Source organism: Pinus tabuliformis, chromosome 5_1, assembly GCF_031772625.1.
Source record: "Pinus tabuliformis cultivar Carrire ecotype Pingquan chromosome 5_1, CPIR1, whole genome shotgun sequence".
Lineage (NCBI taxonomy): Eukaryota > Viridiplantae > Streptophyta > Pinopsida > Pinales > Pinaceae > Pinus > Pinus tabuliformis.
Genome location: NC_142305.1, coordinates 415652805 through 415724893, shown reverse-complemented (window position 1 = coordinate 415724893; position 72089 = coordinate 415652805).

Below are 72089 nucleotides of genomic sequence, written 5' to 3'. Positions count from 1 at the left end.
CGCTAATTTGTTGTTATTATCATTTCTTGCATATAACTTTGTTAGGGAATTGTACATTTATTTGGCACTTTTTATTCCTTTAACATGAAGAATCATCTTTGCCTTTGCCTCACTCTTTTTGAAATTTTCCTTATACTCAACTTGCTTTGGTTTTGGAATATATTTTTCCACATGACCTAAAAAGTCATTTTCTTCCAAGATGCTAAGTACTTGAGTTTTCCAGGATTGATAGTTTATTTCACCTTCCAATGTGTCTTCACTTCTGAGGTTTGGAGCCATTATTCAAACTACAAGGAATCAAATGTTTGAGAACCCTCTTTCTCTAGGACTGACTTTAAATTATTCAATTATTTGCTTCTTGTGGCTGCTCCTTCACCTAGGTTCTGGTAGTATGTTGATTTTTTCTTATAATAGAAACTAAATTTTCTAATGTGATAGTTGATTCCAATGATATGTATTCTTAATTTGTCTTATGTCATTTGTATCATTAAAAATTTATAAATAGAGAAATATCAACTATAACGTAATAACCATAGGTTCATAAAGAGACTGCCAAACAGAATAAGAGACACGTGATTACATCGGAAAATTCCAACCTTTAGAAAAACCAAACCAACTTTTCTACTAAGGAGAATTCAATATTCAACAAATTTTACAATATAAATTGTCTAGAAATATGAGTGAAACTTGGTCAAACTACGTACCGAGAAATTTGGCCTTCCTATAAAGTTCTTCCCAGAAACTTAGCTTTCTGTGTCTTGTCTCCTTCACTTTAAAGAATAGAAAATATCTTATCTTGAGAGATTTGAATTCATGCCAAGTGGGGAGGTCAAACTGTATTATATATAGTGGTAAAATGAGTTCCCTTGTGACCAAGGATAATCTCTAATGGTGGGACTGACTCAGGCTTTGTGGAGACTACATAAATAAATTTAAAAATCGAATTTTCATTTTAATATTTATAATTTCTTTTTCTTATTTTGAAGGATCCTTAGCATGTGATATTACCTACCAATGCTACAAAAATGAACACCATATACACAGGATGGATGCATGCTACATGATTACATGTGTTATCACATTAATGTATTTAAGTTTTATTTAGGAGGGCTTACAAAACACTTTGGGAAACCAACTTGGACCAAAATATTGGGGTGTTAGGTGCAACCAATCGTGGATCCCTTACAACACCATTTCCATTCAAGTGCAACAAACATTCAAAATTATTTTACAATTGCAAAGTTACTCTATGAAAGGTGCATTTATATCTCATCACAATGTACTACTTCTTTGATTGCCACATAAAGGGTCTTGGGTTACCGTTGGACCAAACCTACCATTTTTTATCCTTCACAACTTGTATCCTTTGCCTCTCATCTTGGACACACCAAGACAATTGTCCATCTCCGCTCAATCACACCATTATTTTCTCACTTAACATGTTTAACTAAATCTTTGACATCTTTGTCTACTCTTTATGTTGGATTGTTTCACCAGTTATCTTGAATCTTCCCAACTTTTACTTGTAGTTGTTGGAATAGTCCACAGGGGCTTCACTCAATGAACCTCTAACATAGCACGTGCGTTCGTGGCATATTAAACAATACCTTTAGTTTGACTACATATTGGAAAATACCTATGAAAGTCACATTATTTAACCCCCTACCAATATGAACCCAATACACCTTCGCAATTTTAAAAACCCCTACTTTCACTAGATATTGTCGGTTTCCATTTTTTCATTAGAATTTTTTATACCCCTTTATATTTTTTCGTTAACTTTGAGCTACATTTTTAATACTTGCCAATAATAAAACCCTTTACCCCTTGTTATATGCTCAATATATTGTGTCATTTTTTCCTCAATATATATCCTCCAATATGAACCCACCTGGTGTTATATTTCTCCCTAATGAAATCTCGTGGAGTAGTCAATTCCAATGATAATACATTCACCTATTAAGTTTATAGACTTCCGATATATCTTTTACAAATTCTACAAATGATCAAAAAGACAATTTACTTCACCATGGCCAAAAAAATATTCTACCATCATCATTAATGAAATCCTCATTAACATTACAACCATACAAATTTTCTTATAATAAAACTTCGCTTCAAACTTCTCCAATTTCATACATACCAAATTTTATTAAAATAAACTTATAATGGAAGTATTCGTTAACATTACAACCATACAAATCTTCTTGTTATAAAACTTCGCTTCAAACTTCTCCAATTTCCTATATCATTTCTCGAGGAAAAAAAACAAACAAAACAAAACTTTAATAATAATACAGTAGACCAAATTCTATTAAAATAAATGTATAATGGAAAACATATTTCATAACATGTGAATGAAATCTAAAACCAATTAATTATATCCTTCCTACATCGTATGACCACTATTAACAAATTTACTATAAATAAATAAAGAGGTTCTCATGGGTTGATATGCCCGTAATCGTGCTGGCAATATATGAAAATCTCTTTATTTAATACAAATTAAATCTTATTAATTTACTCTTCCACGTTAGGACATTTTTTCAAAACCAAAGAAATTTTTTGTTTTAAATATCACATTTTATATTAAAATTTAATATTAATTTAATTGTCTTAAATATAAATTTTCAGGCAAAAATAATTAAAATACAAATTCATCAATATATCCATTTCAAACTTTAATTTTTTCTTTCCAAATGAAAAGTCATTTTTTGCATATGTCTTATACTCATATCTCAATTCTCTTTTCACTATTGAACAAAGATATGAGAGAGATAAATAATCATAATTTTAATTATTTCGTAGATAATATTTTAGTATTTAAATTTTTTCTTATTGTAACTATTTTTCCTACTAATATTAATTAATTATATATATATATATATATATAAAATGCAGTTTAGTATTTTTTTATATTAATTGATTTCTAGATATTAAGGTTTTGGTAAATATTTTCATCTAATAATTAGAAAATCATGAATGCATTATCAAGAAACCAAGTAATATTAGTAATTGGTATCATTTTAAACTACAAAATAATGACTATGGGATTTATCTTCCTCACTTAATAGAGATATATAAAAATAGATTATGAAGGAGGTTGAAAGAATACCTCTAGCATAAACTTTAATTTAACCTAAAATGCCATTTTCATGTCCTTATAGTCACCCACATCGGAGGATGACTTATTGCATCCAGATGGACCTCACTATAGGTTTGTGATGCATCGTGACTCATTTCATCTCATCGATTTTCTCAATCCGAAACTACGTGATTCCATACTACACTTCACTATTTATATTTCATGATTATTAAAATTCATAATTTTAACACTTATTGAAGTATCTAGATAATCATTCCATATAATTATGCCTTAACATAACCAATATGAAAATGATATGAGTGAAAGTAATCTTATAGAATCAACAACCCAACTAGCCTAACGATTGTCAAATATTCAAATGTGTTACAACCAAGTGAACTCTCGTCTCTTATAGCAATTTAAAAATTATAAGAGCAAACAATTCATACAAACCTATCCCCAAATTTCCTATTTTATTTACTACCATCGATCACAACTTTGCCATAGATCAAAATCGTTTCACTCGATAGAAATAGTAAGTACTCTCATATGCATGCAATGTTTGAAGAGTTAAGTGAACTGAAAGAAAGCAGGTTATGTCTAATATTAGATGTCAAGTGAGTAAGAGTTAAAAATTTAATGGCTTGTTAAGAAAAGCTAAGTTAAGGAAAAGAGAAATGTTAATTTATGTTGAAGAGAAGTTAGAAAAGTTTAGTTAAAGCATCAAATCATAGTTTGCATGAGGAAAAGAAAGTTAGAGTTGGCATGATTCCATATTTAAACGTTTACTGCTTATATAGTCATGGTCGGGTCATTGTAATGTGAAGTAAGAAGAGAGAATAACAACAACTCAGTGGATGTATATGAGAGAATAAATAATGAATAGAACTTATTTATTCTGAGAACTTGTTTATTCAAGCAAAAGATTGTGTACATATTTTTCTTGTGTTTTCATGTTTATCTCTACCTCTAAATAACAAGTGGTATCAAAACAAGGTTTAGCAAGGTTTCAAAGAACCAAAGGAGCTAAGAAGGTCATGATCTACTTCAAATAAGAGACTTTGCTATTGTGAGTGGCCCACGAATCGAAGTTTGAATCCATTGGTCCATAAGTAGAAACTAGATCTCATTGAGAGTTTGTAAACCCAACTGCTAAAACATTAGGGTGAGTAACCTACAAAGACACCACCATATCAAGAGGAAAGAGCCACTACCACTGACCAAAGGAGTCTCCACTGTAAGTTGTAGCCATGAGCCTTCATAAGAATCTGTGTAGAAGAGCTCAATAAAGTTGTCAGTAGTTGTTGGGTGCCACTGTTAAAGTGAAGGGTAAACTGTTTAGTTTTAAATATAATCAAGTGTATGTGACGTTCATTTCTAGAAGGTTGACACAATAAGGGACAAAGACAAAAGAAATATGATAATCATGGGTCACAAAGAAAGATTGAAGCAAACCGAGAAAAGAAATCGAAAGGAAGAGGCAAAGTATTTCGAAGGGCTCATAGAGGTTCTAGCCACAATCAGGGCATCTAAAAGACAAGTATATGAAGTAGGAAAATTTGAGGATGAATGGATCAGGATAGATCTGGTAACACACCCAAACTTTACTTGTCAAAATCTTAATTTTTGGGAACTGTGAAAATGAAAAATTTTCTTCGATGTAAAGAAAAGCATTTAAAAGTTAGCAATTTTCATTTCCTGAATTGATAGGGATTTACTTTTCCCGCACTAGAACTAGTTTTACATTGCAGTGTCAGTAGTCAGACTCCACTTAGTCTAATAGAGGAATGGTCTGGAACCCTAATGATCAAATGCCCCAGTTGATAAGTTACATGAATATAATGATGTATCTTCTATGTATATACCATTGTCACTTCCAAGTTTGTACGAAACCCCAGGTTGATAAAGTAAAGTTGGTAGCCCTAGGAGTTACAACATTCTTGCAACAATACTAAGGCTCGTCACTTTTGTCTTATACTCACATCTCAATTTTCTTTTCACTATTGAACAAATATATCAAAGAGATAAATTATAATAAGTTAATTAATTTTTTGATAATATTTTAGTATTTAAATTTTTACTTATTATAAAATATATATATATATATATATATATATATATATATATATATATATATGTATATATATATATATATATATATATATATATATATATATATATATATATATATATATATATGTATATATATATATGTATATATATATATGTAAATATATATATATGTATATATGTATATACACATATATACATATATACATATATGTGCACTAAGTTATTATTCGATGTGGGTGACTATAGGGGCTTCAAAATGGCTTTTTAAGTGAAATTAAATTCTATGCTAGAGGGACTCTTTCAACCTCCTTCATAATCTACTTATATATATATATATATATATATATATATATATATATATATATATATATATAAAAGTAGATTATGAAGGAGGTTGAAAGAGTCCCTCTAGCATAGAATTTAATTTCACTTAAAAAGCCATTTTGAAGCCCCTATAGTCACCCACATCGAATAATAACTTAGTGCACCCAAATGGCCCATCACTATAGGTTTGTGGTGCATCGTGACCCATTTCATCTCATCAATTTTCTCACTTTGAAACTATGTGATTCCATACTACACCTTACTTTTTATGTTTCACGATTATTAAAATTGATAATTTTAACACTTATTGAAGTATGTAGATAAACATTCCATATAATTATCCCTTAATGCAACCAAAAAGAAAATGTTATGAATGAAAGTAATCTTATAGAATAAACAACCTATATTTCCTTTAACAGTTGTCAAATATTCAATTGTGTTACAACCAAGTGAACTCTAGTCTCGTATAACAATTTAAAAATTATAAGAGCACACAATTCATACAATCCTATCCCCAAATTTTCTATTTGATTTATTGCCATCGACCCCAAATTTGTCATAGATCAAAATCATTTCAGTTGATAGAAATTATGAGTACACTCGTATGCATGCAATGTATGAAGAGTTAAGTTAAGTGAAGGAAAGAAAGTTAAGTCTAATATTAGATGTCAACTGAGTTGAGCTAAAATGTTAACGCCTTGTCAATAAAAGATAAGTTAAGGAAAAGAAAAATGTCGATTTATCTTAAAGTGAAGTTAGAAAAATTTAGTTAAAGCGTCAAATCATAGTTTGCACAAGGAAAAGAAAGTTAGAGTTTGCAAGCTTCCACATTTAGAAAGTTTAGTTCTTATATACTCATGGTTGGGTCATTGTAATGTGATGTAATAAGTGAGAATAGAAGCAACTCAGTGGATGTATATGAGAGAAAAAATTTCATGTTTTTCCCTCCCTCTAAATAAAAAATGGTATTAGAGGAAGGTTTAGTAAGGTTTCAAGGAACTAAAGGAGTTAAAAAGGTCATGAGCTAATTCCACTTAGAGACTTGGCTATTGTGAGTAGCCCACAAATCGAAGTTTGCATCCATTGGTCTATAAGTAGAAACTAGAGCTCGTTGAGAGCTTGTAAACCCAAATACTAAAATATTAGGGTGAGTAGCCTATAGAGCCACCAATATATTAAGAGGAAAGAGCCACTACCACTGACCAAAGAAGAAGTTCCCACCATAAGTTGTGGCCATGAGCCTCCATAATAATTTACGTAGAAGATCTCAGCAAAGTTGCTGGAAGTTGTTGTGAGCCACCATTAAAGTGAAGGGTAAAATGTTTGATTTTAAATATAATCAAGTGTATGTGACGTTCATTTCTAGAAGGATGACACAATAAGGAAACAAGACAAAAGACAAAAGAAAGATGAGAGTCATGGGTCAGAAAGAAATACTGAGGCAAACTGACAAAAGAATCTGGAAGGAAGAGCCAAAGTATTTCTAAGAGCTCATAGAGGTTTTCGCCACAGTCAAGGAATATAAAATACAAGTCTATGAAGTAGAAAAATTTGAGGATGAATGGATAAGGATAGATCTGGTAACGCTTCCAAATATTACTAGTAAAAATTTTAATTTTTGGGAACTGTCAAAATTAAAACATTTTTTCGATGTAAATAGTTGATTGAGTATCGTCCTATAACCCATATGATGAAGTATGTGATGACTTAGTATTGGATCTTATAAAACATAAATTGGATGAGATGTCCTTGTGCAAGGTAGAAAAAGATACATCTTCCAAGGAAGCATGGGAGACCTTGGAAGTAGAATTTGGTATAAAGGAAAGTGACATAAAACAACAAATTATGTTATACTTTATTGAAGAATTAATAGAAATTCTACTACAATTCTAAGAGTAAACAAGCAAGACTCTCAGAGGAAAACATAGCTTAGAGAATCCCACTAAAATTGGGATGATGGTCATAAAGACTATAAAAGTGAAGTGCATCATGCAGACATGCATATGGATAAAGAAGACACATAAAATATTACAGAGTGAGAAGTTGAATCCTCTATGTGTGAAGTAGTGAAAGATCATATAGATCCTGGAGAACCCCACTATAACAAGGAACCACTATTGCTCGATTGAGTATTCTTGAAATTAATCATGATCTAGTTAATTATTGCAAGTGTTGAAACCCTATTGCTCCATTCATTCTTGCTTAGTCTAAATTATAGAGTTCCAATAAACTCAACGAGAAAATGTATGCTTTTGATATTACATGTAAGCTCTAATATTTCTATTAAAAAAAGGAAATCTCTTATTTTGTTATCATTTCATTATTTTTATTTTATTCTAAAACAATTTAGTTTTCATAATAACAAATTTGTTTCATGCTTGTGTAAGTTTACCAAAGCCTTTTATTTCTAATGTGTAAACATACATAAAATATATTTAAAAACAAACAAAAATGTTTTACAATTCTTTGTTAATAGAACAACAACATCTATTTAAAACAATTAAATTTTGGCTCAAGGAATAAGATAAAACAAAAATGTTTATAATGTGGTACTTTGCTAGAAAATTGGAGGGCCAATAAATGGGATTAAGATACAAAAACTAGGACATTGAATTGAAGTACCACTACAACAACAATTGAGAATATTTGTTGAGGTTCTTGTAACTGTCTACTATGGTGACATTGATATGCTAGGAACTAGAGACACTTATAAGATCAAGGGATATCCAATACATAGTATCATGTAATTAGAACCAGAGACATGAATGTGGTGCATTTGGTAGTTTCAAATACAACGCAAGACTCAATCGGACATACACTTATGGATGATAAGGGTTGGTTTAGGGTTTTTCATTGCTATTGTAATGACTACTCCATGTAAGCATGTGGTGGTTCGATAGACGAGTCCATATTATATCAATATTATTTACCTTCCACATGTGAACAACTCTAATACCTATGGACCCATAACTAAGGACTACCTATGCTATCTTGCATCTCTATGAAAGCTTGAAATTTAATGTGATTCTATTCGTAATTTTATTATAACTCATAGCTTATAATGTACTCTCTCATAATTTGAATACACTACCTTTTCTCCTTTTACATCACTCTAGATCATATTTCAAATGCTCCTATTGTCTCTCCATCCACTACAACTAGATTATTGACCTCTTTTCTTCATGTAGTTGTAATATCAATCCTCCGTACAATTATGGTGAAACTTTTTATATGTATCTAAGCTGGTAGCAAATTTTCATTAGAAGTGCTTGATTAACTTAAGTTTAGATGTATAGATATTTGAGCAATGTACTAACATTTTCCAAGCATTGATAACCTATTTAGGTTCTTTTACATTTGAAAGTATTTATGTTCTCTCATAAAATTTGTATGTTTTTTCTAGATAAATTGAGTACTTATGAGCATAACATTTATTATTTTTTTGGGCTTACCAAAATGATCATTTCAATATCTATAGCTACTAGTTCCTTATGTCATTTGATATAGCTAGCATCATATTCTTTCTAATATGAAATTGTAAAGATGCTTTTCGTAAATCAACTCCTAATTGTTTTAAATATTTAGAGTAGTATATCAATGTGAAGGTTGGGATAAGGCAACGAAGTACCAAGTTCTAGTCCAATGCAAATCATTAAATGAATCGCTATTAAAACTCCAAAGCGAGCTCGAGTGTACATTCTTGGCATAATGTTGAGTCTCTAATGACTCATTTTAAATCCTCCAATACAAACCTCCACTATAACTACTATGAAATATGTTTGATAAAATCATTCGACGCAATAGTTTTGGGACAATGTATATTATAATATATGAGAATGTTTTAATATTTTTACAAATTATATATTTTATGGCTAATAAATAAGAATAATTTTCCATTTACACAATGGGAAATTAAGTCCCATCCTATCCTATAAAGCAATGAAATGTTAAATAAAAAAATGAAAAATCCAAAAACTTATTTTAATCTTTTAAATGAATAATGGTAATTTGAACAATTTAACAAAACTTTTCAATCTTAAAATAAATTTTAATTAATGTTAATTCAAATAGTTTTTGATCGTGAGGAAAAAGACTCTAATGTAATGTTATCTAACATAACATAGAAACCAAGAACCATGTTGAATGCATTCATTAGTTGAAATTAATTACTCTTCACATTTATACCCATGCGAGAATTTGTACAGTAAAGTATATTACGTTACCATAAGTATAAAGTATAAACTTATTTGAGAGGAATATCGTAAGTGTTAGGAGCAAGCAGCGTGAGAAAGTTTTTTTCTTACCATTTCATTGCGGTAAATAAGCAAAAGCTTCCTCCAACATCTACCTTAAAAAGCAACAAGAAGGACAAATCTCAAAATGGAAGTGATACTCGTAATACCAATTGTACAAGAGAAGCGTTTCAGCGGGTTGCGAGAGAAATGTTTCAGCAGCTTATTTGTCATGTAGAGAAGGAGAAAAATAGAGGCATCCTATGTAGAACTGATGGCCTTTCACATGAAGAAGCGCCATGTTGTGAAAATGACGGTGTTGTTCAACAACACTTGATCTCTAGCGTAACGTTTTAGATGGATTGAAAGTCATAGTGAAGGTGAGTTGATGCAGGGGCATTCAGCGCAAAGAAAATAATTATATTTTAGTAGACATAGGGGGTCTTGTGTTTTAAGGAAGTTGGGTTTCTATGTTTTGAATTAATGTAATTATTAAGGGTTTTGAGTGATTTTAATGAGAATAGGATTCAATTGGATATTGTGAGTATATTTGTAAATGTTCTCGAATGTAGGAGAACATGAGGGATTTTGGATAATTGAGAGATGAGAGGATTTTGAGAATTAATTGTAAAACTCATATTAGGAGTTAGTTTATATTTTATGCGTTAGAGAGGATACTTAGGGATGAGGAAGAGATTTTAGGATTTTTTTGAGGAATCTATGGATCTAAACTAGGAATTGGTTTTAGAATCCATTTGTATAAATGTAAGCCTAAAAGGAAAAGAAAGAGGTTAGAAGGTAAGAAGTTAGACAGACTAGATAGATAGCTAGAGTGTGGTTTTAAGCCTATAGGTAGAGTGTAAACATAGGCCACTGATATTAGAACACCAGGCTAGAGAGACAGAGATCTCATTCTGCAATCATTGTTTATATTTATTAATATAATCAACTCAATTCTAAGTTCGAATGTGTGTTCGAGTGTTAAATGATGAGTGATGATTCAATTGGAATTCAGTGTAATTATGTGTGCAGGAAAAGTCGAGGCGAATACATAGAGGAACAGAAGAGACAGAGGATCTTAATGGGCGTTGAACGATCACAAAACCAAGTAACAGTTGAATCGTCCGTGAGTAAAGAACTCACAGAGTTAAGCCAGGAGGAGTGTGCAGCAGAATAGCGAAGGACAAGAAACCTCGAAGAAACTCAAAAGGCACAAGAAACATTGAAGAACAGTACGAAAAAACTATTGAAAAATGAAATTAACTCAGACAAATATATAAACAACACATAATAAACCATACACAAAATATTGGCGGAAAAAGCTTCAGCCTCATGGCTTCCTCAGGTATTCTCTCTCATTTAAAAGAATGTAGTGTTACAAATAAATAGATGAGAGACAGTGTCTCAAGATAGTGCATGCTATCTTAGACACCTTTGGTTGAGATAATTTCTCACTAGACACACACCAGATACACACCAATATAGGAGTTACCTAAACTAACTCCTATCTTAGAGGAAAAACCCAAGAGTTAGGCACAAATTCCTAACTTGTAATATTTAATTTATTTCTTTATTTCTGGATTTATTATTGTTTTGTGAGAGAGGCTAACATTCCCCCCTTCAATGATAAATCCAAAATAAGAATGAGGAACCATCTTCCAAGTTCTCATGTTGATCCTCAAAAACATTGCCTGAAAAAACCACCAAATCTGGATGCTGAAGAAACTGCAACATGAAGAGACTGAGTCAGCTGCATGACTGATTCATCTCTGAATGTCGCTTGACAACTCCATCACGTGCCAAGCTGCAAAAGGATCCAACTATCCTTTTCTTGAAAATAGCATTCGGTGTCCATTGACACAATTTTATGAACACCCACTGGCGTATTTGCTGATGATGATCACCCACTCGCTGATGATGTCGAAAAACAACTCAATGTTGCTTTTGCTATGTTGAAAGCTGCTCACTACTGCTTTTTCTGTCGATCGCCGACTGGCGAATTTTCTGATGCTCTCTGCTGAAGAAAAATGCCCACTGGCTGATGAAGATGTCCACTGGCTGCTTTGTTGATATTGTCGAGACTTTCAGTGTGACAACCACTTGTCAATTTCATTGACATTTTCTCCTCTTCGTCAGCTAAAAGGAGAGACAATCTTCTTCAAATTATATTTGAATTCTGAACTCCCCCCTTCAGGTGTAGGAGAGTTTCACTGTTGTACTCCCTCATTCAACGGCATGAGAGTACCATCATCATTTCACTATTGGATGCACTATGTGTGATTGTAGTCGGTTGTAGAACTGAGACAATCTTTTGACTGTGGATGACCATTCCCAAGGATCGATCCATTCATAATGTATCTTCAATCTGGCTAATTTTTGTTGGTTGCAACATTTTTCTGAGGAATGATTCTGCTTGCCACAATGGTGACAAGGATGGAGATCAAAACACTGATCTTCCATATGACTGGTTCTTTGACAATGAGAACATTTCGGTTGGACTTCAACTTCAGGTTGCGTGCAATTCTGTTTGTCTGCAACTTTCTCAGAACCTGCTGAGGTGAGTTGTGCAAGAAATCCTGCACTGACAAACTTAATTGGCTTGGAATAATATGGGATATGTAAGTTGGTGTCATCAGTGACATATCCTAAGCCTCGTCGATTCTTGTTATTTTGAATTTCTTCCCAAGGCTTGATGATGGGTTTGGAAGAAACTTTAACTGGAACAACTTTGACACTTGAAGCTGTTGGGATGAATGACTTATCATCTAGATGGTTCAAAGACGTGAAAGTATCACTCTTTTCTTGCAATTCATTCCTTTGAAGTTGCGACTCGAGTTGAAGAAACTCAATGGTTTCATGTGTTTTTCGTAGATGCCGTGAAAGATCAGCAAGAGTTTCTTTGTTGATGTGCACCATGTCTTCATCACTGGAGATGATCAAACTATGAAGAATGTTTAACAATTGAATATGTTGCGCCATCTGAACTTGCTCACTTGAAATCAGGCTCTCTTGTCATAGATGTCGTGCTTTGAACTGTTTCACTTGATTTTGTTACTTGCATGACAGGCTCGCTTGCTATGGGACTTGAATGGCACACTCCCTTGATTTGTTGCTTATTGCACTTGCTGGGAACACTTGCTAGAGTTGTAGAAATTTCTTGCTTAAACTCTGGAATTCACACTCGCTTGATGTTGATCTCAACTTGTTTGATTGGTGTTAGAGTTGAACTTGTTTGGTTGCTTTGATGGTTGCTGCAATGAACTTCACTTTGGATCACTTGAACGTTTGAACTTTGTATTGTTTTGACACAAATTGCTTGAATGAATACTCACGCTCGCTTGCAGGAGATGTGAACTTGTTACTTGCTTGCTTTAGAGTTAAAATTCGTGCATTCACTTGATTCTGCTTAAAGGAAGGGTGTCGAACACTGTCGAAAATGCACCGAAAAAACGCTTAATGATTTAATGACTCACTACAATGAATTCAATTTGACTCAATTCAAGACATGGGTGTCGGTTTCAACCGAGAAGGCACCCTTACAATTCAATGTAATTTGAGTTTGATTACAAGTTCAATAATGTTGATGTAGACTGTGCTCTGAAACATTGAAGTTTACAGATTCATGAACTTGATTGTATTGAGTGATTTTGTTTGTTGAGGTAGAATGCCGATGTTGAAAACTTTGATTATTTGTTGTAGTGATGCAAATGCATGTGTTGAGCTTAATTATCCTTCCTTGCATCTATTTCATTACAGGTGTTGTTCTTGCTGGCATTGTATTTTATGTGTGCATGAAATGAGATCATTTATGTGTCAAAACTAGACACAAATCATAAGCAAAAACATGAAGGAATAGAAATACTCGCCATCACAAACATACACATGGTGTACCTAAGATCCCCTTATTCAATTTTGGGCGGATCTAGGACACGATCACCACAAATAATATGTCTTTATTAAGTATTAAGGTCATCAATATTTCATCTTTTACGACATTGCCACTGAAGCTTTCTCAAACAATGGGAATTTGATGCTCGCAAATTTTGGAAGCAAAGGCATTCAAAAAACTGACTCAACCTCCTACAACAATGAGCTTTCTTTTGAAAAATTGATCACTTCAAACTTACAAAGAAAGAAAAATCAATCCTTATCACTCCACAAAATCACTTATTGCTCCAAATTACAAAAGTTTTGGACCCTTTTTCAAACAACAAATTCACTTTAATGACTGCTCCTTCACTCTGAAAATTATCCACCACTTATCACTCCAAAAAAAATTACAAATTAATAAGCTCACCTTATCACTCCATGACAAAGCTTTAAAAAATACTTTTATAAAGCTCACCTTATTCCTCCAAAAGCTTCATCTAATGGTCATTTTTAAAACGTTTTTACATTCATCCCTTTAATAAAGTGAATTCTAGTCACTTGAAAAAGTGAACGAAACGCTTTTTTTTTAAAGGACAAAACACACTAAATAATGCATAAAGACACACCTTTAAAGATATTCTTTGGAGAAGTGGCTCAACGCGGTTTTTTTTTTTGTTTTATTTAAATTTCTTTACTTCCTCCACGCTTCTCCTCGATGGCTCACTACGGTACACAACACGAGCGCCATTTATTCACAAATCGAGTTCGATTACCTTCAACGCTATCTCTTCAATGCTCAACACTGCTGCTCACTAGGTCATGAATTCGATCAGTTTCCATGCACAATTTTCCTTATTATTCATATTTCCTTTTCAATTCCTTTGACTGCAAAATAGAAAGTATAAGATGCGGATATGTGGAATAATCAAATGCCAAAACTGTCTTCCTTCCATGCCTTCTACAACATCTGACAGATCTTTGAATTGTTTGTTTTGTATTGTCTCTGATATTTGAAATCTTTGTTGATATTTTATCATGGAACAAGTTGCTTCATAGGGAAAAGTGGCATTCGAGAAGAAGAATCAGAATTCTTTCAGCTTCTTTTTGTTCATAGTGCCTCCAAATCTATTTCATTTCGAGCAGTAACTGGAGGAAGGCACGATGATAGAGAGATGGATGTGGAACTTTGTAGTATGAGCTTCCTGGAGGTGGAAGAGTTCATGGATGACAAACAGACTCATATATGTGAGGGAATTATTGTAGGACAGGATAACTATGATGGGAAATCAATTCAGATGGTCAATGACGCTGTATCAACATTGTTGCTGAGACCCCTGAATACTGAGCAACGATTAAAATTGTGCAAGACAGAGCTTCTTAATGTTAGGGATGCTTCAAAAAGTCAAAGCAATATGCCAGTAGATATTGTTAAAGATGTTTCTTAGCTATCGATTGTGATTGGAGGTGCCACATATTGTCTAGATTCAAACAAGGATCTTGGTGTACTCTCGATAAGAAAAAATTTGAAGCACGAAAATGGGAAAAGTACATACCGTTTACAAAGATTTTCGAATTGAGAGTTTCAATCGGTTGGAGCCACTGTAAGTTCACAAGTTTGAAAGGCGTAATGCTGTCGAAGCCGCTGCTCTGGTGGCCATTCGGATCACTGAAGCCATTGTTTATGTTCTTGTCTGGTAGTTTTTCCCTGTGAGCTTAGTTTGATTATGTAGGTTCTGCCATATCTGCCTTGAAGGACATGTACAGGGTTGGGTGCGCTCTAACAAAAACCTAAGTGAAGAGAAGGGCGAAAGAATAAAATATCGGCGTACAGGATCCGTTGGATATTTAGGATCAATGGACAAGATTAGATCACAAGAGAAATGAACTAGCCTTGAAGTGTTGCGAAGTGCGATTTCTCCGATATATCGCATCGGAGGAAAGCAATAGGAGCAATGAATGAGGGCCTTAAGCAATCCCCGATTGCGATGAAGTGATATCAAGCGTGGATCGTCAGATCAGGAAGAAGAACAACGACGAAGATTCAATCTAAGTACTGGTGGAGAGAGAAGACGAGTATCGATCTGGACTGTATGATCTAAAGACCTCGTCATCCAACAGATATCGGGCCGTAAGTTGATCGAGCATTAACTGTAAGGGGAGGACCCGAACTTTTATAAGTTGGGAGTTGATAATGCCCATCGGATCCGAAAAGGCATTAGCCCTCGCGTAACTTGTTCACCCGAAATCGTTGTAAAGCGTCGGATCAAGTGGATCTTGATCAACGGTTGTAAAGCGTTAGGCAAGTCTGTTGATCAAGAAGGAGTAGAGCCGTTAGATCGAGGATAAGATCGACGATGGAGAAGGGTCGCAACAAAGGCATTGAGATGGCAGACCTGATAGAATTTTATGGCATAGTTTGTAGTATTTGAAATCCGACAGTGTAATCGCATATCAGAAGTGGAAGGTTCATGTGTAGTGTGACCGGGGAGAGCCGATACCCGATTGCGATAAAGGCATGCATCAGAAAATGTGCAAGGGCTGTAAAAAGGTGAAAAGGTATGGTTTATGCATGTTTATGGTGATTTCTATTATATAAACATTATAATAGAATATCGTGCGATATGAAGGATTTCTTATGTAAGTCCAAAGGAATGAGTGGGATTTAGTTTAATGTGTGGATATATATATGTATTTGGGTTAACAAAAGGTTAACGAAGGTTTAGAGGGGTGATTAAGTCCCGATAGATGGAGAATGTGTTTCGTAATAAAGGAAAGGGCGAATTAATGGTCAACTTTGTCAGTCTATAGATCATTCCGCAAAGTTTAAGGAAGGGGCCTTAAACCTTAAGAATTGAAGATTTGACTCCTTAGTGAGTTAAAAGTCCTAGGACAGATCAGATATATCCATAAGACATGCATATTGTGGGTGAAAGTAGGGGTAACCCTGTGTCATTTGGTATCAAAGCAGAATTGTAATTGAAACAATTGGTGTTAAACAGAACAAAGAAATTCTATGTGAAAGAATTAAAACAGAGTTATGTGTTAAAGTGTTTATGCAGGCAAGGGTGATGATATTTTAATCTGACAAACAGTAGGTACACAGAGGTAAGGTATAATAGAATATTGGAACTTGCAGATGCAAGGAACAGAGGACAACCCTTTTAAAGGGCAGGAAATGGTGGAACAAGATCATGCAAAGATCTTGAAGGTGAGGTGATATGTTTTGTTCTGATTTGAATATTGGAGAATGTGTGGTTTTTATGTTGATACACAGGTAGCAGCATAAGGAGGTGAGAAAGTTGCAGCAATGGCCTAAGAGCAAGGAGTGCTAAAGAGAAACTGAGAGAAACTTCCAACTGTGGTTGGGTAGAGGTTGTTGAGGTATCTCCACAATTGCGATTGTGGGTATATTTGTCCTAGAGATAACAATTCCAGCAAAAGAAGTGTTGGGTAGAATTGTTAGTCAGCAAGAGGTTTGAGGAAAGAACCAGAGAGATGTTGAAAGACTGAGCTCAGAGAAGAGAAGCTTAGTGAGGCAAATGTAGCAAGGAGGAGACTTGTTACTGCAGAGGTATTGTTGTAGATCACAAAGGCAATTCCACAAAGGATGTGGGTAGAATTTCCAAGGTAATGAAGGAAGCTGGTAAGACTTTCTAAGTGAAAGAAGAAGTGGTCAAAAGCAAGTATTTCATGGTGATTGAAATACAAGAGGACAGTTGCGTTCTTGAGAAGTGCAGATGAATTAAAGCCTAGAAGGAGCAGAGAGGAGTGCTCAAAAGAGGTTCCAGAGAATAGAGAACCAATTGCTTGCGAAAAGACCGAGTACAGAGGAGAGCTTGGTGAGGTAAGTGGCAGCAGGGAAGACTTGCTGTTGCAAAGGCTTTAGTGTAGCTCATAGTGAATGAGTGAGGAACTCATAGAAAGAGGAGAAGAAGATGGCTACCGATAGTCATAACAGAGGTTCTGAGGAAGACCATACCAGAAGAAAGATGAAGAAAGAGAATGCCAAGGAAAATGGAAAGAGGATGAGTCAAGAGGAAATTGACGAGGAAATTGCAAACTTGAAAGAACAACTCGATGTATTGATGAAGATACTAGAGGAAAGCCAGAGATAAGGTTGGGTATTAAAGAAGAAGCCATTGAAGTGGCATAAGTTGCAGAGAAGGCTACAACAAAGGCAAGTAAGGTGGCTAATGGGAAAAATCATAGAAGTTGAGCTGGAAATGGAAGTGTTCGTTTGTAAACAAGAGCAGGGTGAAGTTCTGAATGAAGATGAAGACTTGAAGACTGAAACTTCAAGTGAGATCAAAGGATCACAAGATTTTAAATCTGACAATTTGTTTATATTTGCAGGAGAAATATGTGAAGGACGACAAATTGCTGATGTTGACATAAAGAGGGAAGAAGACAGGCAGAATCTAAATTCTGTTTTAAAAGAGGAAGTAGAGAAGGATATTAAGCAACCAAGTAAAGGACTTGATGAGATTGAGGAGAAGACCATCGAAATATTTCTAAGTCATGTAAAGGACTTGGAACAACAGGAGGAATTGGTGATTGAATCATCAGATGAAGTCATGAGGTCTTGTGGTTTTACAACTGACAAGGTGTGTGTGAATGCAGGTATTGCAGAAGACAAACCATTTTATGGAATTGTCTTGAATGAAGTTGAAAATTGCCAGGTAAAGTATGATGATGACTACCTTTCAAAGGAAGATCAAGTTGAGTTATTACAACAGAAAGAGTTCATAAATTTCATGCTTAATGGAGGAAATATCTTCAGTAGAGATGAGATAGTTATGTCCTATGATAAGAAATTTTCTATTGAAGAGGATAACGAGGAATTGATTTTGTTAAATGATCAAAGGGAGAGTGATGGAAAAATATCTAGAACTATCAAAGAGATAGAGGATCAGAATTTTATTCTAATAAAGAATGAATAAATAGTGTCAATAAGTTGTGCTTGTGACAAAGAAGAAGATAGTGACGATTGTACAGAACTTTTGAGAGAAATTCCAAGCGAGATGGAAAATTTGTGGCATGAGTTAAGTCTTTTGGGAAAAAGGCTAGAAGACCAAAAAGTAAGTGTTCAGGTTGTAAAATCAGAATTGAATGGGAATTAAGAAGTTCACTATAGTGGACAGGGACAAAAAGACATCATTAGAATAGATGGTGTGGAAGAGAGACTAGTTGACAGTCTCATGAATTCTTTTGAGAATTCAAATCAGCATATTGATGTGCTGATAGAGGAGGAGAAAACAGAGCAGCAAACTGAATTGTTGCCAAAGGAGGAAAAGGCGCAGAAGCCATATTTTTTTTATTTTAACAATTGTTTTGTGAGTGCAGGTTTAGTTGCAGATGCTGGAGGAAATTTGTCACATATGAGAAGCCAAATAAAAATGGAAGAAGATTCTATGGAAGAATTGAATCCATGGAATAGAGATGCTCAATTGCTGGAGAGAATGTTGGAAAGTCATTATTCAGTGCAGACATAAATAATCATGAAAGAGGGTAAGGATGAAAGGGAGGCAGTAAGCGTAGGAGTCAAAGCAAAAGTTGGAGCAAGAGCAAGAGAAATGTCTACAATGGTACCAAGAGAAAGAGTAGAAGAACAAGTAAAGAACCAACATCTACAAACTGAAAGTAACCAACAACAGATTGAAGAGATAGTGGATAGCAACAACAACCTGAAGCAGAGAGAAAGAAATAGCAGTAAGTGGCAAAGTATGGACCAGACCAAGAATATGCTAGACACAGATATTCAAGAAATGTGGCAGTTAATGATGAAGCAGTCCATATGGAGGAAAATGATAGCAGCAGGAAGCATGATCAATCAGAATTTGAACCTGATTGACAAGGAGAGGAAGATGAAACAGAATATAGCAGACATACAGCAACAACAAAGGTGCAGAGCTTTCACACAGTTACAAACTAAAGTTTGGGACCCTGGAGGTTTTCTAACAACATATGAAGACACATGATCAGGAGATCATGAAAATTTTCTACTTTGGGAGTCTGATGCAGGGGCATTCGGCTTAGAGAAAATCATTATATTTTAGTAGACATAGGGGGTCTTGTGTTTTAAGGAAGTTGGGTTCCTATGTTTTGAATTAATGTAATTATTAAGGGTTTTGAGTGATTTTAATGAGAATAGGATTTAATTGATTATTGTGAGTATATTTGTAAATGTTCTCGAATGTACGCGAACATGAGGGATTTAGGATAATTGAGAGATGAGAGGATTTGAGAATTAATTGTAAAACTCAGATTAGGAGTTAGTTCATGATTTTATGGATTAGAGAGGATCCTTAGGGATGTGGAAGAGATTTTAGGATTTTGTTGAGGAATCTATGGATCTAAACCAGGAATTGGTTTTATAATCCCTTTGTATAAATGTAAGCCTAAAAGGCAAAGACAGAGGTTAGAAAGTAAGAAATTAGACAGGCTAGATAGATAGCTAGAGTGTGGTTTTAAGCCTATGGGCAGAGTGTAAACAGAGGCCACAAATATTAGAACATTAGGCCAGAGAGACAGAGATCTCATTCTGTAATCATTGTTTATATTTATTAATATAATCAACTCAATTTTGAGTTCGAATGTGTGTTCGAGTGTGTTGTGACCATCAACAACCCCCCTTTTATTAGTGTTAGCAATAACATTAATAAATGGGGACCCTTCCAAAAAATCAAATCTTAGCATTTAATGTTGCCTTTTATTTTTAGAATAAAACAAGATATCAAAGTGGAACTTGCTAAAACATGTAAATTTACCTTTTCATACTCCAAGCACATAAAACATCACAAGCTATGAGTTTCCTTATAAAAAGCGCTACATGACCACAAAACCTAAGAAAAACTTTATAACAGAAAAGTCTCGAAGATTAAGAGAAGCTTTAAAAAACCCGCTTTTAAACAATATTATCGCATTGCAAAAGGTCACAACGAGCATCTCTTATAAAAGTAACTCCTCGAAAATGCGATCCGCGAGAATGTGACATCACAAAGTCTTACAACCTCATCGCATCGCAAATTCCAAATTCCGCGGCGCTACTTAATGTAACACACCCAAATATCGCGAAATGCGATAGCCTCTCGGAAATCGCATATCGCAGCCACTCGATGAAACAATGGTTTTTAACGATAATAGGTTTTGTGATATTGCGAAGAAAATCACAAAATCGCTTTTATCGCAGATCTAAGGGCTCAGAGTTCTATGACAATACTTTCTGTCGTTCGATGCAAAGTTATGAACATTAAATTTTAACTTAATGGTCCATTAGTGGTCATTTATTAAAAAATGATTCAGATCAGGGTAAAGGACCATTTGACGCAAGGTGATATCTTTGATATGATTCAAGAATTAAAGCTTTCTCGTCACCTTATTTTTGTCTTTCTATTGATGTTTCCTGTATTCACTAGCATCTTGATCATATACTTGCTCTCTTCTTGCAATTTTCAGGAAGAGTACGCAGAACGTAATACACGACGAAATGGGGAAGAAAGGCAAGGCACCCGCATCTGAGAAAACATAAATGACTCCATTATTCACAGACACCACTTGTACTAGGGACACAAGGATATCTACCTGGGAAGCCATGTACCAATTGTTAGAAGAGGAAAACCTGAGAATTATGAAGGTTACAGTTACAACAGATGGACGCGGCTCTTCTGAAGCATCCCTAACTGAGCTTGCATGCTCATTTCTACACCGTATTGCTGTGAGGCCGAAGATACTCCCCTACACGGATATGGTGAAATGGATTATAGATCACGCAGATATATCTGATAGAGAGTTCAAGACGGCCAGTTAGCAAGTCATGGGGTCGTTTTCCCCAAATAATTTGAGACGTATGTACCACTTGCTAGAACCCCAGGCTAGCTACAACAAGCAATTTGTAGAAAAGTTTGCCAAGGAGAATGAAGACTTGGCAGAATGCACAAAGCACTGGTCAAACAACGAGGAAAGATTGAAGAAGGATAAAAATGGTATGTACGCTACTGGCTCTCTTTATTCTCCTTACTGTTTTGTCGCTGCAATGTTATGTAGATTGTTTGGGAGACTAGACATCAACAAGTTTTCATCAGAGTGGTTACCTCTATTGGATACGGCTACCAATGCCACCATAATGGATTGGGCCCAAATTTTATCAAATAATTTAGTCTCTGCTATTTTAGGATATCGAACTAAAAGAAGTTTTACTTCAAGGGTTTACCCTCCATTCTTTTTGAGTGCCTACGTCATGGACGCCATTTGTTTTGTCTCCGATTTTCCTATTATGGGATGGAAGTGGATGGTACAAAATCCTCTTCCCATTCAGGTTTATCACAAAGTATTGTGGGAATCCAATTTCATCCCACATTTCTACAAGATTTGTCATGGAGTTATGCTCCCTATTCATAAAATGCTCTACAATAAAGACGCCCCAAGATTTTCCCCAGAAGCTGAAGTTGACATTCTCCCTGTGGGAAGGTGGTTTGGAGAGGAGTTTTTCACATACATCAAGGTGTTTGATAGCATTGCTTCACCCCATTTGCTTCCTTTTTATGTCCCCGACAAACTAATGGCTAGGGAAATAGCCTACCATACTTGTGGTGTTGGGGGAATGAGTAAAGTACTGAAAGATTCTAAGAAGGCCATTTGGCCTCAATTTCCTATAGTATGTGGAGCTTTTGCATTATTTGACTTAGGTCATGCTTTTAAAGAGGTTGATAATATGTTATGTTTACAACTACCAAAGTTCCCGAGGAGGCAGTATGATCCCTTTGGTGTTGTAAGTAATTTTACTACAATGGTTAAAATAAAAGTGTTTACCAATGAAGAAGATCCCTTTGACGATGTATTTCTGCAGAAGAACACTTTCAGAGAGGTTCTACATATGGCACGAATTCAGTTTGACGAAGAAAAACTCCAAAAGTTTGACAATTATAGAAAGTAGAGGTTAACAAAGGTCCCGGTGGACCAATTTCTCAATGAACCAATAAGGGAGCCTACTCCCAGTATTAGCATAAGTGGTAGTTCAAAAGAGGTGAAATCTAAATCAAATTCCAAAAAAGAATCAGCTGAAAAGTCTGGTGATCAGTCCAAGAGTGAACACAGTAGAAGTGAGGGGTCAATTAAAGACATAGCTCAATCTACAGAAAAGCCTGACCAGCAGGTTTTGTCCCCGAAACAAGCTGAAATTCGCACTCCCCTTACAATTCCAACAAAGCCACTTGTAGTGGATATAGAAGGGGAATGGGAGAATTTTAATAAGTTAATCAACACTAAGGAACAGAGTGCAGAGCCATTGACAAACCCAAGAGAGACAGCCACAAAAAAGGTGGTAGAAGGGACTATCAATACTCAGGAAACACAGCATATTCCTATTGCTCTGTCATCTGAAATTGTACTAAAGATAGAGGAGATTACTCCTCTAGACATATTTTATAGCCCTAAACATAAGGCTGTCATCAGAAGGCAAAGGAATAAAAGAAAAATGGATGTTGTGCTCGCTCTAGAGGATGAACCTCTAGATGTTCTTTGGAAGGACCCAACTACAGACCCATCGGAAAATCTAACTAGGCTCTCTCAGATCGCAGGAGCATATGCTTCGGAAACAATTGATAAAGCAATAGAAGTTAAAATGCTACTAAAAGAGAAAGAGGATAGGATTTTGTCTTTAGAATAGCAACTACATCAAGTCAGCATCAGTCAAGAAGCAGAGATACAGTTGGCAAAACTCCAGCAGGACTTCCAGCAGATGCAATTGGATCATCAAAGTAGTTTGGCCAATAAAGAATTACAGTTACAAGCTATGATAGAACTGCATAAGAATGATCCTAAGATTGGGGAGTTTATCACAGAATCACTCGCTCTTAATTCCCAGCTCTTGCAACAGGAAGAATTACTCTTTCAGAATATCTCGCAATGGAATTCCCATTGTGAAATAAGTGATATTATTACAAATCAAGTCATAGATTTACGACTTGATTATGATTCAATTTTTAAGAAGATTTCAGACTTCATTATCAATTGCTGTTAGAAATTATTTTAGATCCCATAAGTGAAACGTTACTCTCGGGATAGTTTAAAGTTAGATGTTTTCTTTCATTAGAATAGATTGCGTATGATCATTAAAGATAGATTAGATTTAGAATAAGTATTCACCCCATAAACTCAAAAAATAAAACATCATCCCGTTAGTACACACATCATAAACAAATTTGGAAACTGGTCCCATCATCCCCAGTCGGAGCCACTATTCCAAACAGAAAAGGAGTTGCTTTAAGGTACGGATCGGGTGGTTATCCCCCTTGTTGTAGACCCGGTTTTTGAGCCTTCAACATATTTGGTTCTAGAAGGAGGGCCTGACTGTGAATGACAAGTAAATCTACATCTTCACGCCATTCTAAGAGTAAAACTCCCTCACCATCACCCTCAACTTCTCGCTCGCATTTTGAATCTTCCATCACTGAACCAGAAGTTGAAAAGAAAAATACAGAGCACATTACTGAAATCCCAAACAAGCTAGATCATTCCTCTTCAGATCCCCCTGAGTTACAAACTTTAATTCATAATTTATAGGGAATTTCTTTATCTCAAGAGGAATCTGAGTTTTCCCAAGGTAGTGTCACTTCTCATCTGACCCCGACTCAACGACTGACTAGAGCACAAAGAGAAAAGCTAGGAATCCCACCGGTTGAGTTTCCTTTACCAAGTCGTAAGAAAGCTAGGAAAACACTAGTAGAATCTCAGAGTGAGGTTTTATCATCATCTTCATCTACCATCCCATCCATATCATCACAAGTTCATTCATCCATCCCACAACTTCAGATCATGGTTCACATCAGTATAGGAGCGACATCCTCCTCTACCCAACCACCTTCAATTACTGCAACACCTCCTCCTACTCATACCCCAACGATGGAAAGAAATCCTCCACCAAGGCCATGGGCCAATCCAGGAGCTGTGAGAATGCCTGCGCCCTTATCGCAATTACCAGCTCATCCTGAAAAATGGCTCCCCAAGTTCAACCCTGAAAATGGCCTATCAGCTGAAGAGCACATAAATAATTTCATGTTGTCCATTAATTTAAATGGAGTAACAGAAGAGGAAGTAGTTGTATGATTATTCCCTAATACTATAAAAGGAGCAGCAAGATCATGGTATTTTTCACTACCATCAAGCTCCATTAATAACTGGGATACATTTCAAGATCAGTTTTTAACTAAATTTGGAGATGACCAATCTACAACAACTTTAATCAATGACCTCTCCAATTTGAAAGCCGAACCAAGAGAACCAATTAAGGATTTCAATTCTCGCTTGAATAAATTATTAAACAAAATACCAGCAGCGTTGAAGCCTAGCAATGAAGTCCAAAATTAATGGTATATTTCCGCTTTGCCTTCAAATTCAGCCATCTTTGTAGATAGAGCTGCCAAGCCAACATTGGCTAAAAATATGAAAGAGGCGATAGCTGTAGAGAAACATATCCTATCTGTAGAAAAGAAAAATGTTGTAGATGAAATAAAGTCTAAAAAGGTCTCTTTTAGAGATGATCCTAAGAAAAAACAATCAAAGGACCCATTCGACTTGGAAGGGTTATAGAAAGTTTTAAAAACCATGTCCAACGAAATGGTTGATATTAAGAAACAAGTAGCAGAAACCTCTTCCAAGAAACCTTTTAAACCCTTCAGGAGGAATCCTTCAACCGATCTGAAACCTCCAAATGCTATAACAAATGCAAAATCGGAAGGGGAAGAAGAGGAGGTTTCAAATGAGGAACAAACTGGTGATGATGAAGTCGTGGAACTACAAGGAATGTGGGACTTCATTCTTCCAGATGAAGAAGATCAAGATGTATTTCCTATTGCTACAAGAAGTAGAAATCAACTTCATCCTCCACAAACTAGTTCTAAACAGAAAAACCCAAGCCCGGCTCCTAAGGATAAAATTGCAGGTAAGAAATCCTCACCAAAGGTTACTCAGACAAACCCAGTCTAATCTGATTCAACAAATCCATCTAAAACATTTATCATCTCTGATGAAATGGAGTATAACATTGTTGAAGACATGAAGTAGACTAGGGCTAATATTAATTTTCATGAGCTAAGCAAATTAAAGCATCAACAGAAATTTCTCTTGAAAGAGTTGCATGTAGTACCTATTGCACCTCTACCTGTCGTTGTAATTTTGCAAGCTACTCATGAAATGGGAAACCTCCGACTAGTATGTCAAATAAATTCGATCCAAATGACATTTCTTTGATTGGAGGAAGGTCAAAATCCCATACTCCGCCATTTCTCCTTACCTTTGAAGTTTTCAATAAAAATTTGCATAACTGTCTGGTAGATTCTGGTGCTTCATCTAATATTTTACCTAAGACAGTTTGCGCAAAGTTAGATGTCCAACCTCAGAAATCTACAATACACATAGTACAACTGGATCAGTCTCAAGTCGATGTTATCGGTGAGCTTAATCAAGTGACCATAAGGCTTTCATCAAATCCAAAGGTATGTCAAGTCATTGATATACTTGTTGCAGATATTCCTGAATTTTATGGACTAATTCTTAGCAGGGATTGGTGAGAGAAGCTTCACGGTTACTTTGTGACCGACTGGTCTCATATGTGGCTCCCTTATAATAGTAAACCAAATCAGATAAAGGTTGAGCGAGAAAGACACCAAAAGTATATAGTAACGGAGTTAGAAGGGGAAAATGAACCTATAACATACAACAACAATATAATTGGAAACTATTCTATTGATTCGTTCTTAGGGAATTTCAATGCTCATACTTCACCTTTTTTAGAAAATTCCATTTTATCTCAGATAGAAAATTTCTCTCAAACGGATACTTCTAGATGCATTAATTTTGTAGATAGACCTGTAAATAAATCTTTGTTTTGGAAATTATTTTTTGATGGTTCTAAGTCTAATGATGGAGCAGGAGCAGGTTGTATATTAGTTAGTCCAAAATGAGAGAAAACCATGCTAACTTGTAGACTCGAGTTCGATTGCACAAACAATACTACTGAATATGAAGTGTTAGTTCAAGGGTTATACAAGGCAATCAGGCTTGATATCAAATATCTACAAGTATTGTTATCAAGCAGGTAAGAAATACTATAAATTGTCTATCAGGACACCTAAAGCATTATCAATCATTAGTACAAGACCCGACTTCACATTTTATAGCATTTAATATTTCATCTATTCCCAGACTCCAAAATGCTAGTGCTAATCTCCTTGCTAATGTAGCTTCCAAGCTCATTCCATCAGAAGACTATACTCAAGACAGATTCTCAATTGAATTAATCTTTAGACCCTCCATTCCTGATAATATTACCAACTAGAGAGTTTTCAATGATGACCCTGATATTGTAAGTTTTCTGACTTCAGAAGGCTCTTAAAATAATCAGATAATTGATGAAGACCAACATGACAAGCATCTGAAACAAGGAAACAACAATAATGCTATACCTAAATCCGTAGTCAAGTTGGAAGACATATATGAATTAAAAGATAGATTCAAATGGTCCACCAATTCAAAACTTCAGAGTTCAACTCTGAGATATGAATTAGTGAATCTAGGGACTGACATAAAACCACAGAATATCAACTTAGGTCTTGGCCTAACACCCGAGGAAAAATCAGCTTTCATTCGACTATTGAAACAATATAAAAATGTCTTTGCCTGGAATTACGATGACCTCAAAACTTATGACACTTCAATCATACAGCATACAATTCCGATGATCGCTGATGAAAAGCCAGTCCAGCAGAAATTGAGGAAAATCCATCCTAATTTGGAAAACCAGATTAAGTCTGAGTTGAACAAATTACTGAAAGCCAAAATTATTTTTCCTGTTAGGCATTCTAGATGGGTTTCAAACCTAGTACCAGTCAGAAAGAAAAACGAAGATATCCAGATTTGTATTGACTTTCGAAATCTCAATAAAGCTTGCCAAAATGATAATTTTCCACTACCCCCTATGGAACATATATTACAATCGGTTGCAGGGTCTGAATTGATGTCCTTTTTAGATGGATTCTCGGGTTATAACCAAATCTTAGTCCACCTAGATGATCGATTGAAGATTACATTTAGAATGAAATGGGGCACTTATGCATATCAAAAAATGCCATTTGGGTTGATTAATGCCAGTGCCACGTTTCAAAGGGCCATGGACATTGTGTTTAAAGGATTAGTGAATAAGTCAGTGGTGATTTACTTAGATGACATAACAATGTATTCTAAAAAACGCAGTAGTCACCTCAAAGACTTAAAATAGATCTTCCAACGATGTCAAAAATATGGGATCTCACTTAATCCAAAAAAGTCTTTTTTTGCATTAAGTGAAGGAAAGCTTCTCGGATTCATAGTGTCTAAATCTGGAATCCATATTGATCTAGATAGGATTAAGGATATTTCTGAGATATCCTTACCCCATAACAAAAAAGCGATGCAATCCTTCCTTGGTCAGATCAATTTCATTAAAATATTTGTCCCTGACTTCTCAAGAATCGTGTCACCTCTCCAAGCCATGATAAAGAAAAACTCTCTCTTCAAATGGGGTCAGGAAGAACATGAAGCGTTCAGCCTGATAAAACAAGCAATTATAAATGCCCCATCTCTAGCAACTCCAAAATTTTTTGATCCTTTCATTTTGTATACATTTGCCTCTGAGAAATCGTACGCTACAATACTCACACAGGCCAAAGCCCCAATTTCCTTCTTCAGTTCGAACTTGCAAGGAGTTGAATTAAATTACTTCGATGTTGAGAAATAGGCTTATGTTGTATTCAAAGCAATCAAACATTTTAGACCCTTCCTTCTCAAGACTCATACGAAAATAATAGTACCATTTCCAGCAGTAAGAAATCTTTTGGTTCAGAAAGACGTGGGTGAAAAGAGGGCAAATTGGGTCACAGCCCTGCAAGAATATGATGCTGAAATCAAACCAACAAATATTGTAAAAGGTCAAGGTTTTTGCAGGATGTTGGCTGGAGCTTCGCACATATCAGAAACACAGTCTCCAGAGAATGAGGTACAAATGTATGAGGTAAGCCTAAACGACATTGAATCAAGATATGCGGATATCATGTTTTACTTAAAAAATGGATATGCTCCTTCACATTTGAATCATATAAAGAGAAGAGCCCTGAGGCTAAAAGCTAAACAATATCAAATTGTAAATGATGTACTCTTTAGGATGAATTATGATTCTGTTCTCCTTAGATGCCTTAAGAAATCTGAAGCTAAAAAAGTATTGCAGGAACTTCATGATGGACCAGCAGGCGGACATTACGTAGGAGATGCGACAGCACACAAAATCTTGTGTGCAGGTTACTACTGGCCAACGTTATTTAAGGATGCACATAGCTATGTAAGAAGATGTCAGATTTGCCAGACTACTGCCAGAAGACAAAAGAAACCATCATTGCCATTGCAGTCGGTCAACATCGATCAACCATTTGAACAATGGGGATTAGATATAATAGGTGAGATCGTTCCTCACTCTTCTAAATAGCATAAATACATCCTTACTGCTATCGATTACTTTACTAAATGGGTGGAAGTAGTTCCACTCAAGTCAGCCAACTCTGAGAGTATCATCGAATTTATAGATCAATTCATAATCACTAGGTTTGGCTTACCTTCTTCTTTAATGTTTGATAATGCATCATATTTCTCAGGTAATGGTATGACTGAATTTGCACTCAAAAGAGGTTTTAAGCTTAAGTATTCTGCCAATTATTATCTGCAAGGAAATGGGTTGGCTAAATCCACAAACAAAAACCTTATTAGAATCATTAAACAGACTATTGATCAAAATCATAGAAACTGGCATAAGTCTTTAATGTACGGCCTTTGGGCAGATCAAATAACTCAGAAAAATTCTATTGGCACTTCTCCTTTTAATTTAATTTGTGGGGAAGAAGTGGTCCTCCCAACTAATCTAGCTATTCCTTCTTTAGCCTTAGTTCAATTCATTGAAGAAACTCCTTCCTCATCCTTGCAATTAAGACAATTGCAGATCCTTAAGCTTGAAGAGGAACGAGAAAAAGCCAGAATTACCCATGCGCATCATCAACAATTAGTAAAATCTTCTTCTGATTCAAACTTGGTATCTAGAAAAGATTTTCAGCTTGGAGACTTAGTATTGAAATGGGATAAAGCCCATGAAGAGAAAGGCAATCATACTAAATTCCAATGGATGTGGCTGGGGCCATTCCAAATTGTCGAAATCATTGGTCCATCGACTTTCATGTTACAATCTTTAGTAGGGAAAAGAGAGTCTTTACCTGTTAATGGACAGATCCTTAAAAAATATTTCCCATAGAAGATGATCTCTTCTATTTTTTGTAGATTATTGTTTTTAGTTTAGTTTTCTTTTTGATAATAAAACAGGTTGAAAATGTTTACTTTTGGTTTCCACGAAAAGAATAGTGTCTCATGTCAATTTTGTTTTTTCGCTTGTATAAGTGGAAGTGGTTAGGAAAATTAATCTTTATTTTCGAAACATAGGGTCAAGTGTTATCATTCAAAATTTTTTTACTTGTTCTTTTGTTTCAACTATACAACTTTTGGTTAAAATCAACCTTAGGAAGAATTTTTCCTCATATCAGTCATAAAAGGTATCAATAACAAGACAAAGATTCTCTACAGAAAAGCTATTTTTAAACTCTACAATTGTCGTCCAGAAGAATTCTTAAGGAACCAATGACTTCCTCCCCACTTTAGGAAATTGCGAGATTCAAAGAGTAATCCAACTATGCACTTTAAACTTAAAGAATAAGAGGTCTCATCAAGAGCCGGCTTATCATGATCATAAAGATTATAACTAACTGAAATTGCCAAACTGCATACTAAAGCAGTGTAATGGCTTGAGATTGTTTCAATCAAAAGACAAGGGGTCTCATCACGAGCTACCTTGTTTAGTCAAGTTATAAATCAAGTGAATGGCACTGTCAATTTTGGCCACCAAACCAAGACATTGTTCTTTAAGAATTAAAAGAAAAATAGGAAAAGAAAAAGCAATAAGTGTATATGAGGATTTATCTTTGAAAATTGCATACTTCTTAAGTAGGATACTAGATCATTGCTGGGTAACAGGTAACCCTGTCGAGGCTATGGACGCCTGCTGGTAGTAGAGGCTCTACCTACGACAAATGAGTATACCTAAACTGATCTAAGGAGATGTCTTTGTTTTTATCTTTACAAACCAAGTAATGACTGATGTAAGTACAATGACTAACTTTGGGAAGAAGATAATCAGAATAAGGATAGTTGGAACAAGATGTTGTTGTTAGCAAATAGCACTGTTTACCTTATATTTCTACAATAAAGTTTGATTTTCAAAACCATTTCTATTTTAGAAGTTTTAGAAAATCCAAAAAACCATAAGAGATAACTGGTTCTTTCAAGTGAATCATCAATTGTTGTGACCATCAACAACCCCCCTTTTATTAGTGTTAGCAATAACATTAATAAATGGGGACCCTTCCAAAAAATCAAATCTTAGTATTTAATGTTGCCTTTTCTTTTTAGAATAAAACAAGATATCAAAGTGGAACTTGCTAAAATATGTAAATTTACCTTTTCATACTCCAAACGCATAAAACATCACAAGATATGAGTTTCCTTATAAAAAGCGCTACATGACCACAAAACCTAAGAAAAAATTTATAACGGAAAAGTCTCAAACATTAAGAGAAGCTTTAAAAAACTCGCTTTTAAACGATATTATCGCATCGCAAAAGGTCACAACGGGCATCTCTTATAAAAGTAACTCCTCGAATATGTGATCCGCGAGAATGCGAGATCACAAAGTCTTACAACCTCATCGCATCGCAAATTCCAAATTTCATAGTGCTACTTAACGTAACACACCCAAATATCACAAAATGCGATAGCCTCTCGCAAATCGCATATCGCAGCCACCCGACGAAACAATGGTTTTTAACGATAATATGTTTTGTGATATTGCGATCTGTGATATTGCGAAGCAAATTGCAAAATCACTTTTATCGCAGATCTAAGGGCTCAGAGTTCTATGATAGTACTTTCTGTCATTCAATGCGAAGTTATGAACATTAAATTTTAACTTAACGGTCCATTAGTGGTCATTTATTAAAAAATGATTCAGAGCAGGGTAAAGGACCATTTGACGTAAGGTGATATCTTTGATATGATTTAAGAATTAAAGCTTTCCCGTCACCTTATTTTTGTCTTTCTATTGATGTTTCCTATATTCACTAGCATCTTGATCATATCCTTGCTCTCTGCTTTCAATTTTCAAGAAGAGTACGCAGAACGCAATACACGACGAAATGGGGAAGAAAGGCAAGGCACCCACATCTAAGAAAACACAAATGACTCCATTATTCACAGACACCACTTGTACTAGGGACGCAGGGATATCTACCTGGAAAGCCATGTACCAATTGTTAGAAGAGGAAAACCCGAGAATTATGAAGGTTACAGTTACAGCAGATGGACACGGCTCTTCTGAAGCATCCCTAACTGAGCTTGCATGCTCATTTCTACATCGTATTGCTGCGAAGCCAAAGATACTCCCCTACATGGATATGGTGAAATGGATTATAGATCATGCAGATATATCTAATAGAGATTTCAAGACGGCCAGTCAGCAAGTCATGGGGTCGTTTGCCCCAAATAATTTGAGACGTATGTACCACTTGCCAGAACCCTAGGCTAGCTACAACAAGCAGTTTGTAGAAAAGTTTGCCAAGGAGAACGAAGACTTGGAAGAATGCACAAAGTACTGGTCAAACAACGAGGAAAGATTGAAGAAGGATAAAAATGGTATGTACGCTACTAGCTCTCTTTCTTCTCCTTATTGTTTTGATGCTGCAATGTTATGTAGATTGTTTGGGAGACCAGACATCAACAAGTTTTCATCAGAGTGGTTACCTCTATTGGATGCGGCTACCAATTCCACCATAATGGATTGGGTCCAAATTTTATCAGATAATTTAGCCTCTGCAATTTTAGGATATCGAACTAAAAGAAGTTTTACTTCAAGGGTTTACCCTCCATTCTTTTTGAGTGCTTACGTCATGGACGCCATTTGTTTTGTCTCCAATTTTCCTATTATGGGATGGAAGTGGATGGTACAAAATCCTCTTCCCATTCAGGTTTATCACAAAGTATTGTGGGAATCCAATTTCATCCCACATTTATACAAGATTTGTCATGGAGTTATGCTCCCTATTCATAAAATGCTCTACAATAAAGACGCCCGAAGATTTTCCCCAGAAGCTGAAGTTGACATTCTCCCTATGGGAAGGTGGTTTGGAGAGGAGTTGTTCACATACATCAGGGTGTTTGGCAGCATTGCTTCACCCCATGTGCTTCCTTTTTATGTCCCCGACAAGCTAGTGGCCAGGGAAATAGCCTACCAGACTTGTGGTGTTGGGGGAATGAGTAAAGTACTGAAAGATTCTAAGAAGGCCATTTGGCCTCAATTTCCTATAGTGTGCAGAGCTTTTACATTAATTGACTTAGGTCATGCTTTTAAAGAGGTTGATAATATGTTATGTTTACAACTACCAAAGTTCCTAGGGAGGCAATATGATCCCTTTGGTGTTGTAAGTAATTTTACTACAATGGTTAAAATAAAAGTGTTTACCAATGAAGAAGATCCCTTTGACGATGTCTTTCTGTAGAAGAACACTTTCAGAGAGGTTCTACATATGGCATGAATTCAGTTTGACCAAGAAAAACTCCAAAAGTTTGACAATTATAGAAAGCAGAGGTTAACAAAGGTCCCGGTGGACCAATTTCTCATTGAACCAATAAGGGAGCCTACTCCCAGTATTAGCATAAGTGGTAGCTCAAAAGAGGAGAAGTCTAAATCAAATTCCGAAAAAGAATCAGCTAAAAAGTCCGGTGATCAGTCCAAGAGTGAACACAGTAGAAGTGAGGGGTCAATTAAAGACACAGCTCAATCTACAGAAAAGCCTGACCAACAGGTTTTGTCCCAGAAACAAGATGAAATTCCCACTCCCCTTACAAAGCCAACAAAGCCACTTGTAGTGGATCTAGAAGGGGAATGGGAGAATTTTAATAAGTTAATCAATACTGAGGAACAAAGCGTAGAGCCACTGACAAACCCAAGAGAGACAACCATAGAAATGGTGGTAGAAGGGACTATCAATACTCAGGAAACGAAGCATATTCCTGTTGCTCCGTCATCTGAAATTGTACTAAAGATAGAGGAGATTCCTCCTCTAGATGTATTTTATAGCCCTCAACATAAGGCTATCATCAAAAGGCAAAGGAAGAAAATAAAAATAGATGCAGTGCTCGCTCCAGAGGATGAACCTCTGGATGTTCTTTGGAAGGACCCAACTATAGACCCATTGGAAAATCTAACTAGGCTCTCTTAGATTGTAGGAGCGTACACTTCGGCAACAATTGATAAAGCAACAGAAGTTCAAATGCTACTAAAAGAGAAAGAGGATAGGATTTTGTCTTTAGAACAACAACTACATCAAGTCAGCATCACTTAAGAAGCAGAGATACAGTTGGAAAAACTCCAGCAGGACTTCCAGCAGATGCAATTGGATCATCAAAGCAGTTTGGCCAATAAAGAAGAACAATTACAAGCTATGATAGAATAGCATAAGAATGATCCTAAGATTGGGGAGTTTATCACAGAAGAACTCGCTCTTAATTCCAAGCTCTTGCAACAGGAAGAATTACTCTGTCAGAAGATCTCGCAATGGAATTCCCATTGTGAAATAAGTGATAATATTACAAATCAAGTCGTAGATTTATGACTTGATTATGATTGAATTTTTAAGAAGATTTCAGACTTCTTGAACTAGCGAAGATCAAAAGAAGGGAAAAGATCAGAATTTCCCATAATAGACGAATCACACAAAGAAATGTTATTCGAAAAATGGGATTCCCAGCTTAAAGAACCAGAACAGGCGATGGAAGAGGCAGGGACAGTAGCGAACAGTGTCATTGAGTGCATAAATGAAAATATGCACAAGGCCAATTTGATATTAGAGACTACCCTGGTTTTCCTTCCAAGGGCACAAGAACTTCAAACAAAGTGGAAACAAATAGCAGAAGAAAAGGTAGAGTTGATTAAACAGGTTAAACTGGGACACATACTGGCAGTACCTGGTAAAGCCACATAGCCAATGGATGACCCTGAAATGCCTCATAACCTCTGCCGAGAAGGTAGTGCCAGCTCTTGCCAATGTTGTATTTGTAGGATAGTTAAAAGCTGAAGTCGGCCAACCGACGCTCTTGAAACCAATGCTGGATATTTGCAATCTAAAGGATCAGATGCAAGATTTATCATAGATACAATTTAGTTTTATTTTAGTTCATTTTTTATTAAAATGAGGCAGGTCATTTAAAACTCCTCATCTATTTTTGTAATATTTATTTTTAGATTTCATAGAGTAGTATTTAACCCCTCTCATTGCATTTGGAGAGGGGTCCAGAGTTTTATAAAAAACAATTCTTCAGAACGTGCAGTTTGCCCCCCACTGAGGAGGTTTTGATAAAATGAATGGAACGAGATTTATTTTTATATGAGTTTGATGTCTGCTACTGAAATGCACTTTTGTACTCTTAGTGGATGTTGAGTGATTTGAAGATAAATCTATATTGTTGCAGCTCATGAGTAGAACTTATTACCAATGGTATTTTTATCTCCTAATACTTTTTACTTATGTGCCAAGTGATAAATTATTTTCAGTTATTGATATATGAAAGTCTGAATGTTTTTTATTGCACTTCTGTATGGTGATAACTTACTTTTTATGCTGAGTATATGAATAACTCTTATGCGATATGTTTCTCATAATTGTTTCAGCTAACTTTTTATACGAAACAATCATTTTTAATGGATTCTTTTCTCGTAGTGATTGAATGATTTTCATTATCAATTGCTGTTAGAAATTATTTTAGATCACATAAGTGAAACATTACTCCCGGGATAGTTTAAAGTTAGATGTTTTCTTTCATTAGAATAGATTGCATATGATCGTTAAAAGATAGATTAGATTTAGCATAAGCATTCACCCCATAAACTCAAAAAATAAAAACATCATCCCGTTAGTACACCCATCATAAACAGATTGGGAAATTGGTCCCATCATCCCTAGTCGGAGCCACTATTCCAAACGGAAAAGGAGCTGCTTTAAGGTCCGGACCGGGTGGTTATCCCCCTTGTTGTAGACCTGATTTTTCGAGCCTTCAATAGAGTGTTAAATGATGAGTGATGATTGAATTGGAATTCAGTATAATTATGTGTGCAGGCAGAGTCAAGGCGAATACACAGAGGAAAAGAAGAGACAGAGGATCTTAATGGGCGTTGAACGATCGCAGAACCAAGTAATGGTTGAATCATCTATGAGTAAAGAACTCATAGAGTTAAGCCAGGAGGAGTGTGCAGCGGAATAGTGAAGGATGAGAAACCTCGAAGAAACTCAAAACACACAAGAAACATTGAAGAATGGCAGGAAAAAACCCAAGTGAAGAGAAGGGCGAAAGAATAAAATATCGGCTCACAGGATCAGTTGGATCTTTAGGATCAATGGACAAGATTAGATCGCAAGAGAAATGAACTAGCCTTGAAGTGTTGCGAAGTGCGATCACTCTGATATATCGCATTGGAGGAAAGCAACAGGAGCAGTGAACGAGGGCCTGAAGCAATCCCCGATTGCGATCAAGCGATATCAAGCATGGACCATGAGATTAGGAAGAAGAACAATGACGAAGATTCAATCTAAGTACTAGCGGAGAGAGAAGACGGGTATCGATCTGGACTGTAGGATCTAAAGACCTCGTCATCCAATAGATATCGGGCAATAAGTTGATTGAGCGTTAACCATAAGGGGCGGACCCGAACTTTTATAAGTTGGGAGTTTATAATGCCCATCAGATTCGAAAAGGCGTTAACCCTCGCGTAACTTGTTCACCCGAAATCACTATAAGGCGTCAGATCAAGCGGATCTTGATCAACGGTTGTAAAGCGTCGGGCAAGTCTATTGATCAGGAAGGAGTACAATTTCTGGATCGAGGATAAGATCGAAAATGGAGAAGGGTCATGACAAAGGCATTGAGATTGCGGACCCAATATAATTATATGGCGCAGTTTGTAGTATTTCAAATCTGGCAGTGTAATCACATATTGAAACCAGAAGGTTCATGTATAGTGTGACCGCAGGGAGCCGATACCCAATTGCGATAAAGGCATGCATCATAAAATGTTCAATGGTTTTAAAAAGGCGAAAAGGTATGGTTTATGCATGTTTATTGTGATTTCTATTATATAAACATTATAATAGAATATAGCGCGATATGAAGGATTTCTTGTGTAAGTCCAAAGAATGAGTGAGATTTAGTTTAGTGTGTGGATATATATGTATTTGGGTTAACAAAAGGTTAACGAAGGTTTAGAGGGGTGATTAAGTCCCAATACATGGAGAATGAGTTTCGATATAAAGGAAAGGGCAGATTAATGGTAAACTTTGTTAGTCTATAGATCATTCCGCAGAGTTTAAGAAAGGGGCGTTAAACCTTAAGAATTGAAGATTTGACTCCTTAGTGAGTTAAAATTCCTAGGATAGATTAGACATATGCATAAAACATGCATACTGTGGGTGAAAGCAGGGGTAACCCTGCGTCATGAGTTGGAATTAGAGAACATTTGGGACAATGTGTGTGTACATCTATTAGATGACATTAGAAAAAAGCCAATTCTGAATGGTGTACTGTTAGGAAGAATATCCATGATGCAATGGCTAAGAACGCCAATATTGTTTTGCTGCGAACTATCTTTGATTGGAGTTGCCTCGACCGAAATGTGTGGAGCCAACAAATTGTATGGAGTGGCAATTTCGCAGATTGTCACCGGGTACTGCAACTCTTTGAAGACAAAAGTAATTCCACTAATTCTATTCAATTGAGAGGTGAACGTTTTGATCTTCATCCTCCTTTGCGAGAGAAATACATTGCTCACCATCACAGTCATCCCTTAGCTGCTGCGGCAGCTATTGCCTCTTCCCTGACGGTTATGGTCACAGATGAACTCCTCAGCACAGATGATGGTGAAGGCAACAACTTGTTGTGTGCCATTCTCTAGGAGACACTATCTGTTGGAGAAGATAATGAAAAAAAATTGCCTTCCAATCACCTTTTTCATTGGAACTGCATTTCAAAGTGGTTTTATCTTAAACTTGAATGCCCCCTGTGCAGGAACGAATTTTAGTGGCATTGTAGTGACAAGTAAGTTCGTGTAAATATGGGTTCTCTAACAAACATGAATTCTTGTTAATGCATTGATGCGAACTGGGACATTCTTAAAACCAATGATATCCACTCGTATTGTGATTTAAACCATAAAAGCACATTGTGGGCACATAAATAAATTTTCCATCGAGTATACTCATATCAAACTCTTGGGGTTGTCTAATGATTATTAATTTTTTTTTTGAGTTTTGGTAAAAAAAATTATTTCTTTTTTATATAGTTGATTAAACTACATATTCAGATTTAACACCATTAGCACCCTTAATAACTCTTGGGATGTTAGTATTAGAGTATACAGATTTAACACTTTTAATAATATAGTTTTTAAATTTTTTTTGGGACATTCTAATCGTGGAGATTTTATAGCTCAAAGTTTTGATTTCAATAAATTCATCTTAGGGAAATTAAACTAAAAAATATCTCGAAAACTTGATTGAGTGAATCTCTCAACCCTACACAAATATAGAAAGTTATTTAGTTGGATAATATCTATCGATTTAATTAATGTGAACAACTTCCTAAAGATTATAAATAGACTCATTTACTAATAAAGACTCACACCTTTAGTCTTGAGTTTATTCCACAAAACCCACACAACTTTTAGCATTAATTTCCCACCATCATTTAACTTCCAATACTTCCATCTTTCATTACTACATTGAGGATGAGAACTATATCTTCACATTCACTTTCTTAACAATTGGCTTACGTTTCTTTCATTTTTCACCCCATTACATGTGATTTTTCCGCATTACGAAAATGACCACCAATTTGGATCTTTCAATATCGATCAATGTGTTCCAAAGCATCTCCCTACAGGGATAGAATCCAAATTATCCTGAAGAGAATGAAATTCCTAGATCTCAAGGCTCAAAATCCTATTTTTGACTTCCTGTGCATTTCCCTAGTCCGTTTCTGTGCTATTGCTACAAAAATAAGGCTATGAGGATTTTCATCCAGGTAGAGAGTTGGAGATTATGAGAAGAGACTTATAACATCAAGACATTGAGGTTATAAGTTTGTTCTCAATTTTACATAATAAAAACTAACATTTCTTTCCTAATTATGTCTTTTATATCATTTCTGGGATTCTTTGATCGCCCACATCAATTATGATTGGTTATTTCTTCAATTTCTGAGATATGTTGTGTTAAGTAGTTTAATTATCTTTCATTCTATATATTAGATCATTTGATCCCTTATTGTTACAGAGCCATTTGGGAAAATCAATCCCATCATTCAGATCAGTGTTTTAGGGCTCATCAAACCCTAATTTTAGTTGCTACATGCCCTAAACAAGTCACCCCTTTGAATGCCTCCTTCCGAGACAATTTCATGACTTGAGGACATCCAAAAATATTCTCTAGAGGGACCAGCGTAGGTAGGCCCATGTAATGGTGCGCTGTAGAGCAATTAATTCCATGCCAGGGTGCTCTGAAGAGCACTTAGGCTTCCTTTCACCTACGTTGGATGAGTTTGAGAGAAATTCGCATAGGGTGTGCGGAATATTCTTATCTTTTGGAGTCATCTAGAAGGTTCCCTCACTTATCAACTCCTATGAGCTTGAAAATGGATGAGGAATGAGTTAATATGCATCTTATCCTCTCATCCCTTCATCCATGGAACTAATTCTAAGTATGGAAGGCCATTCAATGCCACCATTTATGACAAAACCTCCTTCATCTTCCTATAAATTGACCACTCATCTAAGTGAGCAGGGGCTGGATTCTGTTGAATTGTAAGGAGATAATTTTGCTATGAGAATTGGCTTTGAAGCAAGTATTGTAATGCTACAAGTTTTCCACGCTTTTGATGTGACGTGGATGGGATCCAAGCTGGAGGAATGACTTTGAATCAGACACAATGGTTGGAATTACTTCTTCTATTCAATAAAGTATTTGAACCTTTCTCCCATATGTTTGTATTGTCATATAATGCTTATATGTGTGAAATGTATCTGATTCCATTCACTTATATTCAATAAATCTTTTTCTTTGATTGATTCTTTGTTTTCTGTTGTGTTTACAGGTACTTCTCAAGTGTATTAAGTATGAGAAGGAGTGATAGGATCAAAACAAAGGAGATGAGAGGAAAGCGGAACTACAAGTAGGTCTTCTCATCTTCTCATCTTATCTATTTCTTATTGGAAAAGACTAAAATACTTTAAACTGTTGGTCTAGATATGGCTACTTTTCTAGGGAGTTAGTATTTATTCGTAGATACCAAATTCTCCAAAACAAATTGGCAACTCCACTCAGGAAGATCCTCTTTCCTAGTAGCTTATCCACCTCCTACGACATCCTTGCAGACCTTACTTGTGTTCATAGATTGTAATTCAGCTCTTTGCATTGAAAATTTGGTCAACATTGTGTCAAATTGCTCTTGAAATGCCTCATTGTCACTAACGCAGGCTTGTGAGGGACATAGTGCACTGCAGAGCACCCCTGGCTTAGGGACAATGCTCTGAACCACACTGTCTCCCATTGAGGGCTACACTGATCGTCTTAGGGTAAATTTCCCACCTTTGGAAACTGTTTTTGCCCACTTTTCTTTGTTTGTTTTCTTGTTGATTGATCAATGAATGTTATGTCTCAGAGAAAAAGTTTCTATCTCCTTGTCTAGCCCTATTTTGAGTAGATTGATTAATGTTTCTTTAAATGTTTTCTTTGTCATTATCAATCTATAGTCAAAGTTAGAATCTAGTTGATTAATCTTCACTCGAAAGAAAATGTCGTAAAGTCTTCTTTTCCTTCGAAACAGAATTGTCATAAAAGTCTTCATTCTTATGAAAGCTCGATTGATTGTATGTGCATAGTTTCCGTTTTGTTCATATTCACATTAAGGAAATTGAAAAGAAAAACATGCATCATGCATATTAAATTTTGTTAATGCTTGATAGGAATATCTAGGGAAATTGCATTAGGTGTGCTCTTTGATCTTTGTCAAAGATCTGATTGCTCTATACCTACTAGCTGAGGTTTTCATTGTTCAATTGAATGAAAATAATGCTTATCATATTAGTTGCATTTTAGGAATTTCGAACATACATCATGTGGTGAACCTTGAAAGGGAAACTCTAAAGAAGATCAACTTAAAATTTATCTGAATTTACCTAATGGAGCATTGTCACCTAACAAAAAATGTTTAGAGGTCTAGGCTAGAGACGTGTTCTGGCGTCGTAAAACAAAGCAATTGTCTATAACTTGTCTGCAATACATCTCGAGTGTGATACCTTATTCCACGTACGTGAGTATGTTGTAGCTCGTCCATGTACCTTCGGGTATATATGGCAGTGTTACAATGCAAAAAGTATATGGGAATGCTCTCACTATGCGGTTTGCATCAGACGATGCTTATACGGATTTGGCCTCCACGTACTTTCGGGTATATATAGGAGGAAAACACTAGGTTGTTATCCATCCTTAGGTAACCGAGTATTGGAAATAATACTGAGAGGGGGGTGAATCAGTATTATCAAGTCACTTATTTTCTTTTTCAAACCCAGATCATATACGCTACTTCAGTTAGATAAAACCGCGTATATACACAACTACAGAGAAGGAAACCGGCGTATGCAATGAAGTCTTATAATTTAATTTATCTTAATATGTGTATCAGGATCAAATAAACAGTAACCAGAAATAGTAAAACAGATCTGAAGACAATCACACACACAAGAATAGAAGATATAAGGTGGAAACCCAATGTGGGTGAAAAGCACCTGCTGCAATTCCTCTCTATCTTCTTTCAATTAGAAACTTCTTTTTATAATGTACTGATGCAGTCCTTTACCAGTACGCAGGCTGCAACCTGCAGAGAGCTACAACCCTCTCTCGTTCTCTAGCTTCTCCTAGAAGGGAGCTACAACCCCCTTAGCTCTTGCACTTGCCAAGATACTAGTACGTAGGTGCTGGCCTACAAAAGGCTACAACCTTCTCTTTCTTCCAGGGACCATGTTTCATAAATTTTCAGACTGGATCCATGAACATCAATCAATCATTAAAAATTTCTGCATCAAACAATCCCCTTTTCACCAATTAGAACTGAATCAAGTAGATACTTCTCTTACGACTGTACCCAAAACATAGTAACAGTAACCACACACCAAATTCTAAACCCAGAACACTGCAGTAATAAACAGAAGCAGCTAGATCACAACTCAAAAGTTATACGCTACTTCAATAACCTGAAACCTGCGTGCATACGCTTCTGTGTTTGGAGAAACCTCTGTATACGCTGTTTTTATTCACTGAACCAGCGTGTATACACGCCTTAGCTTCACTGGACCTGCGTACAGATCTATAAAAGATAATTCACTCTTCCAAATATTCAGACACTAATTAACCCAGATTATCAGACTTATAGAGCAAGCATGCGCCACATATAACAGATCAAAATCATGCAAAGATATTATCATTCAAGCCTAAAGATTATGACCCATCAATAGAACTTATCCTTTGCGCTAAGGTTCCTCCTTCATTCAGATCCAGATCTGCACCATAACCTCAATCACCAATATTTTAGATCTAGCACTTATTAAATATTCAATTAATTTAGATTATCCTTTGCCAAATGATCTCCTTCCTCTTTTATAGTCTTAGGCCTTTCATAATACCACGGTCCAAAACCATAATAAAACAATACCATGGACCCAATACTTGGGATCAACACTTCTGACGAGATACCATGGTCCAAAACCATAGGTTCAAATACCAAGGACTCGGACCAAAAGTAAGTTCTCCAACATATACGCGCTTTTCCTTGCGTGAAAGTGCGTGTATAAACATACGAACCTTTGTAACGTCTAACTTGCATGTATACGCGCCTTCGTCTAGGTGAACCTGCGTATATATCTTTTTTCTTCATTCTGAGCCTGTACTGAGATCTGTCACCAAAGAGAGTTGCCATCAAGGACAACACCTGTGCCATAGCTCCAAACCTGTGCCATAATGCCAACAATCTCCCCCTTTGGACTTGATGGCAACCCCAAGATCCTCAAAGTCATTCTCCCCCTTTGTCATCAAGGGCAAAGGGTTGTGCTCCTCCTGAGTACATGCTAAAATCTCTGCGCTACTGTGCTGACCATGCTCCCCCTGACTGTAGGCAAGATCTGCAAAAAGATGTTCTTTAAGAAGAACCATGACTTATACATCATAAACAGACTCAATACATACATCTATCACCCAACCAAATGGGGATACATCAGAAATATACATATGACAACCAAGTACATTACATCTTCATCCCAAGCATAGTGGGGAAACCAAAATAGGCCGTTACATGACCTTGACACCATAAAAGAGATACATGGCATAGAGACGAAATATCTAGAGCAAGACTTATGAAAGTCACCAGCAGCATCTGTCAATCACCATTCAGATCAGTAACTATGATTTCCTTTTGTTCTCCCTCTGCATTTGTTCCACCTGAACCCAACAACAGCTGTGAACTAGAACCAAAAGCTTCTAAGATAATGCCAACAATGCATCATTAGAAGTTTATCTGCTCCCCTGAACCTGTGCCAGATGGTCTCTGTTAGACCCATATCAGACTATCTTCAACCAGAGCCTGTCCCTACTGATATCCATCAAGCCTCCATATACACGACTGTCTCTACAGAAACCGGTGTATGTACGCGGATCCTCCTTAGGCAACTCGCGTACACCCATTTTTCTCTAAAACAGACAAGTTTTAACAGCAAGATGATGCATCAACTACTCCCAGCTTCCGTATGAGGTATTCAAATTTTTTCCTGGGCAGTGGTTTGGTGAGTATATCAACAACTTGTTCCTTAGAGGGAACATACTCCAATTTGACCTTTTGTTCCAACACTTGTTCCCGGAGAAAATGATACTTGATCGGTATGTGCTTAGTCTTTGAATGCATGACAAGATTCTTTGAGATACTGATAGCACTTGTATTATCACATAAGATGGAGATAGGTGGAGTACAAGTGATTTGAAAATCTTGCAAAGTTTGCATCATCCAAAGGAGTTGTGTGCAACAAGATGCGGCAGCCACATATTCTGCTTCAGCTGTAGATAGAGCAATCGAACTCTGTTTCTTGCTGAACCAAGATACTAATCTGGAACCCATAAAGAATGCACCACCACTTGTGCTCTTTCTGTCATCCATGCTTCCAGCCCAATCTGCATCTGTATAAGCATGAAGAGTGAGATCTGTATCTCTAGGATACCATAAGCCATAGTTTTGAGTTCCTTGAAGATACTTGAAAATTCTCTTCACTGCCTGAAGATGAGTTTCCCTTGGATTTACCTGAAATCTTCCAACTATTCCCACTGCATGCATGATGTCTGGTCGGGTACCTGTCAAATAAAGTAGACTTCCAATCATAGATCTATAGGTTGGTTGATGCACTGTTGCTGATTCATCATTTGTACTGAGGCTGCATCTTGCAACGATAGGGGTACATACTGGTTTTGGATCTTCCATGCCATATTTCTTCAAGATCTACTTGAGATACTTGGTTTGAGACAAAAAGATACCGCCTTCATTTTGTTGAATTTGCAATCCAAGAAAATATGTTAGTTCTCCAAGCAAAGACATTTTGAATTCTTTCTGCATCACCAAGGCAAAGCTTTGACTCATAGCTTCTTCATTGTTGCCAAAGATAATATCATCTACATACACAACAAGTATTAGCAATTTGTCATTTTCAATTTTTATATAAATATTGCTATCTGCTGATCCTTTTGAAAAACCTTGTTGATGAAGATATTTGTCCAAGCAGTAGTACCAAGCCCTTGGAGCCTGTTTAACACCATAGAGAGCCTTTTTTACTCTCCATTCAAGATTTGGATCATTCCCAAGAATGAAACCATCTGGTTGCTCAATGTACACTTCTTCTTCTAAGTCTCCATTCAGAAAGGCTGATTTCACGTCCATTTGAAATACTTTGAACTTCTGAAAGCTAGAGAGAGCAAGGAACATTTTGATGGCCTCAAGTCTAGCAACTGGAACAAAAGTTTCTTCAAAGTCTATTCCTTCTTGTTGAGCATACCCTTTACAGACAAGTCTGGCCTTGTTTCTAATCACTTCCCCATTTTCATTCAACTTGTTTTTGAAGATCCATTTTGTCCCTATGACATTCTTATCTTTTGGTCTAGGAACCAACTCCCAAGTGTTATTCTTTTTGATTTTCTCAAGTTCTTCATCCATTGCCTTGACCCAACATTCATCCTTGCATGCCTCTTTTACATTTTGTGGTTCAGTGGAGGAGAGCAAGGCCAAATAGCTTGAGGCTTCTGCAATTGTTCTTCTTGTTTGTGTACCTACCTCTTTCTGCCCCAAAATTTGAGATTCTGGATGATTCTTCTGAACGTACCTGGATGGAGTCTTCTCTTCTATTCTTATATGTTCTTCTGGTGCCTCTTGAGCTTCTTGTTCATCACAGTTCTGATTTGATGTTGACGGATAGTCCTCATCATCTTCGAAATCTTCATAATTCACTTGCCTAGGAATGTTTCCTTCTTCATCAACCACTACATCAATGCTGTCAACAATTTTTCCAAGTCTTTTTTTGTAACACTTATATGCTTTACTGTGAGGAGAATAACCAAGAAGAATGCCTTCATCTACTCTAGGTTCAAACTTTCCAAGCTTTTCATCATTATTTTTAATATAGAATTTGCTTCCAAAAATTTTGAAATACTTTACCGAAGGATTCTCACCATACCAGAGCTCATGAGGAGTTTGAGTGTTGTTCACCCGGACATTTTTCTTGTTGAGAATAACAATTGCAACAAATGCAGCTTCACCCCAAAAAGTTGCGGGAGTTCCAGACTCATCAAGCATTGCACGAGCCATTTGTTGAACCGTTCTGTTCATCCTTTCCACTACTCCATTTTGCTGAGGAGTCCTAGCTGTAGAGAATTCCCTTCTTATTCCATGTTCTTCACAAAAATCGAAAAATTCATTCGAGGTAAATTCTCCTCCTCGATCAGACCTGAGGCATTTGATTCTGAGATCTGATTCGTTCTCCACCAAGGCTTTGAATGATTTGAATTTTTCAAAGGCTTCGTCTTTGTGCTTCATAAGTCCTATCCAACACATCCTAGAATAGTCATCAATGAATAATATAAAGTATTCTTCTCCTCGAGGTGACCTTTTCCTAGTTGGTCCATACACATTAGTATGGACAAGTTCAAGTGGCCTGCTGGCTGATCCTTCCTTCTTAGGGAAGTTAGTTCTGGTTTGCTTACCAAACTGACATGATTTGCATATTGTATTGTCTGGGATTCTGATGTCTGGAAGACCACGAACTGCCTGGTATTTGCATGCTTTCCTTATCTGTGAGAAACTAAGATGCCCCAATCTTCTGTGCCATAGCCAGTGTTCATCATTCTTGCTTAGATAGCATTGATGTTGTCCTTCTTTGAATATGTATAAATTATTTGGAGTCCTTACGCCTTTGATCACTGTTTTTCCTGTATCAAGATCACGAACACTACATCCACTTGATCGAAATATTACCTCAGTTCCTTGATCACACATATGGCTGACACTTAATAGATTATGCTTCAAGCCATCAACATACATGACATTTCCAGCTTTGACCCTTTCTTTCTGCTGAACAGAACCTTTGCCTTTTATGAGAGAAGGGGTGTCATTTCCAAAAGAAACCTCCTTCTCCTTCTCGAAGGCACTATATGACTGAAGTTTTTCTTTATCACTTGTCATATGTTTCGAACATCCACTGTCAATGTACCATTGATTTTCTTTCCCTTCCGCATATAAGGCTATACCACATCTTTCTAGTTGGGGTTCTTTTATTCTCCATGATTTGGCACTTGAGGATTGCTCCTTCTTAGTTGTCTGCAGAAACCTGCTCCAACATTCAGAATGTTCATGACCGAAATTGTTACAAATAGAACATTCTGTTTCATTTTCAAGAGTAGAGAAGTTGTTGTAGGTCCTTTTCATGATCCTAGTCATACTCCTCTGTTTATGAGCTTCTCTAGTCATGATTGTCTTATAGGCAACACATTGAGCTGCTTTGTGACCAAAGTTATGACAAGAAAAACATTGGCCATTGAAGAAACTCCTGTGATTATCAAACCTACCAACCAAATGATTGTAGTTCCTATTGACATCCATTCTTGAGGAAAATTGAGAAGTTTTTACCTGTGGTTGGTTGTAGCTTCTGTTTGTCCTTAAAGTAGATTGCCCTCGATTTACCTGGTAGTCTTTGTTCAGTCTTGAGGTAAATTGTCCTTGATTTACCTGGTGATTTCCATTGGGCCTTTGTTCACTTCTCCTTGCAGCGTCAAGATAAGTCTTGGAGGTAGATGGTTTCTGCGCTTGACTTGTTTCTTCATTATATCCCAGACCTGTCTTGATTAGTGGAGAGCGTTGCACTTTGATAATCTCATTTAATGTGCCAGATCCTTTAACAAATCTAAGATTAAGATCTTTTGTTTTCTCATTCTCTTTTCTTAGTCCCACAATTTCATATTCTAACTTTTCATGATGTTTTTTCTTTTCAGCAAGTTTGAATTGTAGAGTATCTATGATCACATTCTTCTCTTCTAAACAAATTTTGAGTCTAGAAATCTCTTCATAAAGGCTTTCTTCATCTATAGAATCCACGAAATCATAATCTTCAAAAGCCATTAAAAGTTTATATTTGTTACCTTGTTCATCTTTGTCACTATTTGAAAGTCCATCACTATCTTCATGAGTGTAATAGCTTTTCTTATTTACATTCTATTTCTTGTTCCATCTAACAGGTTCCTTCCCCTTGTCAATCTTATCCTTATGAGGACATTTGGCAGCATAGTGACCGACTCTTCCACAAGCAAAGCATTTGAAAGGTAACTTACCTCGGAATCTTCCAGCACCCCGTTGGAGGTTCTTGACAAAATTTGATTCTTCTTCTTCTTCTGACACGTGTCCTGACTCATAGTAATCTCCTTTGCCTGAAGCCTTGAAGGCAGCTTCTCTCCTATCTGATGGTCCTCCTTTCCTCATTTCATAAGCAGTTAGAATTCCGTGCAGTTGTGACATGGTAAGGTTTCGTAGATTCTCCTTTTCTTCAATTGCAGAAACTTTAGATTCAAACCTAGGGGACACAAATCTTAGAACCTTTTCAACCACAACAACCTCTTTTATTTCTTCACCCAAGTTTTTCATACAATTAACAATCTCATCTACATGAAGAAAATAGTTAGCCACACTTTCATCATTGTGCATTCTGAGATTTTCATACTGAATTCTGAGGGTTTGAAGTTTTGCTCATTTTACCTGTTCATCTCCTTCATAGCTCAGAACAATCTTGTCCCATATTTCTTTTGCGGATTTATACTGCATAACCTTGACGAATTCTAATTGAGATAGACATCATAATAGAGTATTGACCACCTTTTCATTTGTTTCATATTGCATCTTACCAGCCGGATCTGTAGGAGTTGCTGAAGGAAAAGTGTACCCTGTATCTATGATATCCCAGACTTCGGTACCAAGAGATCGAAGATAGGCTGTATCTCTTACCTTCCAATAGACAAAGTTGGTCCCATAAAAAATTGGTGGCCTAATTGATGCTTCTCTCTCGTAGTTGCTCATGATGATGGATCTTCCTTCAAGCGATCAAGCTTCTTCAGAAGGACCTGCTCTGATACCAATTGTTGGAAATAATACTGAGAGGGGGGGTGAATCAGTATTATCAAGTCACTTATTTTCTTTTTCAAAACCAGATCATATACGCTACTTCAGTTAGATAAAACCACGTATATACGCAACTACAGAGAAGGAAACCCGTGTATGGAATGCAAACTTATAATTTAATTTATCTTAATATGTGTATTAGGATCAAATAAACAGTAAAGCAGATCTGAAGACAATCACACACACAAGAACACAAGATATAAGGTGGAAACCCAATGTGGGTGAAAACCACCTGCTACAATTCATCTCTATCTTCTTTCAATTAGAAACTTCTTTTTATAATGTACTGGTGCAGTCCTTTACCAGTACACAGGTTGCAACCTGTAGAGAGCTACAACCCTCTCTCATTCTCCAGCTTCTCCTGGAAGGCAGCTACAACCCCCTTAGCTCTTGCACTAGCCAAGATACTAGTACGTAGGTGCTGGCCTACAGAAGGCTACAACCTTCTCTTTCTTCCAGGGACCACGTTTCATAAATTTTCAGACTGGATCCATGAACATCAATCAATCATAAAAAATTTCTGCATTAAACAATCCCCTTTTCACCAATTAGAACTGAATCAAGTAGATACTTCTTTGATGGCTGTACCCAAAACAAAGTAACAGTAACCACACACCAAATTCTAAACCCAGAACACTGCAACAATAAATAGAAGCAGCTAGATCACAACTCAAAAGATATACGCTACTTCAATAACCTGAAACCTACGTGCATACGCTTCTGTGTTTGGAGAAACCTCCGTATACGCTGTTTTTATTCACTGAACCAGCGTGTATACACGCCTTCGCTTCACTGAACCTACGTACAGATCTATAAAAGATAATTCACTCTTTCAAATATTCAGACACTAATTAACCCAGATTATCAGACTTATAGATCAAGCATGTGCCACATATAACAGATCAAAATCATGCAAAGATATTATCATTCAAGCCTAAAGATTATGACCCATCAATAGAACTTATCCTTTGCGCTAAGGTTCCTCCTTCATTCAGATCCAGATATGCACCATAACCTCAATCACCAATATTTCATATCTAGCACTTATTAGATATTCATTTAATTCAGATTATACTTTGCCAAATGATCTCCTTCCTCTTTTATAGTCTTAGGCCTTTCACAATACCACAGTCCAAAACCATAATAAAACAATACCATGGACCCAATACTTGGGATCAACACTTCTGATGAGATACCATGGTCCAAAACCATAGGTTCAAATACCAAGGACTCGGACCAAAAGTAAGTTCTCCAACATATACGTGCTTTTCCTTGCGTGAAAGTGCGTGTGTACACATACGCGCCTTCGTCTAGGTGAACCTGTGTATATATCTTTTTTCTTCATTCTGAGCCTGTACTGAGATCTGTCACCAAAGAGAGTTGTCATCAAGGACAACACCTGTGCCATAATGCCAACACCGAGTTGGCCACCTTCTACACTGTGATACACCAAACACAACATTTAGGGAGATTGCCTCCCCGTACTTCTCGGTTCGTTCGGAGGTATTCTGTTGTTCATAGTTGCTTGGTAAACCTTTTGCCTAGATTATCCCTCTTTTGTTTTGGTATGCTACTTTGATTAAAAAAAAATTAATTGACTGCGGATAACATCCTCCACGCTCACTCCTTAGTTGATCTTAGGTTGAGACATATGGCGACAAATCTGGAGTCCACCGATCAGGGAATTCCTTTTGATGGGAATCCTAGTCCTTTTCCTCCTTTTGGAAATATTGGTGCTCCTTGTATGGCTACATTGTCCCTTCCAGGACTTACCATTGGCTTGCCAGTATGGTTGTTTTCAACCTCCTTGGTTCAAAATGTCATGATTTCTCCGCAATCGAGTACACCTCCAACTGGACAAAATCAACATCCAGTTGTTCCTAAAGTTGACCCTTGCCTTCTTCCTCGGTTGTTTCTTCCTCCCCTTCTTCATCTTCGCCTGGTGAAAGTATTGGTACTAGTAACCAGGTGGCTAGGAAGAAGAAGAAAGGGAAGAAGAAGAAGAAGAAGAAGAAGAAACTTCAGCAGAGGGGAAACCAAGCAACCATTTCTTTGAGTGCAACATCTAATGAGAAATCGTCCATCAAGCCTCACAAAGTTTGATATCCATGCAAACTTTGTGTGGGAGACCATCTTCTTCGAAATTGTCTTGATATTCCTCAGATCTTAGAAGAATGATCTTCTTGTTCACATCATCCTATGTCATCAACTTCTGGAGATCATGTTGGTGACACACCATCAAGCAGTGGTAGTAAAGTTCATGGAAAGAAGGGTAAAGTTAAGTTTCCATGTAGGTTATGTGAAGGGAATCAACCCATTCACCTTTGTCCCTATCTGGATGAAGAAAAAAAAGTGTTGGATAACCATCCTGTTTCTCTGCAGCGACTTTCATCTGGTTACAAGAGGCTCTACCTTAATCCTTAACTAGTTGATGAATTAATTGACCAAAATCAACCGTCGGTCAAACCCACTCTCTCTGAAAGTGAATCCTATGAGTCTATACCTGACCCAAATCAATAGGTCAAGGAAAGAGTTGACCCAATTTCACCATGACTTAATCGTACCTTTCTCGTAGAGAGTGAGTTTGATACCACTCGGGTTCCTTTTGTTACTTTAGATTCCAAAGATTGTGGGAGAAATCCTCCTGTTCCATCAAGACAGGAGGAAAATCCTCTCATTCTCGTAACTCAAGGGGTTAATTCTCCCATTTCTACAGTACCCCCTCCAAGTAGTCTAGTCACTTCCTTTGATTGGAATCGACTGACAGTATTTCATCTTACTTCTTATGTGCCTTTCCAGATCATAGTACATGTTTGTAATATGATTGTATCTGGCACTATTATAGATGAAGGTGCATTTGTGAGTATCATTTCCTCCACTTCCTGGAAAGCGCTCGGTTTGCTTCCACTTGTGCATGTTACCCAGAATTCGTTGGCTTTTAACACAGGAACGAGTCAACCATTAGGGATCCTTCCTCAGTTGCCTATTAATTTGGGAGGAAAAATCATTTATCTGAATTTGATGGTACTCCCAATCCCTTTAGATTAGAATTTACTTCTTGGGCGCGACTATGTTTATGACATGGGAGTTATTGTTTCAACACTCTTTCGAGTAATGTGTTTCCCGCATGAAGGCAGAATTGTCACCATTGACCAGCTTTCATTTCCCGGTCCAAATATGACTTACAGTCAACCAAATTCCCTAAATGGTCCTTTTGTACCAATGGTATCATCCTCGCCATGGGTTAATTATGTGGCAAACTGTCCCATGCCTACATCAACTAATGATCAATTCAGTGATGTTGTACATCATGTACTAGCGGCATTGGAACCAGATATCTCCTTCCAGAGCATTGTTCTCCCATCTAATGAGAACCTCTTGGAAGTCATGACCTCTTATGGCTCATGAACAAAGGAGTATGAGGATAGTTCTTTTACTGTGTCAACCTCGTTAAAAAATGAAACAATTCCCATGAGGATAGTTCCTTGTATTGTGTCAACCTCATTAAAAAATGAAATCAAGGATATGAGGATAGTGCGTTGTCTTGTGTCAACCTCGTTAAAAAATGAAACCAAGGATATGAGGATAGTTCCTTGTCTTGTGCAACCTCATTAAAAAATGAAACCAAGGATATGAGGATAGTTCCTGGTCTTATGTCAACCTCATTAAAAATGAAACAAGGTCCCCTGGAGAAAAGTTCCAAGTCAAGTCTTTGATTAGATCTTGTAAAATCTGAGTCGAGTCTTTCACTTGATCTTGTAGACAAACCTTCTTTCCATCCACCTGATAGCCACGAGTAGTGTACTTAGGGGAATGTAATGAAGCTTGAGGGAAATGCACCTAGTGGTAAAGTTAAGTTTCCCTGTAGGTTATGTGAAGGGAATCACCCCATTCACCTTTGTCCCTATCTGGACGAAGCCAAAAAGGTGTTGGATAACCGTCCTGCTTCACCGCAGCGACTTCCATCTGGTTACAAGAGACTCTCCCTTTCATCATGCTGGGGGCATGTAAACTAAATTCAAGCATAGTTTTTTGTTTCAAGCTTGTGTAAAAATGAAACTGAATCCAAGCATAGTTTTTCATTTCAAGCTTGTGTAAAAATGAAACTGAATCCAAGCATAGTTTTTCGTTTCAAGCTTGTGTAAACATGAAACTGAATCCAAGCATAGTTTTTCATTTCAAGCTTGTGTAAACATGAAACTAAATCGAAGCATAGTTTTTCGTTTCAACCTTGTGTAAACATGAAACTGAATCCAAGCATAGTTCCCTATGGTTCAAGCTTGTGTAAAAATGAACCCATTTCCATTTTTAACCCTCATGATTGCCATTCTATTAGCCTCTTTCGTCATATGAGCCTTGGTTGTTTTCATCCCATCGCCACCATCCCTTTGGCCGATCATACGCTTTCACTTGGTTGTTTTACCCTTTTTTGAGGAATAGTTGAAATGAGTGGTCTTATTAGCTAGCCTCTTCACACAAATCAACATGTCTTGAGAAGTTCCAACATCACAGGAACTAGTTGCTACCCTAGACACCACTCGTTCCTAAAAATGGAGTCCTCTTTAAGATCTTTTCAAGATCTCAAAATACAAAAAGACTATTGAGCACTTGTCCTTTCCAGCTCGTTAACGAATTGGAAACAATTTTCAGAGCTTGAGAGATTTATTTACGAAAAATAACTTGTGGAGTTTTATTTTTGTCCCTTTTCAAACTCTCTGAGCATGAAAAGGACCGAGTTATCTTTGTCGTTAAACTCGTTACAACATCAAATAGTGAAAAACTTGTCCATCTAGACAAGACCGAGTTTCACCTTCGCTAGACTCGTTAAAACATCAAATAGTGATGGATTCACCCGAAGGGTGGAATTATACAACAATCATATGTTATCCTCCTCAAGCTCGATAAAAATAGGTACTGGTTAGCAATGATTGGGGAAAATGGAAAAAGGGGAAGACCACATTATGGTAGCAGGTCGCTCTTGAACATGACACTTACACCTCATCTTCGTGACTATTTAGGTTGGGTTATCTTCTTGATGGTTATCATACCTATGGTCTATCACACGATCCATCACTTTGTTTTGGGTCAATGCTGCAAATTCATTTCGACTATTTGGGTTGGGTTATCTACTTGATGGTTATCATACCTATGGTCTATCACACCATCCATTACCTTGGTTTTGGGTCAATGCTGCCAATTCATTCAGCGTCGCCGATATGTTCAAGAGAAGTCATTCAGTCAAAATTCATCCTTTGCAATACCATAAACTTTCATTTTCATGACCGCCATTACTCAACCTTGTGTTGTCAGTCAAATTCCATCTCCAAAATCACTACACTCATTTCATGTCATTGATGTGGGATACATCGGGGCCCTCCTGTGATGAGTCGCTTCTTGTCGACATCAGCTCATTATGCAAGAAGTTGACTTAGAAACACCCTTCCAGTACCTTGAGGCTTGCATACATCAATGGCAGGTTTCTCACTTCCAGAGATATGTTGACATCAATGGCCTTTGACCGAAAGACTTCGTATGGTTCTTGACATCAAATCATCCATTGACACCATGCAGAATGTACTGCAGTACCTTGAGGATCATTATCATTATTGGTGATTTCTCTCGCATATGTTAACATCTTACGTCATTGGCTAGTAATCAAATGGCGTCTTCCCATGTTCGAATTCAGATCACATATTCACATGGTTAGACTCGTACTTGAGTGAATGATTGAACGAGATAGAAGACCCTAGATCTAGTTTCATCCATCCGGGCTATGATTTCAGGAGTACTAAATCATATGTACAATGGCTTTGCATTGATGGTCATTCCGATAAAGGGTCTATATCTGTAGACGATTGTTTATCTACATGTAATGAAAGTTTATAAGCTGAGCATGGGTATGCCTTCCCTCAACAGTTCATGTAAAATGAAATATCATGATATATGTATTGCAATTGATGCAAGTCACCTTCTACGTAGATACCTCCTCATCACATTGTAAAGCATTTCATTCGACATTGGCATTTTTCTGACTTCATTCTTTAGGGGGCAACTATTACAGATCCATTTGGGCACATCAATCCCATCATTTAGATTAGTGTTTTAGGGCTCATCAAACCCTAATTTCAGTTGCTATATGCCCCAAACAAGTCACCCCTTTGAATGCCTCCTTCCCCGATAGTTTCATGACTTGAAGACATCCAAAAATAGACTCTAGGGGGACCAGCGCAGGTAGGCCGATGTAAGGGTGCGCTACAGAGCAGTTAAGTGCATGCCAGGGTGCTCTGTAGAGCACTTAGGGTACTTTCACCCACGTTGGGTGAGCTTGAGTGAAATTCACATAGGGTTTGGGGAATATTCTTATCTTTTGGAGTCATCTAGAAGGTTACCTCACTTATCAACTCCTATGAGCTCGAAAATGGATGAGGAATGAGTTAAGATGCATCCTATCCTCTCATCCCTTCCTCCGTGGAACTAATTATAAGTATGGAAGGCCATTCAATGGCACCATTTATGACAAAACCTCCTTCATATTCCTATAAATTGACCACTCATCTAAGTGATCAGGGGCTGGATTATGTTGAATTGTAAGGAGATAATGTTGCTATGATAATTGGCTTTGAAGCAAGTATTGTAATGCTACAAGTTTGTCATGCTTTTGATGTGATGTGGATGGGATCCAAGCTGGAGGAATGACTTTCAATCAGACACAATGGTGGTAATTACTTCTTCTATTCAATAAAGTATTTGAACCTTTCTCCCATATGTTTGTATTGTCTTATATTGCTTATATGTGTGAAATGTATCTGATTCCATTCACTTGTATTCAATAGATATTTTTCTTTGATCAATTCTTTGTTTTATGTTGTGTTTACAGGTACTTCTCAAGCGTATTAAGTAAGGGAAGGAGTGACAGGATCGATACAAAGGAGACGAGAGGAAAGCGAAACTACAAGTAGGTCTTCTCATCTTCTCATCTTATATATTGCTTATAGGAAAAGACTAAAATACTTTAAACTATTGTTCTAGATATGGCTACTTATCGAGGGAATTAGTATTTATCTGTAGATACCAAATTCTCCAAAACAATTATGTCTTTTTGTCTATGCAGATCTACTTCAAGACATCGTGGAGAAGTTGTGGAAAGCGCTGGAATGTCCTCTAATTCATCATGGGGAAGTTAACTATCGAAGGCACTAAAAACGACTTCAACATGCATTTCGATAAAACGGTAAGTAATCTCGCTCATATTGTTCGTTTCAATCAATCATATGCTGAGGAAAGGTAGCAGTTCTTTCTTGTTTGTTGCTAGATTTCATTTGAGATTTAGGGAGACGTGTCTTGCCTGCAAGATGGATTAGTCTACCTAAAACATTAGCGACTCCACTAGGGATTGTCTCACTCTCCATCATTCTCTTTGTTTTGACCTTCGATCCTTTTGTTGTAGCCCTCTAAGTGTGGAAATATTGAAAAATATGGATTTTACGATTTATTTAACTTGTTTTAATTTTTCTAAAAATTTCCCACCATGCACACTTTATCTTTAGGAACAGAGTGCATTTCTATTCTTTGCAACAATGGATATCCACATTGGATTATTCTATGGCTAGCACATATACATAGAATTTTTGAAAATTTTAGTTTTCTCTTCACCAAGTCAAGAAATTTTGATTTTTCCTATTTAATTACACTTGTTTTTACCTTCATTCAATCTCTGTGAGTCTGGTTCAGTGTTGTGGAAGAGTTTGCTTGGAATTTTCTTATTTTCACAAATTAGGGTAAAAGATTCATTTGATTTGTGGTCAATCTATAAAAATAAAGATCAATTGGTCTTGCTTTGTTGTGTTCCTATTTTTCTTCTTTGAACAAATCAGATCTTGTGTTTATTTTTTCTCTTTTGTGTAAGATTTTTTTGTGATTGAAAAATAATACATGAATTAGTATTGTTTATGAAAATTGCTTCTTATGCTGGTGTTGAAATGAAAATTCATTTTTCTTCGAGTGTTGAAGTGTTTCTGAGCTATACTCTTGGCTCCATTGAATTCATGGCATTTAATAGGAAAAGTTCATTTTATTGTTGATTAGTTTCTTCATACATTTTGGAAATTTTTTGAGTGATTGTATGTGAAAAGGAAAGTTTCTTGACTTTTTGAGTTATTGGGAAAAGTGAAATTTAAAAATTTAATTTAATTATTTGGGTAATTAAAAATTGAATATCTACATCTAGGAAAAGGGTTGTAGTGGGAATTTAAGGGTTTTTGCATTTCTGTTGACAAATTGAAAACCTCTCTCCTTACTTCAGTTAGAAATTCATTGAAAAGAAAAAAATACATTTCATATTCGATTTCATTAAATATTTTGCGTCAAGTCATAATATCATCAGTTTCATGTCCATTACCTATGAGTAAATAACAACTCTTAAAATCAATGCTAATAAAATCAATCTATAATTTTTTATTATTTTAGGGCTCTTTTCCACCTACATTAGATCAGGTTGTAGGGCCTTGGAATAGGGAAGTGAGTTAACTTTCCAAAAATGCAAGCAAACATTAGCATCTTCCGATAAGGAGTAAATCCATTTACTGTGATCTCGCTTTTAGAAGCTCTCCTTTCAAAGGAGGTAAGCACGAGATCATGTTGAACCCAATGGAGATTTCAACCACACTTCATTGGTTACGGTAGGGTGATTTACACATATTAAAAATGATGTTGAAAGGTATTTGAGAGTGACTTGGAAGTAAACCTTAGATTAACCATGTTGAGGAACTTTCAAGGGGATTAAGCTTTGTTACTCCACTTTTGTGTGTACGTCTGATCTGCCACTATCCCCCCAAGTTAAATTGTTTTACGTGGTAACCTTACAGACCATAATTGTAGGATGACAGCGAAGATGAAAATAAACGTTGCCTAGACTCACTTGGAAATTTTGGTATGGTATTCTTCATTTGATATGGCATAAATCAAGCTTACTTGCACCAAGTCATGTACATTAAGCACATTTTCCGTGTATCTGGTTCCACTTGCTCTATCTTTAGCCACTTTTCACTTTGATCTCTGTGACATTGGGTTTCATCACCAACTAGCGATTTCACTATGAAAAGCTTGTTTGCATGATTTGATACCTTATATTTACAAGTGCATGTTATTTTCTTGTTTCTACCTTTTATAGACCTTAGGTTTTGATTCTGAATATTATTTAGTTTCTTGATTAAACTTCATTGTGGCTGAGTCACCAAGGCATTCACGTAGAATGTAGGGTTTACCCCCTGAATTTACACCTAGTGAATTGGAAAATATTATAACTGAAAGGTCAAAATCGACAGAATCTGGAACCTCGGAACAAATCAAAATATATACAGTTTTAGAATATGAGACAGTAGAAACTAAAGTGAATCCAAAGCAAAAAGTAGAATCAAGCTTACTTCATTATAGCCTAGAAGTTACTGAAGTTTTTCAAAGTGAATCTAATGCTGGTGAAGTTTTAGACACAAAACTAACGAAACCATAAGTACAAGAACCTGAGTATGATATTTATCAACTTGAATCACCTTTGACTATTATATCTTGTACCCCTGCTCCACCTTCACCTCTAAGGTAGCTTATAATTACGAATGGATTATCTCCTGATTTAATTAGCATTGGAGGTATTACTAGGAACGAGGAGGAAGAATCACCTCATATTCTAGTTACCACTGGTGAACCTTTTGATCCAAGAGTTTTTCCAAGGGTTCCTTTTGATCCTTTCTAACCCGATCCTTGGTATTCTACCCCTTTGAACTTTTCAGGCCTTAGTTTTCCACCTCATCATATTTCTTTTTATTCACCGAGATGAACCATGTCACTAATTCCTCCTTAGAGACAACCTACTCATTCATATATGCCTACCAGCTCTCTAGAGTCACTATTGTATAGTGGTCCTTCAGTTCCTCCTGGATACTAGTCACTTACTGGGACATTTTTAGGAGCTACTCCTTCTCCTCAACCTTCTACTTGGTCATCTGTTTTATCTACATCTATTGCTTAGAGCATGACATCCATGCCTGAAGCACCTTTGGCATCAGGAAAATATGTTCACATAGTATCTGGTAACTTAGGTAATACTCAAGTAACACCAACTAGTGTTTATTACCTGCCTAAGGGGCAACCACCTTATCCTCCACCTATAGGACAACCTGTTGTCAGATCCTATGCTATGGTTGGAGGAAAACCTTTTACTGGACTTATGGCCAGATACCCTGACTCAGCCTAGGTCAAATTGTTGTGCCTCAACCTTTGATTGGTACTCCTTACCCTGGGATGAATACTATTTTGAACCATGCTTTTCCTCAAAAACCTGGTTTAGTTGCTCCATAAGTGCCAGTTTATCAACCTGTTCAACCTACTAGACAATTTATTCTTGAAATAACTATTCCAAGTATTGTTGTACCTATCTAGTAGCATGCAAAGGGAATTCTACAAACACCCATGCAACAACTTGTCCAAGGAATTACGCAAACACTTGTTCAACAACCTGTTTAGCAACAAATTCAATAACTTGTTCTGAGTGGAACTCAAACCCCTATTCAGACACCTGTTCAGCAACCGGTTCTATGTTCACCTCAGAAACCTGTCTCAGGAGTATCACAAACAATTGTTCAAGTTACCCCTGAAATACTTGTTCCACAAACCACACATGCCATCCCTTGGGCTTATGCTTATAAAACTAGTACTACCGGCGATCCTACAACATAGATTCCTAGCAGACAACCTGGTATGGGAAAAATGCAAACACATTTTCAAGGCCAGCTTTTCAAAGCCCACCTTTTGAAGGTCAATCTTTTTAGGTTCTACCTTTTGAAGGTCAAATTATTCAAACTCCACCTTTGAAAGGCCAAGCTTTCCAAAGCCAACACTTTCAAGGTTAATTTATCCAAATTCCAACTACACAGGCTATTACCAAAAATCCTCGGTACAGAACTCCAAGAGTTGGACTTAATGCTCAAGGTAATCAAACTCTATAATAAGTCCCAAACTAGTAGTTACCATTCATCGCAACCCTACATTTACCATATTTATGCTCGATAAAAAATGATCCTATTTATTATTATCTTCTTGGTCAATGATTCCTACCAAGTTACTGAGTGGTATACTGATGTTTGAAGGAAAATCAAGAGAGGACCCATCAAATCACAGGATGACATATCATATTTGGTGTGTATCAAATTCACTAAGCAGTGATTCTATCATACATCACCTTTTCCAGAAAACTTTAACCAGTTTGACAACCAAGTAGTACATTGAGTTACCTTGCACTTCTTTCCATAATTTCAACTCTCTAGAAAGATTTCTTTCGACACACTTCCAACTATTGATTCTATATGAAACTAGTAATGAATTGTTGAATTCTCTAAAAAATTCAAAATCCACTTACATTTCTGATCATATACCTGAATGGAGACGTCTTTTTCGATTAGTCAAAGTTTTTATTCCAGATCAGATTTTAGCTGAATGGTTTACAAAATCATTTCTTCCCGATATTACCAATGATGTTGCTAAGGGAGGTGTTATGACAGAAGAGCATGTAATTGCTAGTGCCCGGTATTTATACTTAGTCAATACCCAATATGGCACATTGTACAAGGGATTCCCAAATCTATATCACCCAACAATTTTAAATCATCAAATAGATTCAACTCCTACAAGATCTAACATTGTTGATGATGTAATAGATTTTTCCAGCCAAAATTCAAAGGGTAAAAATAAAAATTCTAAAATCACTCAGACTTTGGCTATACAATATTTGCTCACCGAAATCCTTTCTCCAGAAAATCTTTCCGAAATTAATGTTGTATAATCATCTACTGATAAAAATCAATCGTCGAAGGGTAAAAAGAAAGGGAAAGCTAAAACAAAACAAAATGTTTCTCAGAATGAAAAACCCGTTAAAAATTAACCTATTGACGAGAAAAGGAAACCTCATTATCCTTGCCTTATATCTAGTGAAGATCATTATGTGAAGGAATGCTCGCATTGGGCAGAGGTTACTAAATTCATAAAAGGTTGTCCAACTCCTATTGTTTTAAATGATCCCTTTCCTTCTCAAGAAAGAAAAATGGTTTCACATAACCCATCTTCTTCTTCCACATCAGATGATATCATGATGATGTCTTCGCAACAAGTTATGGTAGAAATAACATAAAAATATAATGGATCTGAGGGTCATGTTGTCAATGGGAATGAGTCCAGTCCATCTAGTCAACCTTCTAGTTCAATTCCTCCTCCTCCTTCTGAACCATTATATATTGAGAAACCAAACCATGACATCATTATTTGACCACCTCACAAAGGTGTTCGTTGAAAATCATCTTTCAACCCACATGTTAGAGCTTCTCAGAAAAATAACATTATTGAAGACCTGACTATGTCTCCTTCAACAATGTCAGCTCTTAAAGTGCTGCAAACATGTCCAAAGCAAAGAAAGTTATTATTTTCAACTATTAGAGAAATCGATCCTTAATATTCAAATCTTATTATATTTGATCTTGAAATTCATATACCTACACTCTTACATCAACTCACATTAGAAATTCCAGTTTTTGTCAAAACCAAAGGAGTGTTTCATGCAGTTACTGATGAAGGAGCTTCTACGTGTATCATGTTTATTGCACGTTGGAAAGCTTTAGGTTCTCCAACTATCAATCGGTCACCTACCACTCTGAAAGCCTTAGATGGAAGAGGTTTTCATCCTTATGGAATCCTAAATGATTTACCCATATAGTTACAACGTAAGAGGGTCGCGATCAAAGTTGAAGTTGTTGATGCCCAACTTGATTTCAACCTCTTTCTTGGTTGAAGTTGGACTTATGCTATGACTGCAGTGGTGTCATTGCTTTTTCACATGATACATTTTCCCCATCAAGGAAGAATAGTAAAAGTAGAATACTTGTCTTTCTATGCTTTCGATCATAACTCCACCGATAGCATACCTTCCATCGGAAAAAAGATTACTCCTTATGAGGATATTGGTGTTGGTTTGCTTAAGGATTCATTAGTTATGGGAAATTTTTCACTCCTTCCACTGAACTTTCCTTTTAATGTTTCCCTGGTTAACATGATCACATCAAGCACTATGGAATCTTCTGATTTGTGAATAGTTCCTTTAGAATCTGAATTCACCTCCTATGGAAATGAGATACCATTGATCCTGCTTGAGTTGGCTTACCAGGCAGTTCAATAATTTTCCAATACACCATATTTTAAAATTGATCAAATGAATGTGATCAATAACGATTATTTGTGATTACCTTGGTTGGAACCAATTTCACTTCCTGATCCTTTCGACAAAACATTTCCAATTGATGAGAGTATTATGGAAGTCATGGCTTCAGATGAAATTCCATGGGGTCAATTATCATCATCATTCATATTTTCTCCCTAAAATTGATAAAATCGTGAGTAATTTTTCAACTATATTTTTGACTCAGATCGTAGATAATCTAGAATGGCCCATGTCGGTTCTTCCAGATGAATATGAGAAGAATATGGGGAACATATATACGAAAATTTCCACTCATATCCCAGTTAAAACAGGATTATCGAATTCACATAGGTGCTTCATGCTCCCTTAAAGAAATTCAAACATACAAAGCCCCATTTTGAGAATTTTGTGACATCTTTTCCTGGTCATATGAATAAATTCCAGGAATTGATCCTAGTATTGTTGCTCACGAGATTAAGGCTTGCCTGAACACAAAAGCTATCAGACAACGATTACGTCTAGTGCATCCATGAAAGGTTGCTTTGATTAAAGCTAAGGTCGAAAAATTGCTTAAAGCAGGTTTTATTTACAGGTTCCCTTGACTGATTGGGTTTCCAATATTGTATCTATTAACAAATAGGTGGGAACCATCAAAGTATGCATAGATTATAGGGATATTAACAAGGTTTTTCCCAAATACAACTATTCTACACCCTATATCGATCAAATCATTGACGATTGTACTGACAGCGAAATATTTTCATTCAGGGATGAATTTTCTAGCTAGAACCAAATCAAACTACTCCCAACTGATTAGCATAAAACTATGTTCATTTTTCCATGGGAGACGTTTTCTTATCAAAAACTACCATTCAGATTCAAGGATGTCGGTGCAACCTTCCAATGGGCTATGTATTGTGCATTTCACGATATCAAGCATATTGTACAACCTTAATTGGATGACTTACATACTCATTCGCTGAAACGGGAGGATTATTCAATGCATTTCAGAGCTATATTTATTAGGTTTCGACAGTACAATATACGATTGAACCCCCACAAATGTGTTTTTTGTGTGAAATCTGGTCGAGTACTGGTATTTTTCGTTTCAACGGAAGGGATTCATGTTGATCTGATCAAGGTAGAAGCTATTCTGAACTTTCATGTTCCTTGTAACCTCTTCGAATTCCAAAGTTTGCAAGGTAAAGGAAACTCTCTATGTTGATTCATCCAAAACTACGCTAAGCTAACTAAAGATTTTACTTGAGTATTGAAAAGGGGCATCTCATTTATATGGGATGAAGTTTCTTAAGAAGAATTTGATGCACTTAAAAATGCATTGACCCATACACCATTATTTCATCCTCCTGATTATCAGTGAGACTACTTTTTCTATTTAGCTACATCCGATGTCACCATTGGTATGGTTTTAGTTCAAGAAGATGAATTGCATGAAGAGCATGTGAAATATTACTTGAGTAGAAATCCTACAAAAACTGAAGTCAAATATATACATGTGGAGAAATTTTCCTTGGTAGTCATTCAAGTTGTTCAACGATTTCATCACTACATCCTATTGCGTAAAAAAATAGTGATTTCTGATTGCAAACCCATCGTTTACATTATTATGAGACAATTGATAGGGGGAAGTATTTTAAATGGATAGTTACCCTGCAAGAATTTGATTTGGAATTCATAAATTCTAAATCTAAGAAATCATTAGTATTCATTGAATTATTAGGTGACTTTCCCTATATTGAGACGAAAATTGTGGAAAATGATTTTTTCCCAGATGAATCCCTCTTTCTTATCAATACTTTAGAACCCTAGTATAGAGATATCATCATCTATCTTCAAACCCAAAATTTTCGGCTAGAATCGAGTCGAATCAATCGTCGTCATATTCAATACAATCCCAACAATACACTATTGTTGGTGATACACTATTCTTGAGGATACACTTTATCATCATGGTGTTGATTCCATCTTCAAACAATGTTTGACTCATGAGGAGGTCGAAAATGCATTGAATGACTTCCATTTTGGAGCTTGTGGCGGTTATATGTCAGGGTTTGCCACTGCCCAATATATCCTACGTGTTAGATATTTCTGGCCTTCGATGTTCAAAGATTGTATATCGTAGTCCAAAAATGCCACAATTTCCAAACCTATGATTACAAAATGTGTGCACCTCCATCTCCTCTTCACCCAATCATTGCTATTGGTCATTTTGCTAAATGGGGCATCGATTTCCTTATAGGTAACCCTCACTCAACCGAGGGGCATGGGTACATTATCCTAGTGGTAGATTATTTTATGAAATGGGTCAAGGAGATGCATAATATAAGGATGATAGAAAAACAATAGCCATTTTCATATTTAATCATGTGATTTCTAGGTTTTAGGTTCCACAAGCCATCGTCATGGACTATGGTAGCAATTTTTGAAAATTTATTATGATTGACTTACTGCGAAGCTAGGCATGCGTCATGATAGTTCCACTACATAATACCCGCAAGAAAATGGCCAAGTAGAAGTTGTTAACAAGCTCTTGACCACCATTATTAAACAATTTTTCATAGCTAATAAATGAAATTGGCATCTAATTCTTTTTTTAGCCTTGTGGGCATATCATGCCTCAATAAAAACTTGGACTAGTTTTGCTTCCTTCAAGTTAGTTTAAGGTCTCGATGCAACATTACCAATTGAATGTGAAATACCATCTTTGAAATTGGAAATTAAATTATTACCAATGAATTATGCAGAAGAGGAATGTTTTATGTACTTAACACGACTAGATGAAACTCACTGTGAGTTTGCATTAGCTATCAAGACTCAAAAGAAACAAGTTATGGCATAGTATGATCAAAATGTAAAACCTCATTCATATTCAGAAGGGGATATAGTCTTGGTATATGATCAACAACACGATAAATTTCGTAATGGTAAATGTGAGCCGATGTGGCATGGCCCTTATTTTTTAAAACATGTACTAGAAAATGGGGCCTATGCGCTAGTTGAATATGACAACATTTCTTTAGGAAAGCCCATAAATGGTCTCTACCTAAAAAATATTATTCCTAAATCGGTCAGTGGAGAATTTTCATATTGTTATATCATATTTTGTGTGTGGATATTTTCAGTAGCTTTTTGTGATTTTTTGCTACTTCTCCTACTTATCTTTTGGTACACTTTATTTGCAAAACTCAATGCTCCCTCAAACTTACATTGCCTTTGTTGATGGACTTAGTCATATTACTCATAATTTGTCTTCCATAGCCCAGCTCATTTATTCATGCAAATATGAGATAGATTCTATTCAATGGATATGCTTGGTCGAACAATGAATAACATCGTAGAGTATAATGTAGTGATTGAAATAATATCTGATTCCTTTTCATTTGGCATTCATCGATTGATCATTTGGTTAGATTCTCAACTCATAGTATTACATTAAAACGATGTCTATCCAATAAGAAGTGCTCCAACGTTAAGAGGGTTTTTGTGCGTTCGTCTCTTGGAGAGAGACTTTGATTACATCGAATATCAACAAATTCTGAGACGTTTAAACAAATTAATTGATGCATTGGATAATTATTTGTTAAATTGGAATTTGTAAAACATCTGTAAGAAATCAAAAGAAATATTCATCCATATATTATACAAAATAAAATGAAATAGAAGTAGTTTTCATTAGTCAAATGTCTATAAAATGTGTGTTTTTTAGAAAAATGTCATCGAAAGGCATGAGGCCCTGTCGCCTTTATTATCCAAACATGTCGGTACATCATCAAAAAAAAATATAGCCCTAATACTAGTAGCTACGCATGATGATCTGGTAAAATACAATAGCGTGAGCTACTCCTCATAGAAAGCGACTAATCGGTCTAGGAACCCCCACCGTCTGCCTATGATAGCAGAGAAGTAGGTCATCAATCCCAACCTCTAGGATGTCTAAGGTCAACCTCTCCAGGTTGTGCTCCAACTCAGTCAATTCCTCTGTTGCATTGGGATTATATATTGCGCGAGGTACTAGCTTCTCACTGTGCCTGTCAAATCTGCATAGTCCTCCTAGTCTCACCAGGATGACATCTGCATGATCATTTCAGACAATTATTTTTTTATGTCAAAAAATAAAAATAAAAATTGAAAAATTCGAAAACAACCAAGGTGTGAAGTTTTTTTTACCTAGGTCACCCCATTACATCCTAAGTAGTAGTGGCATATCTGGATCACCACTGCAATCCATTCCTTCATATCGAAAGTCTTCAATCATGATGATTTGACGTTCCAAGCATCCAAAGAAATTAGGAGTATATCAAATTTTTTGCCCTTTGCCGCCTCTGTGTTGTACCATCAATGTGACCCACTTCAACATCTAAGGATATCATGGTCCTCCTCCATCTATGGCTACCTATGGAGTGAGAAGCGGGATCCTCTCTAGAGAAAACGAGATTACAAAGGAACCATACCAAAAATTCTTAAGTTTGTCGATTTTCACTCTATTTAGTTTCCCTTTCAGGTTGGCAACTACTCCTTCACACCAGTTGAATATTGTAGGTTATAAGGAGTCTATGGAGATATGGATATGAGCCTTGGTAAGAAATTGAAGAACTACACTTCAACATAGTCGTGCAGTAATGACGTCGATACCTCTCAAAGGAATCATGTCAATGGATTTTATATCAAGTCTTACGCCTTTGAGAGAAACTCCTTGAAAGAAATCGTGCACTAGATAGGTGGCAGTTGTTACACCACCTCATCTATGTCCATACAGATAAATGTCCACTCAACAACGTGAAAGCCTAGAAAATAAATGAATGTCATCAACATTGATAGTGAGTCTATGGTCTCCAATCACGAAGCGTTCTTCCTGTACATTCCACTTTCTCACAATCCACTCCAATAAGTCTAGGTGGACATTCATACCTGGAATTATGAAAAAAATATACAGGCCACAGTTTCTCAATGCATGTATTTTTTTTGGATGGTTCAACGTAGCTATATCCTCTTCTTCACGTTGACACTCTCTCCATTCCATTTTTGTAGCTCAAAACCATGGAAATAAATGTGGAGGATCATTATAAGAAGTTGTGGTAGTTTTTTGTCAAACATTTGGGTGTTTCTAATTAATGTTTCAAATCCTGCAGTGCTCTTTGCATTCACTGATGGAAACTAGTACGAATTTGCACAGTTCTAGTGCTAGAAACTATGCACATCCCATTTTTCTGTGTTACAAACTTAGAAGGTGTGCGCAGGCCTGATGAACAACACACACCAAGGGTGATTTTTAATTTGATAAACAACCCCAAAAATCAAAATACAAGCTAAAATGTTAAGTAAAATAATGAAAATGAAGATATGAAAGAGATGGTGTACCTGGAGAAAATAGCTCGTGATTTGGTCTAATAGTTTGCCTAGAATCTTCCTCTGAAGTTCTTGGTGAAACTGCACTCTATCATTCTCAAATGGTAAAAAACACAAATGGTAATTTTTTTTACCTTTTTGGATTTTATAAGTTTTTAGGCCCATTATAATAATATTTTTTCATATTAGCCTCTTAAATCCAAAATTTTAACTTTTTTTACCATATTTTTTAGCGGTGATGATTATTTTTTATTTTAAGTGTGCAAATCATAGGTTATTTATGAAAATGAATCATCTTGGCATTGAGTATATTTTTATCACCTTTTTGAACTCGTTAAAAACTTACGAAAAACAAAAACGAGTTTTTTTTACGCCCTTTTCAGACTCCCTAAACATGAAAATATGGTCAAGTACTTGACTATTTGAACTCGTACAAGTAGATGAACAATCGACTATTCAATATAAGTTTACCCCTTTTATAGACTTAAGTAGACAAATTATGAAAGAGGTATACGTTGAATAATCATGTCCAATAGAGTTCTCTCATGCATTATTTTACCCTTTTTATGGGCTTGAGGGACTAAATGTATGAAAAAGGACATTTCATAGTTTACTTATGTTTTTCTCCGAACTCTCTAAAAATGGAAAACACCGAGCTTTACATTCTCCAGGCTCATTAAAACTTTACCGCTAAAAAAATGAATGAGGTTTTTTTTCCCGTCTTTTCAAATTCTTTAAACATGAAAACGACATCGAGTTACCCCTTCACTAGACTCCTAAAACTTAAACAGTGTAGGACTCATCAATCATGACGAGGCCAAACACTCCTTCCTAGGGTTTGTTAAAAATACTTCGAAGGAATCATCTGAAGGATGTGCTTAAAGGACAATTATATGTTATCCTCCTCAAGCTTTCCAAAAATAGAGAGGTACTTTCCAGTAATGGTGGGGAGAAATTTGGAAAGAACCTTTTTTTTGTATTGCAAAAGGATGTATTTCACTCTTGAACATGACACTCTATCAGTTTTGTGTCCAAGTTGGGAAATCCATTTTCCTCTCAGTTCACCATACCTCATTGAAATTCTTCATTTGGTTTGGGTATCATTTTGGAGTCAAATGTTGTAAGCTAGTATGTCATGTCGCCAATATGTTCAAGGGAATTCCAACCTGAGTAAAATTAATTTTCCATTCATAAGTCTTCAATAACATCGATCATCCCTGAGTCAATCCTCGATTACTCAAAACTATTGTTCTTCAAAACTTGACACGAGTTTCATGTCGTAGTCCCTCCTGCGATGGGTCGCTTCCGATCGAATTCAACTAAATATCTAGGAAGTTGATATAGAAACCTTCAGTACCTTGGAGCCTGCATACCTTAATGGCATGTTTCTCACCTTCGACGATCGACTCTCATCATTTACCTTCAATTGAATGATTCTGTGAGTGTTCGACATTAGAAAATCTATTCGCACTTCATAGATTATACTGGAAGTACCTTGAGAACCATTTTTATTATTGGTGGTTTCTCTTATGCTCATTAACAGTTGACATCATTGATCATTAATCAAGTGGTTTATACCATGTTCGACTATTATACATTCACTCACATGGTTAGATTCACACTACATATGGAGAGATGTAGATCAAGACCTTGGATCTAGTTTCATCCATCAAGGTTGCGTGAAGTTATTAAATATTCATAATTTCAAACATACATCCATTGATGGTTATGTCCATATTATGTAGTTTATTGACATGGATCTTCATATTTATTTCCATAATGTTTCTCTAAGACATTTATGATCTATGTATGGTAATTCCTACCTTATTGATGATTGTATATTGCATTGTAGAAGTTGACTGACTATTCAAGGTCTCTGACTATAGTCTCTAAGTCGAACCTTAGCATGATAAAGCACTTTAGTCATGAAACATCTTTTATGACATTGCACTTTAGGGGGGAACTTTTTACACATCATTTTATCGCAATAGGTAAATAACCATCAGTTTGGATATTTTGATATCCATAAATGTGTTCCAAAGCATCCCCCTACAAGGATATAACCCAAATTATCTCAAAGAGAATGAAATTCCTGGATCTCAAGGCTCAAAAAACTATTTTTGGCTTCCTATACAGTTCCCTGGTCCATTTTTTCACATATGCATAAGAGACCATTAGAAATTATGTAAAAGTTTGCTATGTTTGACACTATGGCCTGTGCACATGACTTAATGCAAGTAAAAATAAAAATTAAAGTCTAGATGCGTTGTTAGTCAGATATTTCCCAACTAACAAGCTTTGAATGGATGGCTATTCAACACTGATCCATCCCATCATGGAGCTACTTCCCTCTCTTTGTGGAACCCCTATCCCACCATTTTTTTCATCTCATCTCTTATGAAAAAGATCCCAAATCTCCTCCTCTTGGTCTATAAATCAAACATAGGCCAAAGGATTGAGGAGGACCATTCATGGTACGCTTATGCTACACAAATAAGGCTAGGAGGTTTTTCATCAAAGTAGAGGGTTTGAGAGTGTGAGAAGAGGCTTGTAACATGAATGATGTGAGTTGTAATTTTGTTCTCCATTTTACTTAACAAAAATAATTTCTCCTTTCATAATCATGTCTTCCTTGATATCATTTGTGGGATTCCTTGATCACCCACATAGGTTATGATTGGTTATTGATTCAATTTATGATATATGTTGATTTAAGTAGTTCATTTATCTTTCATTCTATATATTAGATGCTTTCATCCATTGTAAGTTTATGTCTATATAGATCTCCTTTGAGACATCATGGAGAAGTTATGGAAAGCATTGGAATGACCTCTAAGGCATCAAGGGGAAGCTAACTATCGAGGGCACTAAAAGGGACTTCAACGTGCATTTCGATAAAATTGTAAGTGATCTTTCTGACATATTTCAATAAATCATAAGCTAAAGAAAGGTAGAAGTTCTTTGTTGTTTATTACTTGATTTCATTTGAGATTTAGGCAAGTCCATCTTGTTTGCAATAGGGATTAGTCTGCCTAACAAATATAATCCCTCTTGTGAACAAGACAGACCTCCCTAAATCTCAAACGCAATCTAGTAACAAACAAGAAAGAACTGCTACCTTTCCTTAGCTTATGATTGATTGAAACAAACAATGTGAGAGAGATCACTTACCATTTTATCGAAATTCCAGTTGAGATTTAGGGAGATTTGTTAGGTCCCTATACTACTAGTGTAACCCCTTATTTTTATTAGTAAAACCCCCTTATTATATTGTTGTTACTATGTAGTCCCAATATTGTTATTATTGTGCCCCATAGAATCCCACTATTGTTATTATTGTGCCCTTACATTATTATTGTTATGTCGGCTCTGATTGTATTATGACCCCTTAGACTCCTATACATAGAAAGGAGGTCTTTTCATTTGTGTCATCCAAGAATTGTTCATTTGTGTAATGTAAAGGAGGTTTCCCCCTCAATGAGGTTGAATTCTAAGGCATTCATCTTTCTTTTCTATCTCTTTGTGAGCTGGTTTCATAACATTTGGTATTAGAGCTTTGGATTCTAGGGTTTCGCTGCTCCAAATAGGTCATCATGGAATTTTCACTATAACTTTTTTGCTACAAAGTTTTAGAAGCTAAAAAAAAAAAACCATTTGAGAAGAAATCGGTCTGAACCTTGGGTCTAACTATATTTGTGGAGATATAATCCAAAGAAGTTTGGGTTTTTGCAGACTCACGAATTACGTTCTAAACAGGTGACCATAGGAAAATCATCATAACTTTCACTCTCAGCATCAGATTGAAATTTCGTAAGCAATTACAGAAAGAGGATGAACTGTAGTTGTTTGTGTATATGTTTAATACCTGAAGGTAGAAACAATGACATGTGCCTTGTCGTACAAGTTCGCTCTACTGAACTAGTCTATAAGTAGGTCATCGCAGGAGATTGGGCATACTATTTATTCAAGAATCCAATATTAATCAGACTAGTGCCATGGGAAAGAGGACAAAGAGGGGCAGATCAGGTCGTAATTTCATACCTTGAAGATTCGAAATTTTAGAGATACAAGAGATTCAAAATCAAGCTGCTAAAAGCAAGAAAAAGAATGACTCGAATAAAGAAAATAGAAGTACCTAGTAATAAAATTTGGATGGATGACTTGAGGAATGCAAATGAAGCTAAGATAAATAATTCTATATATTCCATGGAAGCTGATATCGATGGTATGAAAGCATATTGGAAGAAATACATGGAATATTTGAAGAAATACATGGAAGGTTTGAAGGAAGGTGGGACAAAGCTACTACAAGAAAGGCCTCCTAATGGAGAAAAGGTAGTAGAGGAAACTCATGATTAGAACAAAAAAAAAATTAATCATGATTTCATAGAATCTAATGTTGGATTGAAGGACCAACATGTTCAAAAGATCTATATGAGGAAGTTTGATGGAAAGGATCAAGAAACATCAAAAGAAGAGGATATACACTAGGAACCAACCCCAGAGAAAGAGGAAATGAATCCGACCATATCTTTTAAAGCATTGGAAAGAACTACCACTCCTAAAACTCTCACGATAGAAGGAAATATCAAGAAGAAAAAGGTTCAAGAAGTGAAAGATCACATCGAGAAAGAAGAAATGAATTCGACCATATCTTGTAATGCATTGGCCGGAATTACCACTCCTCAAACTATCAAGATAGAAGGACATACCAAGAAGAAAAATGTTCAAGAAGTGAAAGATCACATCAAGCATCAAGAAATGAATCCGACCATATCTTGTAATGCATTGGAAGAAATTTCCACTCCTCAAACTCTCAAGATAGAAGGACATATCAAGAAGAAAAAGATTCAAGCAGTGATATTTCACATCAAGCATCAACAACAAGTTATCCAACTTTTAAAGGATAACACCACTTTGGTGTAGAATCAAA